This window comes from Hyaena hyaena, unplaced genomic scaffold (assembly GCF_003009895.1).
Source record: "Hyaena hyaena isolate Hyena2069 unplaced genomic scaffold, ASM300989v1 scaffold_671, whole genome shotgun sequence".
Taxonomy (NCBI): domain Eukaryota; kingdom Metazoa; phylum Chordata; class Mammalia; order Carnivora; family Hyaenidae; genus Hyaena; species Hyaena hyaena.
Genome location: NW_024081302.1, coordinates 414,427 through 486,515, shown reverse-complemented (window position 1 = coordinate 486,515; position 72,089 = coordinate 414,427). Strand labels below are relative to the sequence as shown.

The 72,089-nt window shown below is 42.0% G+C and overlaps 1 protein-coding gene and 1 long non-coding RNA gene across 2 annotated transcripts in view; one reads left to right on the top strand and one right to left on the bottom strand.

Annotated features, from left to right (window-relative positions):
- The window catches only part of LOC120220110, an 82,398-nt gene extending 65,266 nt beyond the window's left edge, over window positions 1-17,132 (top strand). Inside the window, exon 3 of the long non-coding RNA XR_005525470.1 lies at window positions 16,778-17,132. This is a non-coding gene — a long non-coding RNA (uncharacterized LOC120220110). The remainder of the gene's footprint in view (window positions 1-16,777) is intronic.
- A 27,583-nt stretch (window positions 17,133-44,715) lies between these two features.
- On the bottom strand, window positions 44,716-45,293 carry LOC120220107 (60S ribosomal protein L12-like). Its single transcript, XM_039217107.1, has one exon. The coding sequence runs from the start codon at window positions 45,217-45,219 to the stop codon at window positions 44,722-44,724; it is 498 nt and encodes a 165-aa protein (XP_039073038.1). The 5' UTR covers window positions 45,220-45,293; the 3' UTR covers window positions 44,716-44,721.
- Window positions 45,294-72,089: the final 26,796 nt, after the last annotated feature.

The window sequence follows — 72,089 nt, the reverse complement described above, 5'->3', positions numbered from 1 at the left end:
TGGAATAGCACAGTAAAGTGAGTCAAAGGCACTTTTTGGTTTCCCCACCCATATGAAAGGCAGGTTTACGCTATATTGCAGTCTGTTAAGTTAGTTTAAAGAAAATTTTAATTAAAAAATACTTTATTGCCAAAAAACGCTACCATGATCTAGGCTTTCAGCAAGTCATGATCTTTTTGCTGATGGAGGGTCTTGCCTTCACCTTGCGGCTGCTGACTGATGAGGGCAGTGGTTGCTGAAAGGTGGGGTGGCTGTGGCAATTTCTTAAAGGAAGGTAACAATGAAATTTGCCACATCGATCTACTCTTCCTTTTACAAACAATTTCTCTGTAGCAAGTGATGCTGTTTGATAGCATTTTACCCACGGGAGAACTTCTTTCAGAATAGAAATCAATCCTCTCAGTCCTTGCTGCTATTTTTTTTTTTTTAATCAACTAAGTGTATATAGTACTCTAAATCCTTTGTTGTCATTTCTACAGTCTTCGCAGCATCTTTACCAGGAGTAGTTTCCACCTCAAAACCACTTTCTTTGCTCAGCCCTGAGAAGCAACTCCTCATCGTTCAAGGTTTCTCATGAAATTGCAGCCATTCAGTCCCATCTTCAGATTTCACTTCCAATTCTAGTTCTTTTGCTATTTTCATCACATTGGCAGTTACTTCCTCTACCAAACAAAGTCTTGAACTCTTCAGAGTCATCCAAGAAGGTTGAAATCAACATCCTCCAAACTCTTGTTGATGTTAACATTTTGAACTCTTCCCATGGATCACAAATGTTCCTAATAGCTTCTAGAATGGTGAGTCCCTTCCAGAAGGTTTTTAATTTATTCTGCTCAGATGCATCAGAGGAATCACCATCCATGGAAACCATAGCCTTATGAAATGCATTTCTTAAACAACAAGACTTGAAAGTCGCAAACTTCTTGATGGGCTGTAGAAAGGATGTGTCAGCAGGCTTGAAAACAACATTAATCTCATGGTACCTCTCCATCAGAGCTCTTGGGTGACCAGGTGTATTGTCAACGAGTAGTCATATTTTGAAAGAAACCTTTTTTTTCTGAGCAGTGGTTCTCAATAGTGGGCTTAAAATACTCAGATGTGCTGTCATCCAGGCTTTGCTGTTCCATTTACAGAACAGAGATAGAGTAGATTCAGCATAGTTCTTAAGAGTCCTAGGATTTTTGAAATGGTAAATGAACATTGGTTTCAACTTCAAGTCACCAGCTGCATCAACCTCTAACAAGAGAATCAGGCTGTCCTTTGATGCTCTGAAGCCAGGCATTGACTTCGCCTCTCTAGCTATGAAAGCTCAGTGGCATCTTCTTCCAGTAGAAGGCTGTTTCAAATACATTGAAAATCTGTTGTTTAGTGTAGTCACCTTCATGAATGATCTCAGATCTTCTGGGTAACTTGCTGCTGCTTGTATATCAGCCCTTGCTGCTTCACCTTGCATTTTTGTGTTATGGAGATGGCTTCTTTCCATCAGCCCACAAACCAGCATCTGTTAGCTTCAAACTTTTCTTCTGCTTCTTTCTTACCTGTCTCAACCTTTATAGATTTGAGGAGTGTTAGGGCCTCGCTCTGGAGTAGGCTGTAGCTTAAGGGAATGTTGTAGCTGATTTGATCTTCTATCCAGACCATACTTTCTCTGTGTCAGCAATAAGGCTGTTTCTCTTATCATTCTTGTGTTCACTGGAGTAACACTTTTAATTTCCTTCAAGAACTTTTCCTTCGTATTCACAATAGCTAAGTGTTTGGTGCCAAAGGCCCAACTTTTGGCCTGTCTTGGCTTTTGACATGCCTTTCTCACTAAGCTGAGTCATTTCTAGCTTTTGATTTAAAGTGAGAGACGTGTGACTCTTCCTTTCACTTGAACACTCAGAGGCCAGTGTAGGGTTCTTAGTTGGCCTAACTTCAATATTGTTGTGTCTCAGGGAGTATGGAGGCCTGGGTCAATAGCTGGTCCACGGAGAGATCAGAGCCACACAACTTTTACTAAGTTTGCCATCATATAGGAGCATGGTTTGTGACACTGCAAACATTTATAATAGAAACACCAAAAACCACTGATCACAGATCACCACAACAAATATAATAATAATGAAAAAGTTTAAAGTATTGTGTGAATTACCAAAATGTGACACAGGGATACAAAGCGAGCAATGCAGTTCGGAAAACAGCACCAACAAACCTGCTCCATGCAGGGTTGTTACAGACCTTCAGTTTGTGAAAAATGAAATATCTGCAAAGTTTAAGAACCGAAGTGTAATAAAATTAGGTATGCCTATATAGGAAGTGGAACATACTTAGTTTATTTAGTTAAGAAAGAAAGAAAGAAAGAAAGAAAGGAAGGAAGGAAGGAAGGAAGGAAGGAAGGAGATAGAATAGAATAAATGGGACAATCATATGTTCTCTAGTAAAAGTTCATTTGTTTTAGGCAACTCGTATTTGAGTTTTACATGTGTGCTATACATACATTTATGTATGTGTATTCTGAGTCACAATGTAAAAGGTATTTCTAGCTATGAGTTTCAGTCACAGAAGTTCAAGAACATCTGGCCTAGAGCCTTACCTCTAGCATTTTCAATAATCTTCTTAATCCTTTCCTGTTTAAGCTATCCAGGAGTCCTTTTTTTATCTGTAGAACATCTGTTATACTGCCCATCAGGCAGCATAAAGGTATATAGATTTTCTTTTTTTAAGTTGTTAGTTGCAGAGAGAGGTACATGGCATTTTATTTCAACCAACATCTTTCTCCTATATTTTTTTCAGGTACTCCCCTATATGTTCTTTACTAAGGACAAGATAAAAGTATAAGGTTTGAGTGTATGTTGGGGGTTCTCAACTTTTTTCTGATCTACAGCATGTTCAGGGCACCGCAGGGGAGAATTTCTGCTTGAGCATCCTCACAAACTCCTTGGGCTCCCTGCGCACAACCCAGAAGGGGCTATGCACAGAAATAGCTCGGCTCCAGGCATCCGAAGAGAAATAGTCTGGGGTAAAAGTAAAGGTAATAGGTGATGGGTGAAGTTGTCTTGCAAAATATTGTTAAGATGATAAAGAAGCAGAATAAAGATATGACAGCGATCTGTGAAAAACTAAAATCCTGGGAAGATAAAGATAGGGACATGTTTGAGCACTCTCTTAATTACTGTTCTGGGCAAAAAGTTAGCTGATAGCCCAGGATAAAAATATTAGGTACCCCAACAATTCTTTTTTCCTACTTAACGTTATGCTTCCTTTTTGGGCAGCCTGCTGCTCAGAGTCCTTCCTGACTGGGAAGCCTTGTTGTCTCTGCAGAGGAGAACTAGATCGCTGGTGGACACAGGCAAAATAGATTTCCTCTGTCTTCTCACACTGTTTGTATTTAATACTGTATACAAATATTACCTATTCAAAATTAAGCAGCCCTGATAGCTATACCCAGCTGATGACCTCGTCTTTTACTTCAGGTATAAAACTAAACAGTCAAAAGACTTCCCTCAGATTCCCGTAGTCAGCTAGTGCCTAAAATGGTGCCTGAAATGTAGCAGCCAACTCCCGGCATGTGTGCTAAATGAGAGCCAGGCGTGCTGCAGCCCACAGGCTTGCGTCCTCAGCCTGACTTGCGAGTCTTCCTATCCAGTTGCCACAAGTTGCCTTGACTTTGCTGCCTTGGGACACCCTCCCCCCACTCCAGACATCTGCAACCTGATCCTTCTTCAATATGGCGCCGTTCTTTCCTATCCAACTCCTCAGTCATGTCTTCCCCTCTTAACACCTAGATATTAGATAGGACCTACAGTGACCTCAGTGAAGTGAGTGAGAGTTGGAACTTTGTTTCGTTCCCGGTTGCAGCTCCCTCAACACTTCCACAGTGCCCTATGCAGAGCAGACACTTGGTAAATGCCTTTTGACTGGCTGAGGACATCTTTATACATTCATGTAAAAGTCAGGGCCTGGGAATTCTGTGGGAGAAGAGGGGCCTCCCCTCCCCCAGCCACCCTCCTGGAAATCCAAACTCCTTAAATGAAATTTAAGAGAGCCTCAGGCTCACTCTCCTTATTTCTGCCAAGTGTTAATTATGTGTGGAATCTAAGGGGACTTCCATGTATGGATTGCAAGGGATATTATGAGGAGACCTTAAGAAAGTCAGCTGTGCAGCAGGAAGACATTCTTTTCTAAACTTTCAAAGACTTACAGTTCTCTAATTTGCTTTTGGGAGAGAGACTTTTTTCCCTCATACATTTCCTTTGTGCTTGTTGAAAAAGGAGAGATTATTCCCAAGAAAAACGCTTTGTCTGAATAGCTTTTTTGCATGATCAGGATTCAAAAACATAATGGAAAATTCTCAACCATTTTCTCTGAACTATGACGGCTATGATATTATGGGTCCAGACATTGTTGTCGAGATCTTCGTTCAGCCAACACGAACCAGTGTGTGTGTAAGAGTATTTCATTCTACAACATTTCTAAAAATATTGATTATTTTAAAAAACAACCTTAACATATGGAGTGACCATGGCATAACAGGAAACACCAGATAGATTAGAGCCTGTCCTATGTAGTCACTAGAGGGATTACTTTCTTTGACTTAAACATTTATTCCAACTTTGTTGTCTGTCATTGCTCAGAATGAGGCTGGGTTGCCCTTGAAGCCACTTTTCCAGCTATTTAAGGAAAATCACTCACTCTTTCAGAGTCACATCTCTCTTTTTTTTTTTTTTTAACTCTTAGTCTAAACTATATTAGCTTGATCACGTACCTCATTCACTAGATTTGGCACCAGGCATTTTTGGGCTGTTTCCCAAATACCAAGTCAAACAATGAACATTTGCTAATGTTAAAACTACTTTTGAAAACCAAGTGAGACAGGCCCTGAAGGTGATTTCAAAAGAGGAGTCACAAAAGAGTTTTGAGTAATGGAATGAGTGTATTGTCACCCAGGATAGCTTTTCAAATTGGGACAATACTCATTTGGATATGGCAGAATTCCTACGTTTCTCATGGTCCATCTCTTCATCTTGTATTCTTATCTGATATTTGAAAACTCGCTTTGAGCTGAGGAAATAATCTTGTGGATGAAGACTCTGAAATTTTAAAATTTCTTAAAATTTTGGGGAGAAATTACATCCTGCTGAATTGAAAGAAAGATGAGTACAGGGGGAAAACATCATTAAAAAATTCCAGATGGGAAAAAAAATGCCAGATGGTAGCAAGTATTAGAGCCATATAAACCTAGATTCAAATCCCCACTTTACCAGTACTTATTTGCCACTTTGGGCTTGTTTTTTAACCTTTTAAGATACTGTTTTCATGTCTATACAGTGGTGGTCTATTAAATGGCACTTCTGTAAACATTTAGTAGAGAGCCTGGCAAGTATCAGAATCTCAAGCACTTGAAAATTGCCACTTTCTTTCTTTTTCTTGGAGAATCTAGCAGAAAGAACATAGTTTAGTAGAAAAAAGATTCTCTAGGATTTAACAGCCCCAAGTTCTAGTCCTAGTTTATCAGCTAGGTGACCTTGGCCAAGTTACTCAAACTTTCTGGGAACTAGTTTTCAAAGTACATTTGTAAAATTATGATATTATTTGCTGTGGCATTTAATTTTATGTGTCAGCTTGGCTGAGTCACAATGACCTGATATCTGGTCAAACATTATTCTGGATATTTCTGTGAGGATGAGATTAACATTTTAGTTAGTGCACTCTGAGTAAGGCAGAATGCCTTCCATAAGTGTAGGTGGGCCTCATCTTATCAGTTGAAGCCCAGAATAGAAAAAAAGATTGACCTCCTCTAAACGAGAAGGAATTCTGCTAACAGAGGGCCCTTGGACTGGAACAGCAACATTAGATTTTCCATGAATCTCAAGTCTGACCTCAAGCCCACCTTGTAGATTTTAAGTCTCCATAATTATGTGAGCCAATTCCTTGAAATAAATTTTTCTTGTTCTCTCTCTCTCTCCCTTTATTTATACATATGTATGGTTCTATTTCTCTAGAGAACTCTGACTAATCCACCTGCTCAAAGGTTTCTTTTATTGCCACAGAAAGGAATAAAGGAAGTCATGTGTGGAGCACAGCGTGTCACACGTCTGAATCATGACAGCAGCTTAGGAAGCATCAGTTTTCTTTTCCCTTCCCTTTGCTTGTTGAGCCTCAGTTTTCTCGTTTGGAAAATGAAGACGCTAGACTCACTAGATAATTTCTAAAGCTGCTTCAGCTAGGAACCTTTATGTATCTATATGAAGCTAATTGCTTGGGCTATAACAATAACATTCAAAAACAGTCACATCTAAGTTGGGTTTCTGCCAAGGAAGAAAGGCATGTGGGGTGTACAAAGACTATATATGTAGAAAGAAACCCTTTCAGGGGTGTGCAAAGAGTTAGGGGGACTAAAGGGGAACTCCTGGTAGCCCTATAAATAATTCCTTTAAGCATAGTTGCTTTCTCGGTGGGGAAGCAAAGTATAATCTCTTACTCTATGCAGAAGTAACTGGGGAAAGTACCTATTTTACCTGTTAGTGCATTTATGTGTGTCTCTGTGCACAGATTCAAGTGACTAACTGCAGAGAGAAGAGCCATTTGATGGATTAAAAAAATCTATGGCATCTAGTCAAACAACAACACTAACCATCGACCTCTGAAAATTTAAGGTCCGATATGAACCTTTTGTTAGAAGGAGAAAAGAAGTACCCTAGGTGGTGTTGTAACTATATTCTTAGCAATTCATCAGAAAAGTTCCTTAGTATATGTTAGGACCTAAGTGTTATCTCCTTTCATAACCAGTGAAGTGGCTAGTTGCTTAAGCATACTGGCTGGAGTACTTTGGGTCTTTGAGTTTTCAGATGAGATAGTTGGAAAAATCCTTTGTGGGCTCTGTGGTGCTATCTAAGGGTAAGCGATTATTATTCTTACAATACACGCTTGAGTGATATCCATGGTTTGAGATTCAGGTGAAAGAAGTCTGGCTATGAGGGCCCCCTCACCAATATTTGAGTTCCATATTTTCTTTCCGGTACATACAGGGAGATCTTGTCAGGTAAGCTGATGAGCAAAAGTAGCAACTGCTCACACAGCTTGAACTGAGAGGCTCAGACAAGGTTCTTGCTCACCAGTCCAAGTGCCCACAGCCTGTCACCTGGGCTCTGGGCCACCAGCCTCTGTGCTACTCTACTCCATGATGGAGCTAGAGTCACGTCAGGCACATTCACTGTCATGAGAGTTCATTGCTTAAAAGGAGTCAGTGCTACTCCATTGCATGTGGATGACATGCAAATAGCATAGCATACAGGCCTTTGAGACATATGGCTTCCACCTATTTCTCTAGTTCTCTCTCTGCTGAGATTATCACCCACTCTTCTGTGGCACAGTTCTAGGCTCTAGCCTGTAAACTTCCATTCCCAAATTCCATATTTATTCAGCAGATATTTAACGCATGCTCACTAATGAGTTCAGTGCTGGGGATATATCAGTAAATAAAACGGAGCCTACATTACAGAGGGAGGCAGATGATAAACATTACGGAGCATGTTAGAATGTGGTGAGATCTATGGGAAAGACAGGGCAAAACAAGAGGACTTAGTTGGGCAGAGACTGGGGGTGAGGGTTGTGTCTTGTGTAGGGTGATCAAAGTAGGCCTCTCTGAAAAGGTGAAAGAATGTTTCAGTTATGTCACATTGTTATAATGATAACTAGTTGATGGGAGAGTGAGCCATGTGAACATCTTGGAGATGCAGAGGCAGTGGCTATCTTGACATAGGAAGTGGTTATTGTGTCTGAGAAACAACAGAGATGCTACTATGCTGGGATGCAATGAGAAAGCAAAAGAGTAGAAGGAAATTGGGAGGGGGTAGGTCCTGGGACCATACAGTAAGGTCTTGAATATCACTGTCAGGACTTTGGCTTTGACTCTGAGTGAAATGGAAAGCCATTGGAGGGTTTTGTGGAGGAGAGTGACATGACCTGACATATTTTCAAAGGACCCCTTTGGCTGATGGCTGTGAACAGACTTGAGGTGCAGAAGTAGGAAGGCCAGCTGGGAAGCCATGGGGGGCAAGCAGGTAAGAGAGGCTTATGGCTTAGACCGGAGTTAACAGCAGTGGAAGTAGAAAGAGGTAGTCAAATACGGGATCTATTTTAAAAGCAGATTTGGATGTGCAGTGCTTCAGTATTCAGGAGACAGAAGATGAGTAGGGTGGAGGAATCAGCAAGGAGACTGAGATGGTACAGTCAGTAGGTGGGGGTGGGGGAAGTAGAGGTAGCATTTTAGATGCAAAGGAAGAAAGTATTTCTAGAAGCCATCAGTATCAATTATGTTAGATACTGCTAAGTTCACTAAGATGGTGAACATGTGAGATGAAAAGTCACAGGTGAGTTTAGCAAGATGGAGATCATTGATGACCCGAAGAAGAGCAGTTCGGGTGGAATGCTTTGGGGCAGATGCAGTAGTGATGAGTGGGAGAAAAATGGGAGAGGAGGAATTGAAGACTGAGTCAAGACAACCCTTCTGAGAACTAGTTAGCAATAAAGGGAGCAGAGAAATAGGGAATAGCTAGAGGGATAAGTGAGGTCCAGAGAGCATTCCAGGATCACATGGGGGTAGTCATGCCTTCATGCCCCTCTTCTAGACTCTACCTACTGAACTTCCACTTTTTCTTTTTAATTTTTTTAATGCTTATTTATTTTTGAGAAAGAGAGCATAGCAGGGGAAGGGTAGAGAGAAAGTGAGACAGAGAATCCGAAGTAGGCTCTGCTCAATTAGTGCAAAGCCTGACTGATGTGGGGCTTGAACTCACAAACTGAGTGATCATGGCCTGAGCGGAAGTCGGACACTCAACCAACTGAGCCACCTAGGTGTCCTGAACTTCCACTTTGTCTTGAGAAGCTAAATTAGCTATGTCTTACACTGAGCCTTCTCTATTGTCTCTGTTCATTCATCAAAAAGGACTTACTGCATACTTGCTATGAAATAGACCCTGGTCAGTGAGCTCAGCGATGAAAATGAGCAGGATTAGCTTTGATAAGATCTCTGCCTTCCTGGGGTTTCTATTTTAATGGGGAGACAGAGAATACAGAATCAAGCAATTAGAAAAATAGAAGCAATCATTATAGATTATGATAAATGTTTTACGGGCCATAAACTGGGTAATGTGAGAGAAGGTGAGGGGTGGCAGTCAGAGGAAACCTCTCCAGGGAGGTGACCACTGAATTGAAACCTGGTGAACACTGCTCCGACTGAATGATTGTGTCACCCCATGCTCGCATTTGTGTGTGGAAGCCCTCATCCCCACTGTGATGGTATTTGGTGGTGGCGCCGTTGGGAGGCAATTAGGTCAAAAGTGTAGAACCCTCATGAATAGGATTCATGCCTTTATAAGACAGGACTTGGGAGAGGAGACCTCTCTCTCCACCAGGCGAAGACACAGCCCGAAGGTGTGTGTCTGTAAACCAGGAGGAGGTCCTGGCCAGACACTGTGTCTGCTGGCACCTTTGTCTTGGACTTCCCAGCCTCCAGCACGGGGAGAAATAAATTTCTGTTGGGCAAGCCACCCAGTCAACTATGGCAGCCAGAACATGGCAAGACAGATACCGAGGAGTCGGCACCCGGAAGGCCCAGAAGGGTCTTCCAGGCACAGAGTATCAGCTCCAAGAGCAAAAGCATTCAGGTAGGAAGGGGCAGCGTGGTGGAAGAAGAAAAGGAAGTCTAGTGTGGCCGGAGTGGCCTGAGCTGGGGGCCGGTGGTGTGGGTGCAATACGGGGCCAGATCCCATAAGGCCTGGGAGACCTGTGGAGCGGGCTGAGTGTGCAGGGAGGAAGGGGGCTTTGCTCAGTGGTGACCGCGTAGCTTGAGGAGAAGTGCACTGGTGGAGATACTTTAGGAGGTAAACAAGCTGGTAGATTGGATGTGGTGAATGAGAGAAAAGAATAAATCAAGGATTGCTCCTGTGGAGCGATCGGCCAGCTGCCTGTGGCACTGCTTTCTGGAAGAGAACGATCTCTATGAGGAGGGTGGGAGATGATGGGGGGCTGGGAGGAGAGACCTGGTTGGAAAACAGGCATCAAGGAAACCTGGAGAGAACGTGTTTCAGGAAGTTGGGAACAGTCAACCAGCTCAAGTTCTGCCAAGAGATGGTGAGGAATGGAGAATGGGAATCATTAGTCTTTGCAAGGCCTCCCTCTGTGGCCCCCAAGCTTTGTCTAACCTCCCTTCCCTTCTGCCTTTCTCTTTCATTATTTGACAAATTTTAGAGGTTCAGGGCCTTCTTTTGTAGTCACCTTTGTATCCCTGGGCTCAACCCAGGGTGCCTTAGGAACCCTGATTCATGACAAATTCCTGACTAGAAAAAACCCTGGGAAGGAGACCCCCAAGGTGCTATCAGCAGAGAGATCAGCCACCAGAGTGAGTGGGGAGGGCCCAGCCCTGCTCCCTTAAGAGCCCGCCCCAGAGCCACACGCACCAGGTTCTGCTCAGTGCCTTATAGGCTGAAAAGTGTTCCATTCTGTCTTCTTGGAACACTAGAAAGGGTGTTCCTGATAAGGCAGGGTGGGAACCGGGCTCACTGACACACAATTAGCCAGCTTTTGTCTTTGGATCTGACTGGAAGTGACTCATAGGCTGGAAAAAACCTTTTGGAAACAAATGAGGTGGGGGGGGGAAGTAGGTTAAGTCACTATAGTTTTCTCAGATAAAACATGGATCTGCTGTCCCATAAATGTTGAATGCTGTGCATTTCTTCAGCCTCTCTCCAACAAAACCCAGGGGGAATTATAAAGCCTGACAATTCCCTCATTTTCTCCAAGATTTTTATTAAATGCAATTTAGAGGGGATAAAGTTTCTTCTCTTTTCTCTTTCTATTCACTCGAATAAACCCTAATTACCTCTGGGGCAGAATAATGGGCTTCCAGAAGACTGTGGCGATTCCTAATGTTTCCCCTTTAGGTTAACCGGTTGAAGGCTCCTGTTCCAACATCTATCGGGGCATTTCCTGTCCACTCACACTTTGCTCAATTCAATTTGAAATATTTATAGAGCGCCTTGTTGTGAGGCACTGACATACACAGCTCTGGCCTCTGAGGGTTTATGGTAGGGGTGGGGACGTAGTCTTGAACTCAACTGAGATACTGTACAAATCAGACTAAGAAATGCCAAGGATGGTGTGTATTAATTAGAACTTTTTTTGGTCGCAAGTAACAAAAATGCAAACTAAGTTAAACAATTAGGAGCATGTGTTGTAGGAAATACCAGGTTGTACCAGGAACCCAGGCAGGCAGGATGTATCAGGAACATAGGAACCAGATTGCCAGTATCTCGACCCTTCTGGCCTCTCAGCTTTGCTCTCCCAGCTCATGTACCTCTGTGTGTATCTCCATCTGTCTATCTTTACTTTTACCTCAATCTCTGTTTTCAGGTTGACGTCCCCTCCACATGATGGGAAACATGATTGTATAGAAGATTCCCAACTTTATAATATCTTGCAGTTTTAGCCCTGGGGAGAAATAGACTTTTTCACTTCCAGTTTCAAAATTCCTCAAGAAGGCTTCTGATTGGACTCAAATGTGTCAGCTCTTCACTTCTGGACCTACCCCCACGTGGGGAGCCAGGGAAGAGAAGGACTTGGAAAGTGGCTGTGAATGGTCCAGCTTAGGTCAGAGGCACATTACCCACTCCCATCCCCAGCCCGGCAGTAAAATGGCTCTTCTCAGTAACCCTGTCCTGATGGCCTCAGAGCAGCAGGCTCCACCAAGCCAGGAAGGCAGTGGGAAATCATGGGTTCGGCACTTCAGTGGACTGTGCTTTCAGAAACAACCACAGGGACCCTGGTTTGATGAATGTAACTCTATTAATGAAGGCAAAGGACTGAAATCTTTGAAAAAAAGGAGTCCCTTATGAAATCTGGCTTTCATTTGATCTTCTTCTTTTTTAAATATTTTTTTTTTCTGAGAGAGAGAGAGAGCGAGTGAGAGAGAGAGAGAGAGAGAGAGAGAGAGAGAGAGAATAGGAAGCAGGCTCCAGGCTCTGAGCTGTGGGCACAGAGCCCAATGTGGGCTGGGACTGGTGAACCAGGAGATCATGACCTGAGTGGAAGGCCGCGAAACCGACGGAGCCACCCAGGTGCCCCTCATTTGATCTTCATGACAGTGATTGAGGGCATTCCTGCTACCCACTTTTTACCGACGAGGGGTACACAGAGGCTAAGCACTCTGTCCACACTGACACAGCTAGTACGCGGCAGGGCAGGGTTCAGAAAGATGCGATTCCACAGTCCCTGTGTGGTTCAACCACTCGGGTGCTCCACAAACACAGGCCGGTCGGGAGAGAGGGCAGGAACCCCAAGGAGGAACAGTCTGTCCAGCCAGAGCCAGGGTGGGCAGAAATTCTGAGCCTGGCCTTTCCTTACCGGGAGGGTTTCAACAGGTCTAGAAGAGGGAGGGGCAGAGCTCTGCCAGAGGGCAGGGCCTGGGCACCAAGTCTCAAAGGTGAGACCAGCAAAGCCGGGTGGGAGGACTGGCGGAGGTGCGGAGCGGAGCAGGGTCCAGGCCCAGGGGGGAATGCCACGCCCCAGTTTGGAGTGCTTCCTTCCAGATCCCGGCCTCTAAATGCAATTCCATTTAAGGGCAACCCAGCCCGGTTCACACCTAGTCTTGGAGATGACAGATTGCCCTGTGGTCAATTTGCGGGGTAAGAATGGGAGCCTCCAACTCTGCACCTGCACTGCCAGCGCCATAAAGGAAGCCAATCATTTTCCATAACATGTCACCACTGCTGAGGTGCAATTTACAAGGGGGTCTTCTGCAGACGGAAATACACCACGGAAAGCGACCCCTAGATGTACGAATGCACCGCAGCAGGGGAGGAAGGCCCGGGTGCAGAGTGGAGGAGGGACCTGGGAGCCGCCCCCCCCCCCCTCCTTTTTGCCCTCGGCTCCCCGCTTTGTAACCCGCTCTGCCACGTGGTAAAGGCTTCCGGGGGTGGGAGGGCGGCCCCAATTATTTCTGCTTGAGGTGTGCTGGTCCAAACGTAAACAGCGGAGGAGAGGGAGCCGGGGGCCCGGAACCGAGCCTGGGCATGGCTGCAACGACCCTGCCGCCGAGGCCGCCGCCGCCGCCGCCGCCGCCGCGGAGCCTGAGCTCTGAGCTGCCGCGGCGCCTGCGAGCCGCCCCTCCCCCTCCGGGCCCGCGAGCCCATTTTCGCTTGGCCGGTCCCCGCGCTGCCGGATGGATTGCGCCCCACCCCCGCTCCTCTGCTCAGTCATTCAGACTTGGAAAGTCAATAACACGCTGACATCATCAGGGGTTTGTGTATTATTACACGGCTACTTTCCAGAGTACCTGGCATTATCTAAGAGAGGAGCACTCTGGCTGCCCAAGAAAGGGCCCGGACGCGGGGCAGGCTGGCCTCTGGAGGGGTGGATGCCCGGAGCCAGGCCTCTCTTCAGTGGGGAGCATCTTCAGGGCACCGATTAGAAACAGATTATGAGCTTTTGCTGCGCTAAATGCAAATGCACTTTAGATATCGATACAAGCTTCATTTTGGCTTGGGGTGCACTTACAAATCATTCTTAAGTGACCTCTATTTCTACCAAAGACATCTACTTGGTCTTTAAGGAGCGTTTTTAGTGATCCTCACAAAGGAAAAAAGGCAAAGGCATTTTGTATGACAGGAAGCCAAGGGCTGATTCTTTTGAGACTCTTGGGGCTTTTTTGTGTGCAATTCTCTATTATGTAATCGCCATCACGGGTGATTAGGTCTTCTCTTTCCCTCCAGGGCTGGACTGGGTGGTTTGGTTGCTGAGTTTTTCTTAAGCCTCATGCAGAGCAAACACACACATAGAAAACATGTCCCAGATTTATGGTGCAAAACTGTTCTCCAAGCAAATTGCCTTAGAAGAGTGTCTCAATTTGAAGGAGGGAAATAGATGAATTTGTTGTTAATTAAGACTCCTTATCTTACTATTCGGGCATTTCCTTTTCCTAGAGCGAGTTTTTAAAAATAATTTTATGCATTTTAGATGTTCTCTTCCCTCCTCCCCCCATCATGATACTTGTAGTAGCTTAAATAACTACAGATTGTATAGATTATTGATACTTTTATTCTGTTAATACATACCCATACCAGTTAAAAGTACGACAACTCAATAACTCACACAACATAGTACCTTATCTGTTTGGCCCCAAACACTAGTTCTTTCTTTACCCACACAGGGCAGATCTCCTTTAAATTTTCTTAGTGTCTTAAATTGCAGAAAACGTCAGCCAGCCCCAAACTGGCTACCTGCAGAGTTACAGGGGGAGAGCAGTTCTTCATTGACCTGATCTCATGCTCTGTACATCAGGCAGAAAGTGATCAAGAGTAGATACAGAAGTCTTTAGCTTCCCTGGGAGGAAGCAAAGGAGCCCTGTTTCTTAACAATGTAACAATTTTTCTGCCTGTGCTTGGTCATTTCAGAAGAATCTGTAGTAGATTGTGACCACTTCCCTCCAGATGGTCTGAAAAAAACTCCCCCACCAGGTTGCACTTCTAAAATCACCTCCCCAGGCCTGTGCTATATTCCTCCCCACCCCCCAACCTTGCCCCGGGAAATTCCCCTTTTCTGAGGTGCTGGCAGCTGGTGAGGTCCTGTGCGCAGCCCTCCAAGACGGTTCAGTAGGTGTTTGTCTGCGGAGCTTGAAGCTGCTAAAGGAAGGATGGAGTGGGGTGTGAGGGTGAGCTCACCACCAACTCATGCACTACTTACTTCGGGGTTTTCCCTCAACTCCAAACAGAGGAGCCTGCGGACCCGTGAGGTTGTCTTTTTGGTTATCTGTGTTCTCACCTGCTGGCCTTCTGGCTTCTGCCTGAACCCCTCCTAGACGGGACTACCTTGTTAGGGGGTCCTTGCTATGCCAGAATGTCAGCCACTTCGTTCCAGATGTTGAGCTTTGATACCTGGCAACCAACTCCCTTTCCTGGAGCTTTGGCTTAAGCAGCGGGGACAAACAAAGATCAATGGGGTCGCTTGGGCACAAGCTGCAGGATAGGAAGTTGATTACCAGGTACCACAGCTCCAGAACTAGGTGGCTGACACCTTTGTCTTGTACAGAAGCCTATATGGTCAGGAGGAAGAAGAGGAGAGTGTTCAGTAGAAAGAACCACATTGAGGAGACGGAGAAGCAGGAGTCTTGGCTGGGGATGAGATCAGTATGTTCGAAGAGGCAGACGTGCATGCACCGCCAGAGAGCATGTCCTCTGCCTACCCAGGTCAGGGCTTGCCTGGGTTGGTCCTCCTGTGTGTTGGAGGGAGGAGGAACTCCTTGTGACAGACGGCAAGGGGCCCCTCTTCCCAGAGCTGGCCCTGTAGGGAACGTAGGAGCAATCCTACAGAAGTTACATGATAGTCCCCCATTCCTCTGGGGGAAAAGGGGTCACCTTCAGGGACTTTACTGCTAAATATTTGTCAGCTGCTTAGAAATGGGTGCATTTTGGGGGCACCTGGGTCGGTTAAATATCCTCTCTTGGTTTCGGCTCAGGTCGTGATCTCATGGTTTCCGGAGTTCAAGCCCTGAGTTGGGCTTTGCGCTAGTATCAGTAAGCCTGCTTGAGATTCTCTCTCTCCCTCTCTCTCTGCCCCTCCCCCATTGACACTGTCTCTGTCTCTCTCAAAATAAATAAACTTAAAAAAAAAAAAGAAGTGGGTGCATTTTAATTCCCAGGCTTGTGTCTTTTCAGGTAGTCAGTATGAAGATTGGTGTTCAGATATGAAGTCCTAATTTTGGTTTAGAAAAGGCATCATTTTCAAGGCACTAGGGTGGTTCAGTTGGTTAAGCTTCAGACCCTTGGTTTAGGCTCAGATCATGATCTCGCAGTTTGTGAGTTCAAGCCCCACATCCAGCTCCACGCTGACAGCTCAGAGCCTGCTTGGGATTCTCTCTCTCTCTCTCTCTCTCTCTCTCTCTCTCTCCTCTCTCTCCTAAAATAAATAAACAAAAAAATTTTTTAATTAAAGAAATAAAATAGAAAAACAGATATGAAAATAGAAGCCTAATTTTTTTTTAATTAGGTTTAGAAAATTATATTTGCAAAATGTCTCTGCCAAACTGCTCCGGCTGTTTTTAAATGTTATTCTCAGTTGCTATGTGCATCCCATTGTGGAATATAACAAACAGTTCTTGGATCCAGGACACACTTTGAGTAGCACTGGAGCAGAGGTTGCACACTGGATGTCCAGCCACTGAATTCAGCTCACATTTGTGTTTCGGTTGGCCTAAATAGGTTCTGTTTGTTTGCTTTTTATTTGGATTGGAAATCCAGAGATTTCACATAAAACCCAGTTTCTCCTGAAAAGTGGGAAGCTTCCAGCAACACAAGCATGTCAACAATCGGGTGAGCTGAGTAGCAGCTGCCTCTTTAGTCTTGCACATCTGGGGCAGGATCACTCATTTAAGCGACCTGCATTGCTCTAAAAGGCATTTGGAGCTCTGTACCCCCTTTCCAGGTGTCCCGTATTTTCCTAGCCTTCTCACAGGAAAAGACCACCATGGAAGGTCATAGGACCCCGACCAGGGGAGTGGGGTGTTAGCATGCGGTTGCTGTGAATGCTTCGGTACCCCAAACATTCTAGATTATAATAGATAATATGCTTCAGATCAGTACAGGTGGAAGTCTTGAGATGCATGCGATGCTATTTTGATGAATATAAAAGTTTATTTAATAACTTCCAAGTGTTACTAATAAGTGTTACTACTAGTTTCTTGTTACTTTTTCTTGGTGAATAGATATAGAAAGTGAAACTACTACTACCTTTTATTTTTTATGTTTAGGAAGCGATGCTCCCTCATGAAAAGGTCAGAGCCTGCTGTTCTCTACTGGTTCTCATCTGCAAACTCTTGTATACATACCCCCAAAAGGATGCCAGACTATGATGTGTCCTCAGCTCTTTGTGAAAAAGGCAGCTACAGTTTTGCATTATAACTTGAAGTTGTTGGCAAAGGATAATACCCAGTGTACTGCAAAAATTGACATTTTAGAATAAAGCCATTACATCACTTTTTAAAATGTATCCAATGGGATCCAAATACCACAGCAATCAGATACCCATCATCATTCACTTAAAAAATACATGAACAAGCTCTTTTTTAATGCTGGAGGGTTTTACGTGGGTTTTTTTCTCTTTGAATTTATATGACCAGCCTTACGGAGGCAACAAAATAAATATAAATTTTAATTAAAAAATTCTATGTGATTATATGGCTTTAAGCGTTAATTTTTATTGACCGTATATCATAATGAGGTGAATGTGCCTTTTTTCCAATTAGCTCCTGTATCTGTGGATGACTACAGCTACCTATTGCTAGAATGATCATTTATTTTGTTTCTTGTTTTCTGTTCCTATACTTGGGTGCACATAAGAAATGTTATCACACAAACAGGTAGATAGAAATGGAAGTAGTTTTAAAATAGCAACATCCTTTCTAGATCCATTTGCCATTCTTTCATTCTTCATCTCCTGAATCCTTTGCCAAAGATCTCATGGCTTGCCTCAAATCAGCTGTGTTTACATCCTACTTCCATCTTGTGGGGAGCAAAGAAGTCAGCCATTGTAGACAGAATTGAAATTCGTATGTTGAAACCTTATCCCCATGTGAATGAGGAGGTGGGGCCTCTGGGAAGTGATTAGGTCATGAAAGAGGAGCCCTCAAGAATGGGATTAGTGCCCTTAGAAAAGCAACTGCAGGGGCGCCTGGGTGGCTCAGTCGTTTAAGGCTAAGCGTCAGACTTCGGCTCAGGTCAGATCTCATGGTTCTGTTCGTGGGTTTGAGCCCTGCGTCGGGCTCTGTGCTGACAGCTCAGACCCAGGAGCCTGTTTCAGATTCTGGGTCTCCCTCTCTCTCTGCCCCTCCCCCACTCATGCTCTGTCTCTCTCTCTCTGTTTCAAAAATAAATAAACTATATATATATATATATATATATATATATAAAAGAAAAACGACTGCAGACGGCTCTCTTCCCCCTTCTGCCATGTGAAGCCTTGGTGAGAAGATGGCCATCTATGAACCAGACATCGAATCTGCCAGGGTGTTGGGCTTGGACTTCCAGCCCCTAGAACTGTAATAAATACATTTCTGTTATTTATAAGCTGTCCAGTCTATGGTATTCTGTGAGAGCAGTGCAGTGTCAAGTAAGACACCTGACTAGCAAAGGTATTTATTTCAAGTCATTAACATTATTTGCTTCCTCTATACCTATCCTGAGACTTAATTCTTCCTTCGCTCTGCAGATGTTCATGCAGTGAACCACAGTTAAGACTGGCAAAAGGTGTAAGGTGTGTATTTCTTTTCCTTTTTTTTTTCTGGGTAGTTGAGATCTTACTTACTTGTATATTTCTTATCATTTCTATTCTATTTATTTTATTCTTGTCTATATTCTTTCTGTTCTATTTATTTGATTGCTTGTCTACATTGTCTAAAATTTATTTTAAAATTTTTAATGTTTTTATTTATTTATGTTTTGAGAGAGAGAGAGAGAGAGACACGCAAAGTGTGAATGAGGGAGGGAAGAAAGAGAGAGAGAGAGAGACACAGAATGCGAAGTAGGCTCCAAGCCCTGAGCTGTCAGCACACAGCCCGATGAGGGGCTCAAACACACGAACTATAAGATCATGACCTGAGCTGAAGTCAGATGCTTAACCAGCTGAGCCACCCAGGTGCCTCAATATTGTTTAAATGTTAAAATAGGGATATAATTGACATATAACATCATACTAGTTTCATGTATACAACATAATGATTTGATATTTGTATATGTTGTATAATGATCACCATAAGTCTAGTTAACATCTAACACCACACATGGTAACAATATTTTTTTCTTATGATAAGATCGTTTAAGATTTACTTGTAGCAACTTTCAAGTATAAAATACAGTGTTATTAACTATAATCATCATGCTGTACATTACATCCCAGGATTGATTTATTTTATAACTAGAACTTTGTACCTTTTGACTCCCTTCGCCCATTTTGCCCACCTTCCCTATGCCCCATCCCTGCCGCTGACAGCTACCAATCTGTTCTCTCTTTATATGAGCTCAGTTTTGTTTTGTGTTTGTAGATTCCACATATAAGTGAGATCATATGGTATTTATCTTCTTCTGTCTGACTTCTTTCACTTAGCATAATGCCCTCAAGGTCCATCCATGTTGTCTCCAGTCACAAGATTCTCCTTCTTTAAAATTTTTTTTAATAGTTTATTTATTTTTCAGACAGAGCATGAGTGGAAGAGGGGCAGAAAGAAAGGGAGACACAGAATCTGAAACAGGCTCCAGGCTCTGAGCTGTCAGCCCAGAAACACCCAAACCGTGAGATCTGACCTGAGCCAAAGTTGGATGCTTAACCTACTGAGCCACCCAGGTGCCCCACAAGATTTCCTTCTTTCTGTGGCTGAATAGTATTTGGTATGCTTTTCTTTAGTTAAGTAGGAGACAGGAAATTAATAGATCACCTTGACAGCAAGTTCTTTTCCAAATAGATAATACTCATAGAAGTTGAGGAAGTTGGTTCTCTTAAAATTATCCTTTTTTGTGTACTCTTGGAAAGTCTTCATGTACCCACAAAAGTGTATGTGTACCTCAGCGTGAAGATGGCTGCCCTAGAAAAAGTTAGGCCTGAGTTCTTTCAGTTAAAAGGGAAATACCAAGAGGTAAGTGCTGCTAGTGATTGAACTAACGACATGTTCATAATGTTTGCAGTGTAGGCCCAGTTATATCTATGGCCTGTTCTGTGGGAGCTCGCCGTCAGGGTTCCATGAAAGAAATTATGAAGGGGATCTTTGCTGAGAGCATTGTGAAGGTTGCTGGTGGTTCATAGACTGGCACTAACAACGTGGGCTTTTCACACAGTTATAACTTAGTCCAGCATGCCATTGATTTCGTTCTTCCTTTTTCACTGGGATTCTAGAGAGAATGTGCTCTCCTCCATTCCACCTTCATGACCAACCTCTTAGACTGATTTGAAGAACAATTGCTATTCCTTCCTAGGTGTGTTGAGCTGTCCTTCAACCCCCCTCAACCCCTTCCCCATGCTCCTTTGCACAAATTGTCTTTCCAGTTTGCTGTTATTTTGAAGAAGGTAGCTCAAAGTAAGCCAAGAATGTTTAGAGGAGAGAGCTGATAATATTCAGAGTCCTCCTTCATTCTCTACTTCCTTTTTCTTTTCCTTCCTAGTTTTGAGGCTTTAAGAGAATTTCATCTATGAATTAAAATTGCCTCTGAAGGGTAAGTCAGTCTTCACTGCTCCTGGCCATTTAATCTAATCTCACCAGTGAGAATTTTGAGGGCCTCAAAAAATCAGGTCCACTCTTGAAGTACCATAGGGATTTGGGTCCATTATAGAGTACCCCTGAGAAATACAGTCTAGGACACTTGAAACACTTGAAATATTTTTAAACCAAATTTAATTTCTACACGTATATTGGAACAGTTCTGATCTGGAATCATATAGGATTTTTTTTCTAGGTGTATTTCATTCTGCACCAGAAGGCTTAAATTGCCTCAAAATTGGAGGAAAGGAAAGAGGAAGGTGAAAAAAATTTTTAAATAAAATGTTTGTTGAAATTTCTGAGCTCCCAGAATTTTGCACACATCTCACTAAATCCCCCCAACATCCATGTGAGGTAAGTATCATTACTCCATTTTGTAGCTGAACAGTCTCAGAAAGCGTGGAAACTGTGGCATCTTTGCTCCATGTTTGCCTGATTGCGATATTTATTACTCAAGCATATGAGGAATTTCCCAACATATAAGAAAGAGCAGAAGTTGGGCATAGGTCTACTGTAAAAAACTAGTGAATATGTAATTCCCTGGGAATCAATTTTTCTAGGGCAATGTCAAGGTATCTGAAATAGGGGTCCATCTAGGTAGCTAAAAGAGACTTCTTTCGATTTCTAGTGACACTTCAGCAAGGATTGAAGACTAAATGAAATCTCTTAAACTATTTTGTGTAATATTTTCTAAACTGTATAAGCTTATATACCTTCCAAAGTAGTTAATAAGACATCTCATTTTTGAAACATGATTGATATCATAGTTACATGAACAAAAGGATGAAAAGAATAAATCTGGACTACTTGGATCAGAATAGTGGTAAAGAAGAGAAAAACTCTCAAAAAATATCAAATACTTTGTTTACACTGGCCCTAGTGTCCTTCAGAGTAGCAGAGCTATATAGAGGGTGACATTATTCAACAGAATGGTAAACCCTGGAGAGAGAATGAGTTTGAGCAGAAAGAGGAGCCTGGTTTTGGACAAGTTGAGCTTAAGGAGTTTCTGGCACAGAAATCACCACTGCAAAGGCAAATGGTGATTCCCATTGGGCCTGTGGTTCTGAGACAGGAGGTGAGCTTGATTATACTAGTCATTCACATATCGATGGTGATTGAATCCACCGGAGAGGAGGAGATCGCAGGGAGAGTATGTACAAAGGAAGAGAGAAGAGAGCCAGAAAACAAATCTGGGGATCGTAGTAAACTACTACTCAGAAAGCCAGCAAATGAGACTGAGAAGTAGCCAGAGAAGAGTGCAAGCCAGGTTCCCTCCCTCTCCCACCAAGGAAGTTAAGGGCAGTAGGAGATTCAACAATATCAAAAGCAGCTGAAAGATCTTGGAAATAAAGACCATTGAATTTGACCTGAGGAGATAACTAGCCATCTTAGCAAGAGGGGCTCCTGAGAAGTAGCGACAGGTGTGCAACTACAGTGGCTGAGAAGGGAGTAGATGGTGAGGTTGAAGAGGCAGTGATCAGACACATTTTTTTTAAGAGAGAGAGAATGAGAGAGAGGGGGAGAGAATGCATGCTCATGAGCCAGGGAGGGGCAGAGAGAAAGAGAGAGAGAGAGAGAGAGAGAGTGGGAGAATCTGAAACAGGCTCTACACTCAGCACAGAGCCTGGCAGAGGGCTCCATGAGAGGACCCTGGGATCATGACCTGAGCCAAATCAGGAGTCTGATGGTCAACTGACTTAGCCACCCAGGTACCCCAGACAGGACTTTTTTATTTTTAAATGTTTATTTTTGAGAGAAAGAGAGATAACAGAGGATGGGCAGAGGGAGACTCTCAAGCAGTGGGGAGCCCTACACAGGGCTTGAACCCAGAAATTGGAATCATGAGTTCATGATCTGAGCCGAAATCCAAAGCTTAACCGACTGAGCCTCCCAGGTGGCCCACCCCCTTCCTGACTTGTGAGTAAGCTTTGAGTTGTGAAGAGCAGTAGTCATAGAAGGGATTTATTTCATATTTTTTAAAATGTTTTATTTCTAGGAGAGAGAGACAGCGTGAGCAGGGGAGGGTCAGAGAGAGATGGAGTCACAGATTCTGAAACAGGCTCCAGGCCCTGAGCTGGCAGTCAGCACAGAGCCCAACGCGGGGCTCGAACCCACGAACTCTGAGATCATGACCAAGCGAAAGTCGGACGCTTAACCGACTAAGCCACCCAGGCGCCCCCATATTTTTAAAAGAGGGGGTGGATATCGGCCTGCTTACAATGCTGATGATGGCAAGGAACTAGTAGGGACGGACAGCTGGAAGATGTGAAGAGTGGGGACAAGTAATAGATTGAGGTGGGAAAAAATGTCTGAAAGGATTCGATCTAGGGGGCAGGGAAATTTATGACACAAACTCTATCTGTGGTGAGCACCGGGTGTTGTATGTTAAGTGATGAATCACTGAATTCTACACCTGAAACCACTATTGCACTGTATGTTAACTAGCTGGAGTTTAAATAAAAACTTTGGGGAAAAAGATAACATTTGTCCTCTTTACATTCTGGTGAAATAACTGACTGTGGAAACTACTACGTCTCTATCATTGCCCTCATAGATTGGTTGTCTAATTTACTCACTAGCACAGGAGGTGTTGGAGGAAGGCACTCACATATTCAGCTCTGTATTTCTTTTTTTCATGTTTATTTATTTTTGAAAGAGAGTGCGAGCGCACGCAAGGGGGGAGGGGCAGAGAGAGAGAGAGAGAGAAGGGACAGAGGATATGAAGTAGGTTTTGTGCTGACACCAGACAGCCTGATGATGTAGGGCTCAGACTCAGAAGTTGTGAGATCATGACCTGAGCCCAAGTCGGGTGTTTAACCAACTGAGCCACCCAGGTGCCCCTTGGCTCTGTACTTCTACTTCTTAACTCACCGTATTCAATAGGCATTTTGTTCGGTAAGTGAAACTTTGGTCCTATTTATGTCATCCAAAAAAAGGTTTCTTAAAAATGTTTTCTCCTCCTCCCCACCCCCCCACTCTCTCTTTTGGCAAAAAAGGGTAGAGCATTAGGCTCTGTCTATAAGAAAAATAAATCCTGGGGCACCTGGGTGGCTTAGTCCGTTAAGCCTCCGATTCTAGATCTCAGGTCAGGTCATGGGCTCACGGTTCGTGAGTTCAGGCCCCACATGGGGCTCTGTGCTGATGGTGCAGAGCCTGCTTGAGATTCTGTCTTTTCTTTTCTCTGCCCCTCCCCCACTTGCACAAGTGCTCTTTCTCTCTCAAAATAAATAAATAAACTTTAAAAAATCCCAAGTCAAGAGATGGAGGATAAAGGGCAGCAGTTCCTACCAAGTTTCGGGCCTGGCTGTCAATCTACCAGATGCATTGCAGTCCAATTAATCGATCAGGAAACAACCCAGGTACATCATTAACTGCCTTCGCTTTCCAGGTAGGGTGTGCTGTTTGGCTGCACACAAACATGATTTTAAATTCCTTATTTCCACAGAAAAATCCAAAGACTGACAGTTTATGTATTTAGAGTTCCCAAGTTATATGCACACAGCCCAGAACACAGTGTAGAGAGATTACAAAATACTGGCTCATAAGAGCAGTAAGAAATATTTAGATGTGCTTCACAAAATTCTTTAAGTTGTTTGCCAAATGTCTTAACCGTTGTAGAACAAGTTTGTTATGTGCCTCCTCCCACAGAATGTGGATTAGTTATCAATCTGCCACAGCAGGAATATAGGCAATGATATAAACGGTGTCTAAGTGAGAACTCCCCCGAAGCAAAGGATTTCTGGGGACTTTAACTGAATTCATGTATTAGGCTCCCTGGTCAGCACATGCTCCTGAAGTCTATGTATGGGAATAGAAATACATATCCAGGGCTAGAAAGTTCATTATTGTTTATTGTTTATTTTTTAAGTTTATTTATTTATTTTGAGGGAGAAAGAGAGAGAGAGAGTACAAGCAGAGGAGGGCCAGAGAGAGAGGGAGAGAGAGAGAATCCCAAGCAGGCTTTGCTCTGACAGAGCGAAGCCTGATGGGGGGGCTTGAACTCCCTAACCATGAGAACCTGACTAGGGTCAAAACCAAGAGTTGAATACTTAACCAACTGAGCCACCCAGGCACCCCTCATTGTTGTTTATTAAAAGAAAGTTCCTTATTTTAAAACTTGCTGATTGAATTTTATCTGTAAACATTTGTCCAGAGTTACAGAAAGACTGGCAGGATGTATTCATTCAAGTTGGTTTTTACTGGTCAAAGTGTCATTTGAAGCCTCTGAGAAATTTGCCAAATGATGAGAAGAAAAATCAGGCTCCATCCCACCACAGAATTTGGAGGTACCCTGGGTATCCGTATCTGTGGGCAGCTCTTCAGCGGGTAACCAGGCCTGGTCAGTTCTGTTTTACAATGCCTCTTGTATGGATCTCATTTTCTCCATTCCTTCTTGTTACCCCCTAGACCAAGTCTTCACATCTTACCTGCCAATTACTGCCACCACCGTCCACTTCTGGTCTTTCCCAGCCTCCAGCCATTGTTTTGTAAATCACTACTTCCTGTGGGGCATTTCTCTGTTTGGAAATCTAAGTGCCTTGATATCACTTCCTGAGTCAAATAGGACTTTTATTTTGAATAAATTTTTTATTTTTGAATAAATTTATGCTAATTGTTTATTAGCATAACTAAGATCGTGTGTCTTGATCAAGGGTGACATAAAACATAGCGAGACTGGATCCCTTCTAGGACAATGTAAAGTGAGAAAGGCATTAAGGAATTGTAAGAAATGAAACAAATCTTTGTTCAAACCAGGGTCATCCATGGCCTGAAGCTGATATGACTTGAGGAACTCTCTTTAAGAGAAAGCATAGGAACTGTATCATTACAAAATTAGATGTAGGCTTGGAAGTGTCAGTATCAGTGAGGGGCCTGGAAGCTTAATATTTAATAGCATCATAGTAAATGTGCTTCTGAGTCAAATAAATGTGGCTCATAACCGAGTGTATTTGTCTTGAATTTTCATATTTGGTTCAGAGTAATACGTTCATGTGGTATTAACTCAAATAGTGCAGAAGAGTTTAGGATGAAAAACTATGTTCTCTGATCCCCAGTTCTATTTCTAGAGACCAAGTGTTTCAATTTCACTTACCTTTCCTCTGATATTTATTTACCCCAAATGGTCTAATAATATATGCTTATACTTTTTTCTTTGATTCGTCAAATTTATTTTTTAATTAATTTATTTATATTGAGAGAGAGGGAGAGAGACAGAGGGGGGGGAGGGGCAGAGAGGAAGAGAGAGAGAATCTCGAGTAGGCTCCACACAGCCAACATGGAGCCTGATGGAGGGCTTGAACTCAGGAATGAACCATGAAATCATGAACTGAGCTGAAAGCAAGAGTCAGATGCTTAACCAACTGAGCCACCCAGGTGCCTCTCATTCATCAAACTGAAATACTATCTATGGTATATTTGCAGTGACAGATGAGAATCTATACCACCTCCTCCCACTTGTTTGGTAGTAACTATTACTGTTGTGAGTTCTAGTCTTTAGTACCTTAGACTAGTAATTAACTTTTATCTCAGTCTTGTGTCATTTGGAAACTGTTCCGCAGTCTAACTTCACTGTCACCCACCATGAACCTTTCTCTTGGCAGCGGGTTTCCTGGTTGTTTCCCTTATACAACAGGGTCATTCTCCTGTTCCCTTCCAGCTCTGCCCCCTTTTGTGGATTTCAGTTGTTTCCATCCTTCAAAGCCCAGATCGATTCTTACTCATCCGTACATCTCAGCTGTTCCAATATGCTTCGGGATCTCTCTTTGAATGCTCCTCACTTGACTCCCAACATGCAATTTAGCATTTAATTATAAAGTTTATTGTTTGTGTTTGAGCCCAGCTCCCTCCGCATCCCTCTATCTCTTGCAAGATTGACTTGCAGCCAATCACTCTATCTCTTGCAAGACTGACTCTTAGTAACTGTTTATTGAGCTGAAGCATTCTGTTCTCCAGTCAGCTCGGGTCTGTGCACCTTACCTGTCTCACTAGATTAAATACTTTATGTACGGTTGCATTTTCCCACAGCCTTAAACACGGAGTAGGCATTCAGTAATAAGCAGCTGAATAATTCTGATCTTTTGCTTTACCCACATTATCCTGTAGCATTTTTGCTGCATTTACCGAAAGATAAAAGAAGATAGCAGAAAAGGTCCTTTTTAGTGTCAACTCTGGGCCATATAGTATATATTTTTTCCTGCCTTCTCTTTGGGAGCATAATTCTTTCTCTCCATTCAATCCCTAGGCTCCAAGGATGTTGTTAATTGTGGCTTAAAAATATCCTTTAAGGCAGTTTTGGTGTGCAGAAAAGATTACTCAGGTTTTTTGCTTGTTTTAAAAATTAATAATTGTTACAAATCCACAAATGTAGCTCTTCTTTAAGCTTTTAAGTTCAGCTTCAAGATCTGATTTTTCTATTTATAAATTCAGCACATTTTCACAGTCACTTTTCAGGGGGCCTTTGAGTAATGTTTGGTCCCATTTACAAATTTAACTGAACTGCCTGGAATATTTTAAATTTCACTGATAATTTAAACATGCTGGATTTTCTTTTCGTAGACTATGATTGTTTTAACTAACAAAACCCTTCCTAAGTACTTAAATAATGGCTATAAATCTAACAAATCAAACTCACAGATATGGGAACACTAAAATCTCTTAAATCTTCCAATATTATAATATTTTTACAATCACAGCTCTAAATCAATAACCCAATCATATATTTTAAATTAGAATTACAAGGCTTAACTATTACTTAAAGAAGCCAAACTCTTGTATGAATATTTAAAATTCCAAATATGCACATATTATTTAATGCAAAATCATAAATATTACAGATTTCATTTTGTCAAGCACTTACATTTAAAATGGGGGGGGGGCTTAACATATGCTTATCCATTATGGGAAAAAAAGTGTTTCCTTGATGAAATTTGGGGGTCGCCTTGCCATTTGATTTTGGGACTTGCCTCCTCAGCTTGTTGAAGGTGCTTACTACCCGGAGATACTGGCCTGGGCATATGTAAATCCTCATCTAGGACTAAAATAGTCCAGTGGAGCCCTTTTTCATAGCAGGGTAAATGGCCTCCATTTGGAGTAATCTGATAGCCAATATCCACTGGATTCAACTAACAATTTTCCTAGCTATGTTTATATGGGAAGTCCACTACTGAACTCATTTTTATATATGCAGTGTGCGCAGTCTAGTTGTACCAAGCTAAGGCAAAGGCTTAGGTAGCAACTTGCTTGATTGGGTTTTTCATTTCTTTGGCTCTAAAACTATGTAAATGTCTTTGCATCTAACTCTAAAAATCTTTGGACTGGAGAGAATTATGTATTCTTTTAATATGTTTCTTATTAAAAAAAATCCACAATTGCTATATATATTAAAATATTATCCAGTTGAATTAGGGACATGTCTCTTGGCTCTGATTGGCTTTGCATGCACAGTGTCTAACAACAGTTCATGACCAGGTGTGAGCTGGGCATAGATTTATAAAATAAAGTCTAGAAGTGGGCATTTAGTACAAACCAGTGATATTATTCTGCCTGACTCTTCCATGCTGCGGAGCAAACAGAAAGCTAGTGATGGAACAGTATGTGGCCCCAACTAAGCTGTTTACGACTATAAAAAGTCTATAAAAGGACACAGTTGTGCTTCTTCTGAAACTTTGTCTAGAGGTCAGGAAAGGGGCTTATATCCGGCAGGGTAATTTTCATAAAATGGAGTGCATGTCTGCCTTGCTTAGTGGTATCCTCAGTGTCCAGGAAAACAAAGTGTAGGCGATTAATTATAAAAGAATTGGAATGGATGGATGGGGGAATAGCTGGCTGGCTGGCTGGCTGGGATGGGCAGCAGGTAGACGGGTATACCAGACAGGTCCTCTCCCATGCATGCAAGGGATGTATATAGGAGATTGTTTATCTGGCTGCCATTTGGTGTGGAGTTAGATCCCAACAAACTGTACAACTTATGAGTAGAACAGAAAAAGCTGACAATTAGGAAGAATTGAGATGGTTTTATAAAAATCCAAGATAATGCAACACAGCAACAAAGTCAAAGCCTGAGGATCTCGCTGTCCGGGGCAAGGAGATCCTTAATGGCGCTCCTGATATGATGAGTATGATGTGTGACTTATATTAAAAAAGCGATCCTGGTTTTCCTCAGTCATTCTCTGACATTTTCCTAAGGGTGTAGATGAGCTTAACTTATGCCTACAACACCAGTGAGGACACCTCATTCTTGCTTGTTATCACTGAAACAGCAGGTGTTCAGTCTGGTTTTGCTCCTTAGATGCTCCTTAAGTGTCATGCCAGATAATGTTGTAGGTGGCTTAACTGGCTACAGAGAGTCTCTCTAACATAGCAGATAGATTCCTGTCTTCTTATTGTATTTCTTGCTATATAGTTATGGGGGAAAACAGTTGATGAGCAAGGATTAACGTAAAATGGGGTATCCACAGGCAAAGATGTACATTACTTTTGTGGGGTATTGTGAGAAGAGGAAACATAGGAATTACCTGCTAGTGTGTATACAGGGACACAGATTAAAGAGCATTTCTTAGAAGGATATAGGATTTCAGGAGCTGCTAAAGGATGAAGAATGAAACCTTAATCAGAAAGAAGATGACACTTTAGTTATAGGGTTGGTCCAGAGGGGTGGTAGAAGGATTACATGAGTGCGGCTTGGAGGGTACAGAGGGTACTGCTGGGGAACGAGAGAACTTGCCTTCATTAAGAAGCATTACTCTTTAATGTTGAGGGGACTGGTAAAGACCTGGATCTTGAATCATATTAGAGATCAAATCAACAAGTATTTTTCTGAGCACCAGCTGTATGCAAGGCATCGGAACATTCTTTATTTTCCCCTTATGTTTGTGGCTGCTTCTCCTGAAAATGTCCATGGATGAGAAATGAAGAGTTAGACTATTTTTGTCTATCTTTGGCCATTTTTGTCCGGGAGCACATTTAGTCAAAGACTGAGGCAGCCTTGGAAAAAGCAGTGTGTCTGCAGACTCTTCCTCCATTACTATTTTCATTCTTTTAACCTAAGACTCAAGTGCTATGACCCAGTAGCTCTAACGTTGCCCGTGCCTCTTTACAATATGGCGATTACTGACATGGTTTCTTTCCCATGATGCAGCCAAAAAGCAGTGAGATCATGAGGAAGGTGGCAAGAGAAAACAATATTTAATTTGTTGGTGCCGTGGGAATAAAAATATTCTCCTTCCCCCCCAGAGGTTTAAATACATGGACACAACAACAACAACAAAAATATGCAGAAACGATGCTGCTCACCAAACAAGCCCACACTTCACTGCCTAATTAAATCATTTTAATCTAATGAATATAAGCAAGAAAATAAATTGGCAGAGCAGTGAGTCAGGGCGTGATTCCAGTTGAAGCCACGCACAGCCGGCGCTGCCCTGCTGGGACACGCACAGCCTTTCCGCTTACTTTCAAGTGACGCCCTATTGCACTTTCACACCAGTTGAGGAGGCCCGTGGAGGCAGCTTTACCTGGCAGCCTCCCAAATGGGACTGGACCTCCTACATACCTTCCCCTTTTGCTTGGCAAAACCTGGGTTTTAGCAAGTAGAGAATGCTGGGGAACCTAGCCCCAGTTAAGTGTGCTCCCCAGGACCACGGGTGCAGGGGTTTCCCCGGCTGGCCTGGAGTTTGGTGCTAACAGACTATTTACAAAGAAGAATGCCAGGTTCCTTGATCTTGGTAGGGGTAGATGGAAAAAGTTCACGGTGTTATTCTGCGTTGTTTTGACAGGAGATCAAAGAGGAGCCACATTCTGTCTCAATATAGTAAGGCATGTTTTGGAAACATTTCGAGAACAATTTTTCAGCCTCATCATCTCATTTGAGTTTTAAAACCTCCTTCTTTCCTTCTTGCTCTTGCTATAGGAATAAGAGAAAGAAAAAAATACCCTAGTATAAGTTGACGATAGGGACAGGCTAGTGCGTTTTAACATGGAAGAAACATTGATTCCAACATATATGTGCCAATGACTGGGTTTTACCACTTACCGGTTTGGTGACCATGGACAAGCTTAGTTTCCCCATCTGTAAAATAGGAATAATAATGCAGATTTAGGAGAAATCTTATGAGAAGTATAAATGGAGCTGGAAAAGAGCCAGGAAAGTTTAGCTTCCTTATCTGAGAGGTGCCTACCCATTTACGATGGACATCCCTTACTTTCTTGATGCCTCTGTGGCAGGGGGTTCCCATCTTGTCATGTAGGCAGGAAAGTCCCTTCTTATTATATGGGTTGCAGGGGTGTGGGAAGATTTCTTTTCTCACTATGGTGACAGTGAGGGTTAGGGGAGTCCCTTTTCACCCCTTTAATACTGATGGAAAGAAGGGGAAAGAAAGGGTAGGGAACGTCACTTCTGAGCAATGTTGTTCAGAGTTTGATGGGACCGGAGACAGACTCTATTCTTGCCATCTGTCTCCTGTTTCTAGAGGTGGGGAGTGCTGGTCGGTTTCTAAGGCACATTTCGTTACAGTCTGACCCCCCCCTCCCCCACACCATCGTGCCAGAGTCTTTCTAAATCAGTAATATCAACACAGTACTGCGTTCCTGCTTCTGTACTTCTCCTTTCCTCTTTAGCCATGGCTCTTAATTCCTAGTTGCAGGATGTGCCAGTGATGTGGAAACTGTCCTATTTTTAGCGAAGGGAGATTGGAGAAACTGTCTCAGTCCTCACGTACACACAGAAGATACACCAGTCCTCCTCCTTGTGAGGCTTGCTGCCTAGGGGAAGAATCCAGGGTGTGTGTACAACTGGGCTGCAGGGAAAGCTCTGGGCCTTTGGGCTGCGTTGGTGCTTCCAAGAGGAGATGTAGAGGTGGCTGTTGGACTTAACATGTTCATGTTTAGAAGGCAAGGTATACAGATTTTGAAGCCATTGGCATATGGTTACCTGAATCCAGGGGAGCTGATGATGACATTGCCTAGGGAGAAAGTCGCAAGCTATGGTTCTCAAACCTAGGTTGCGTTTGAGAAAGCCTTGGGAATCCTTCCTCCAGAGATTTTGCTTTAAAAACAGGTATAGAATGCAATCTGGGAACCAAGAGTGTTAAGAGCACCTTAGGTGCTTGTAGTGTGCAGCCAGGTTTGAGAATCCCTGCTCTCCCATGCCTTCTCTCCTCTTCTTATTTACTTCAGTGCTTCGCCCTGAGCTGTGCATCGGCGTCGCTGGGGGAGCTTTTGAAAATCCAGATGCCTGTGCTGCATCCCAGATCAAATAGGAACTTGAAGACTGGTGACTCCATTGCGCATCCCATGCCAAGAAGAAGATACCAAGGAAGGAGGGCATGTAGGTATCAGGTAGATTCTGAGTTAGCAAAGTCAACTGAGATGTAGGCATAGGCTTAGCACAGAACTCAGGAAAACTTGCTTTATTAGGCATTTGCTATCAGTGGAGCCTTCAATAGAATGTTAGGAAGAAGTCATGATACTTGATCTCATTCCTGATTTTAAAGATGCTTTCAGCATTTCCTGACAATGGCTACTACACTTCTAGTCTTTTCTCCTTTTACTATGAGTTTGTATTATGATGAATTTTTATCAGATGCTTTTCTTGCATCTATTAAATTGGTTGTATGGTTTTCTTTTTTTAACCTGTTAATGTGCAGAATTCCATTATAGATTTTCAAATATTGAAAACTATCCCTGCTTTCCCGAGTTAAAAGTACCTTGAACATGGCATATTGATTTTTATCTACACTGTTCCATTTGACCATGCTAGTACTTTGTTTAAGGTTTTGTCTCTTTATTCATGAAGTAGAAACCTGAAAGTTAACCTTTCCTAGTGTGTGCGTGGTTTTAGTATCAGGACTATTCTGGTTGTGTGAAATGACTCGGGGGCATATTTCCTCTTTTTCTGTTTCCTGGAAGATATTATACGAAACAGATGATTTCTTCTTTGAAAGTTTGGGAGTATTTTTGTCTAAAGCCATCTGAGCCTAGTGTTTTCATTGTGGGAATATTTTAAAATATTGCTTTCATTTCTTTCAGAGTTATAACACTCTTCAGGCTTTGCATTTTTGCTAAAAACAATCTCAGAACGTTGTATTTTTCTAGTTCCCAACCTCTCTTATCCTTGCATCTATTTCAGATGCCTTTTCAGCCAATTTCCTGCTGTCTCCATTTTCCAATTAACATGGACTCTGAACACACTGAAAGGTGGTTTCTGCTTCCTCTGAAGCTGCTTTGACAAGGTTGCAAATGGATCTCCATGATGCCAACTCAAAAGGATTCTTTTTAGTTCTTTAATTTTTTTTCTTTTGACCTTTATGCTTTATTTTGAGATAGTTTACCAGCTGGTCCTTCCTGAAACGTTACACTCTTTGGCTTCTATGACAAAATTCTTTTCTAATCTTCTTTTTCTCTCTGGTTATATTCTAAAAAATCTCATTCATAAGCTACTTCCTCTTTTTCTCATACCTTGTGAACACGTTTTCAGGTTTTCATTATTAGTCCAATGTTCTTTTCATTCTATACAATCTCCTCAGATAATCCTATGTACTCTCATGATTTGAATATCACGCAGGGGTAGATTCAGGTTTTGTGGGGGTCTGAAGCTTATATAATTTGGGGGTTTCTCTTTGATAAAAAGAATACAAAATTGCATACTGGGTCTCACATTGGAAGTAAGGGGTATGAAACTCAAGCTTCATTAAAATTATAGTAAATTTGTCTCTGTCTACATCTGTAGATAGATGACTCCTAAGTTGGCTTACCTTCTTTGACCTCGTTCCTATAAGTTGAATTACTTATTGGACTTTTCTGTCCTACAATGGAACTTAAGGTGGAGGTTTTAGAACATGGCCCCAAGGTTATCTGACATGCCTCCCTTTAAGAAGTGGGGTTTAGGTCCCTCTCTTTGAGTCTGGGCATGGTAATTGCTTGACCAGCAGAATACAGTGGAAACAGCATGGTGCCAAGTTCTGGGCCCAGCCCTTAAAAGGCTCACAGCTTCCACTTCTCATGTTTTGGAGTGTTTGCTTTTGGAACCCAGACATCCTATTGTGAAAAAGTCAAGCTGCCACATGAGAGCCCACAGAGGTCCAGGCAGGTAGGGAGCACCACCTTGCCAGCCATGTGAGTGAACCATTATGGAAGTGGATTCTCCAGCTTCCAGCTCCCAGTCAAGCTGGCCTACTTGTCACCACGTGGGGCACAAATGAGATTTCCTCACTGAGTTCTGCCCCAATTACAGATTATCAGGATAAAAAAATGAACGTGACTTTGAAACCTTGAGTTTGGGATCATTTGTTACACAGCCAAAGATAGCTAGCTAGAACACACAGATTCCTGAACCTATTCCTTTCTCTGTATGTCTATCGTAATTAATGATGGTACCAGTGACACTGTCACCCATACGTTATATGAACATTCATTCTAAATTTTTCCTATTTTCTCTCCTTCATACCCAATTAGTCATGAAGTTGTGTAGTTTCAGATTTTCCCTCTGAGGTGTTACTATCATGTACTTTTTTTTCTCTATCACTTGGTTTGTAATGCCCTCTGTATCTCAAAATATTTTGCAGGAGACTCCTAATATATTTTGCAGTATCCATCCTGTGCCCTGCTCTAGATCCATTCCCTACACTGCCACAAAAATGCTTACAAAAGGGGTGCCTGGGTGATTCAGTCAGTTGAGCATCTGACTTTGGGTCAGGTCATGATCTCATGGTTTGTGTGGTCGAGCCCCACATTGGGCTCTGTGCTAACAGCTTGGAGCCTAGAGTCTACTTTGGATTTTGTGTCCCCTCTCTCTCTGCCTCTCCTCTGTTCACTCTCTCTCTCAAAAATAAAATACATTAAAAAAGCTTTTAAATGTTTACAAAATTCTAAACATTACTTCTCTGCTTAAATCCTTTTGATACAATAAAGAGAGAATAATTAAAGATATGATGTAATTATCACATTTCTCAACTGAAGAAAGATCTGAGTTTACAGAGTAAAAAATTGCAACACTAACAGATAATTATTATAAAATTTCCTACAGGCATCCTAACTGCTCCCCGCCCTCATTTCTGCTTCTATCAAACAACACAATACTAAAGTTTCCCAACAATGGATTAAAAATAAAGTTGTCCTGGATTTCCAATTTGCCAGTGGTAGAAAAAAAAAAAAAAAAAACCAACAAAACAATAGAACAATCTTTGTGGGATTTCAAGGTATACAGTTGTTAGTCAGAATTTTAATACCCAGCCAAATCATCATTTGTAAGTCAGAAATAGAAATGCAGGAAAAAAGAATATCGCCCATATACACTTTATAGAAACAAAAATGATTCTCAGTATTATGTACAATCTATTGTGTTCTATTTACAATGAAACTTTCCATGCCTGATTATGTCATGAGATTGGATAATACTGCAGTAGGTGCTATAATATCGCCATGTAAATATAGTATCATTGGTTGATACTTGTCACGTATCTAATAGCTCAGCAACATTTTAAGGCTAGTCTGGGGCACAAGCTGCTATTTTGAAATCTTGTTTTAATGAGAAAATCCGTTTCCAACTTCTATGTATCTAACTTAGCAAACAATTTTTGGAGCATAATGTGGAAGTATCTGAAGTGATTTGTCTTTCTGTCACACAATGATAGCTTGGGTTTGAACATCTTATAGTCAAAATTCATACTCTTGATATTTAAAAGATGCACATATTTATGAGAATCCTGAACAATGGTTTTCTGAAGAACCTTCCTTTTATTTCTTACTGTTTCTTCAGATCAGTAAAATGTGTGGAGATCAGATACTGAGTCTGTTTCAAAGTGCGACACATAAGAATTGGCTTCAGTTTGACATGAATTAACATTTCTTTTTGTTTTCAGGTTGCCTCGGGTCTGAATTACTAAAGAAAATGAAGGTATGAAGGGCAGGTATGAAGATTTCGAAAATGATAATACCAACATTTTAACATTTGACAAAGAATTTAATATTTGGAGTACAGAATAACAGGTATGCGTCGTACCAATGACTTTTCCAGAATCACGTATTAATTACAGGAATATCTGGGAATACAGGGATATTTTTCATAGTAGCTTGCAAGTGATTGCAGTGCTGAAACAGTTTTTCTTTGGGGGGAGATTTTAGTGATTCGTTTTTTTTCGCATGTTGTTACCACAGAGGTAGTTATGTTGGAGCATGGTGTATGTTCATAGATGACAAATTCTAACCCAAATTCCACATACACAGTGGTTATTTTAATCCAGAATCCAGAAGTCGTTTTAACAGGTAATCTGGTAGGAAGTTTAACAGGCCAAGACAAATGAAGGTAGGTGCCCCCGATGATAAGGAGGGTTGTATGTAAATGAGTCTTGGCTTGGAGTTGCTTTTTTTTAATCTTTATTTTCTGTTTTAAAATTCTTCTCTTAGTAAGTCAGGGAGAAAAAAAAGAACTAGTGGATTCTTGCTGTACATCTTTTTAAGAAGCATGAGGAGTTGTGAAAGATACTGCATGTTTTTCTAAGGACTCAAGTTACTAGAAAACTTGAGAAAGTTTGGGTTTTGGAGCATTCGTGTTTGTTCTGCATTGAGCAGATGAGAAAGAGAACAGTTGAAAGAACCGTGTCAAGTATCAGATGATCCTATTGTTAGGGTGTTGGGTTGAAATGGCTGGAAGGACTGGGTATTCAGCAGGCACAGCTCCTGAGTTAGGCATTGGTCCCATCCCCACCCCACCCCCCCTTTTAGGTTCCTAATCTTAGAAAAGAATAATGCGGTCAAGGAAGAGCCGGGCAGGATGGATCATGAAGATAAAGGAAGATGTCATCCTACAACTTGAGTTGGTTTCACCCTAACCTCAATGAAACCACAAAAGACTCACATAACCTGAGATTTTTCATGCCTGGGGCCTGTTGGTCCCTAGTTCTCTGAAACCCAGAGAAAATCCTGAAGTTCTAACATTATTTTGGTAAGTCCCCACAGTCATCTCTTTACTGTGTTATGAGTGAATAAAGCATGAATGTTGGAGAGTGTCCTGGGTTTGTCAGCTCATCTTTTTTCCAATCTTGTCATTAATCATCTTTTTTATTATCTGATTGACTCTTTCTAGGTCTTCTACCACCTAGTCACACACAAAGTATCTTGTAGTTGGGTTGTTTGAAGACTGTGAAGCTTATAAAGTGCTTATTTGAATCTTAATCCTATAACCCCACCTTATTATGTAAGCAAATTGTTTGCTTAATTGTTTGTTAATACAGGCTAGGGTTATCTATAAGTGGTACTGTTCTGCCAAATTTTAAGGTTAATGTGCTATCACCATCTTTGAACTTTGGCCCAAATCCTAGCCAATGGCCGTGTGCTGATTTATTTCTGCTAACATTGAACTTCCTGGGTCCAGAAAGTTTAAGTAGCTCATTAGGGAATCACAAAAGCCTTCCTGATCATGAGAGTCCTTAAAACTAGATCAAGTAGAATTGATTAGTTAAAATTCCTGTGGTTGAAATTTTATTGATACACAGCTCATAATTATCTGGAGAATTGCTAAGCAAATTTGTGTTTTACTGCACTATACTTTAAAAAAGAGTCTTACCTAAGTCAGTTGTGGGTTGGCTTGAGTTTTCTTCCAAGGAGCACAGTAAGTGGGGCATTGCTTAGCTGAGGAAGTATGGTACAATAGTAGGCAGGGAAGTATAGGGTTTGGGCATCCAGTTATCAGGGTAAGAGGAAACCTGTACTTTCTCTATGCCATTCTCTGATCTGTTACATTTATTTTCCTTGTATAAAAAGGTGACATTCTTTTTAATTGGGGTAGCGGGTTCTAAGAGTGTCCTTGATTCATACAGCGTAAAGAAGGTAATAGCTGGTGCTCTCACATATGGGGCACATAGTCTGTGCCTTAGTATTATGAAATACGCAAACACCTCTCAAACTTACATCAATGTAAGTATAAATAGTTCCAATGGACAGATCAAGAAGATAATCCCTGGAAAAAAATAAGGGAGGGGCAGAATCCTGAATGTGCAAAGTCACTTCCTAAAATGAATATGAAAATATTTACTAAATTAACTGGAAGTGATGAGCCAAAAATGACTAGATCACATTTTCTATATCAAAAAGTGTGGAGCTTGACCAAGAAACAAAAATGAGCTTTAGTGGGAGAAAAGAGTCTTTATTTTTTGCATACCAGTGGTTAAGATGTGTGAAGTTAGTCCCTAGGACACATATATCTTTATGTATTTTAACCTTTTCTAGATGGCAAGCTCATTAAATACTCACTGAGTATCTACCACATGCATGGCATTGTGTTAAAGTAGGGGCTTCCGTTAGTTGTTCATGACCAAATAACACTGGGACTCTTTTTCTTTCCACCTCTCTCTGGGGGCTTTTATTCAAGTTCTAAAAAGCAGCTCTTCATCTCCTCTTTGAAGCCTTCCCTGAATGCAACAATCAGACATTAATCAGCCCCTGCCGTAAATTTCTGTGTGTAGTACACTTTTATAGAACTTATCCCACCGACTGTGTTCTTTGCTAAGCTGCCTGTTCCTTCCTGGTGGATTATGGGACTGAATTCCATACCACAGAGACCAGTTCCTCCTTCCCTCCCCCCACCTCCATCGCTACCCCCAACCCCACACATTCATTTCCCCAAGTGGTTATGTGAGTTTGGCTTTTAGTAGCAGTTCAATAAAGCTTGCTCAATATATGAGTTACTGTCTACCAGTGAAGCAGAAAGCTACTCTCCTTCAAAGTCATGCACAATTATAAGAGGTACGACTAACTGAACATTTGCTCCTGCACGCTTTACTTACATTATCTAATTTAATCTCATCACAACTCTATGAGGCTGCTATTATTTTATTGGCTCTTTCATTGATAAGACTGTGATATAAAGAGATCTTAAGTTGCAAGCCCATCTTGCATCTCTGAGCTGGTAAGTCATAGAACAGGAAATGAAACCTCGTCTGCTGGACTCTGAAGCCATGTTTATTCCACTAAGTTAGGCTGAATCCCTTAAAAAAGAATGACCTACATCTTAAAATGTCATTATTGATTCGCTTCTCTATTTTTTTAAACAACATATAATAGAGTATTGTACAAACACTGACTTTCCCAGTCTGGGTACATGTCACCTTTTAGCATTTAGTTGGAGAGAAAATCTCACAATATCTTTCCAGTGTCATAATCAATACACTCAACATCCACCAAGCTTTTAGCGTGCTAAAGAGAAGGGTGTATGCAGGCTCTGAGATGTTTTTAGAACTCGAGACTGTAGACTCAAGAGAGTCCAGGAAGACCCTTGTGCCTGGTAGATATGATAGGCCAATCTGAGTGTGTTTATTCAGATAAACTTATTCCTGAAAGATCTGAGGTAAATTCTTAATCTCTCAGTAGAAAGAGATATGTGAGCTGGAAGATAAACATGGAATGCCTGTGTGGAATGCCTCCATCCCTTCAGATGGAGGATGTTAGGGAAATTGTGAGCGTGTCTTTGGATACAAAGTTCCTCCAGGGCAGGGAGGACATGTCTCCTCATAATACCTGCCTCACAGCTGTGGAGTTCACCAGACATGCTCAGTAAGTTTTTGTTGATAAAAAGCTGGCCATCATTGCCATCATCGTGCAGATAGCCTGGAGCCATAGCCCCAAAGGACACACCGTCACACAAAAAAAATAGCCTCCTCCAGATCTGAGAATAAGGTATAGATCATGCTCAGTGAGGCTTATGGAGAAGAGAAGCTGTGGCAATCAGGATATCTGCATACAAATCTTAGACATCATCTTTTAAAGAGACTGTAACAGCACAGAGGAGGAAGCAGCATGGCTCTATTAATAGTTGGTGAAATAGCAGGGCATACATTCCGTAGCATAGCTCCATATGGGGAGAGGGGAAGACGACATCTTTTATTACCACACCTTCCCCAACAGCTAAACTGATAGCCTTGTAGTGAAGAGCTGCCGACAGCACGCTGCGAAATGACAAAAAACCCGCAGCACCCTGAGCTGCTAGAATGTATTCATCATGCTCTGCACAGAGAGCAGGAAAATCCCACTTACAATGTAATCACATCCACGTGTCCTTCTGTGTGTGTGAAGTTCAGCCTCCTGCCTGAGATTCTACAGCTGAAATCCAGGGAACAGGGCATATATCTGAAGGCAGGAAAGGAAATATGAGGAAAACCACAATTTCTCATAAACCAGACATAAAAGGTCATTTTCCTTATCACTCCTATTAATCTATTAGCGCAACTGTTTTGTTTTTTTTTTTGAAACAGTGAAAATGCTTAAGTCTCTGGGAATCCGTGAGAAAAGGATCAGTTTTTACAAGAATCTAAGATGATGGCAGAGATGGCATTAATGTAAAATGCTATTTTGGCCTCAAAAGCTATACATAGTAATTAGAGACATAATTTGAAAAGCAAGACAAGAAATTTTAGGAAATACTGATATTTCCACCCCAAAGAGATATTTACTCTTAACATTGTGGCAAACGTATTTGTGGTCACTTGACAATGAGATCATGCTCTGAATACTGTTTTATAATTTTTTTCACTTATAAATATATTGGGAGCAATTCCCCATGACAGCATGTTTTTGTAATTAATTAAAATTACAGAAGAAAAGTGCACATGTATCATGCCAAGGCATATTTTAACATCATTTTTTTCCCAAGTTTATTCATTTATTTTGAGAGAGAGACAGAGTGATAGAGAGAGACACACAGCATGAGTGGGGGAGGGGCAGAGAGAGAGGCAGACAGAGAATCCCAAGCAGACTCTGTAGCACTGTCACCACAGAGGAGCCTGAAGCAGGGCTTAAACCCATGAAACTACGAGATCATGACCTGAGACAAAAATCAGGAGTGGGACACTTAACTGTCTGAGCCACCCAGGTGCCTCTTAACATCATTATGAGGGGTGCCTGGGTGGCTTAGTTGGTTAAGCGTCCGACTTTCGCTTAGGTCATGATCTCGCGGTTCGTGGGTTTGAGCCCCGCGTCGGGCTCTGTGCTGACTGCCAGCTCAGAGCCTGGAGCCTGTTTCAGAGTCTGTGTCTCCCTCTCTCTCTGACCCTCCCCTGCTCACGCTGTCTCTCTCTCTCTCCTAGAAATAAATAAAAATATTTAAAAAAATTTTTTTAATGTTTATTTTATTTTTGTGTGTGAGAGAGACAGCATGAGTGGGGGAGGAGCAGCGAGAGAGAGAGAGACAGAATTCAAAGTAGGCTCCAGGCTCTGAGCTGTCAGCAGAGAGTCCGATGCGGGTCTTGAACTCATGAACCATGAGATCATGACCTGAACTGAAGTCAGACCCTTAACTGACTGAGCCACCCAGACACCCCTCTTAACATCATTTTTAATGTTTACAGTGTTCCATTCTATGGATATTTTATAATTTAACTCATATTTTGGTTTTACGAATACAGGATTTCCCCACATTTCCCTTCACTATTATAAACAATGAGTATGAGCAATATAAACAAAAGAGTATCAATGGAAATATATCTTTGCCCTGATTTTATTTATTTTACTAAAATTGGAAATACTGGTTTAAAAAAGATGAGTTTTCTAAAGCCTTGCCTCACTGTTTTCCAAAATGGCTATGCCCTGTTTCTCCTCATACCCACAGTGTAGGAGCATGTAAGAAGGAATGAGTGGTATATCATATAAAAATTGCAAAAGGTTTTCTTTCTCTACAAACTATGTGTATTTCTTCAAGCGTGTATTGCCTGAATAAGTCCTTTGATTTTGTTTTTCTATTGGGATTTTTTGCCTTTTTGTTTGACTTTACAAAATCTCTTAATGTAGTCATTAATGCATCTTTATTTGACATATGTGAAGGAATTCTCATTTTGTCACTTGGCCTTGAAGTGTGTGTGTGTGTGTGTGTGTGCAGTCAATCCTCATTATTTGTTGACTCTATTTGCATATTTGCCTACTCACTAAAATTACTTGTAACCCCGAATCAATATTTGTGGGGTTTTGTGGTCATTTGTGGACACGTGCAGAGCAGTGAAAAATTTGAATCGCGTGACATGAACGATCCCAGTGGACGTCCAACAAGGCAACCCTTCACCTCCTCGTTCCACCTCAGACTGTGTCCTTTCACAGTCCACTTACTGCCACATTTTTCACATTTTTCTGCCTTTTTTTGTGGGAGATTTTACTGTTTAAAACAGCCCTCAGGGCAGTGCTGTGGTGCTGTCTAGTCCCTAGTGCAGGAGGCTGGTTCTGATGTGTCTCACGGAGGAAACGCACGAGCTTCCTTCAGGCATGAGTTATAGCAGCTGTTGGCTGAGATTGCAATGTTAATGGATCCACAATGTATATTAAGTAAGGGATCTTTAAACAGAAACACACATAAAATAAGGCGACGTATTGACTGTCTGACAAAAATGTTGGGATCCAAGGCTTGCAAGACCCTAATGCTGTATTTCCCCCAGGAGTAATGCCTCAGTATTTGCTAATTCTGATGACTTTATAGGACATAACTACAGCAAATAACAAGAATTAAATGTATCTCTATATATTTTGTTATTGCTCTCTATACATTATATATATTTATATATGTTCTTTACGTGTGGGCATTTACAGTTTTTACTGGGTCAAATAGTTCAATTTCTTCTTTGTGGATTGAGCCTTGGTGCTGTGCTTGGTGTTGGGGGAATACTTGTTTTACACTCTTCATATTTTCCATGGCGGGGAATCTCTACTGGCATAACACCTGACTTCTCTTTGGGCTGATCCTTGTCTGAGTGGTGAATTTGGGAGAAGAGATAGCTCCTTTGCCTTGAATCCTTGACAGCAAAGTTTCTGCTGTCTGCTTTCACCCCATCTATGCAAAGCCCCCATGGCCTGCTGAGTATAGTAACCTCAGAAGTCCTAAGGCTGCTGTACACAGTCAATGCATCAAACAGCATGCATCCTCTGTTTCTTTTCTTTTCTTTTTTTTAATTTTTTTTAATGTTTTTATTTATTTCTAGGAGAGAGAGAGAGAGAGCGTGAGCAGGGGAGGGTCAGAGAGAGAGGGAGTCACAGACTGAAACAGGCTCCAGGCTCTGAGCTGGCAGTCAGCACAGAGCCCGACGCGGGGCTCGAACCCACGAACCGCGAGATCATGACCTAAGCGAAAGTTGGACGCTTAACCGACTAAGCCACCCAGGCGCCCCATGCATCCTCTGTTTCTGATCCTCGTTTCACAAGGTGGCCTCCCATGTGAAAGCTCACAGGCAGTCAGCACTGCCTGTAACCGAGAAAGTCAACTCCTGGGGTAGGTACAGCATTAGCAGGGCTGTTGTCATTGCTGACTTAAGCTGTGATCTCCGATGTCTGCTCTGTCTGTGAAAATGTTCATTATCTCTCTGACTCTTGGGTCTATCTCTCATTTGGTTACAAACTTAAGGCAGGAAAAAGAGGGATGTTTTTGTAAGAGCCTCTTTCACTTAAAAAGGTTATAAAGACTGTGGCTTCTGTTTTGGGGGCTCACTCTCTTTGATCACTTACCCTGGGAGGAAGCCAGATGCCATATTGGAGGCAGCCCTGTGGAGAGGCACCTGTGGTGAAGGCTTCCTCTTAGATGGGGCTGTCGTCCCAGCTGACAGCTTAACTGCAGCCTCTGAGACACTTTGAACCAGATGCACCGAGCTAACCTGCACTCAGATTCCTGACCAGTAGAAACGGGGAGATAATATTTGCTGTTTTAAGCTACCAGGTTTCGAGGCAGTTTGTTACTCAGCATTAAATAACTAATACTCACCATTAATTAGCAGGCTGAAGTAGAGATACATCACAAAAAGGTTTTGTTAGGGTTGGAAGTAAGGTAACAGGGACAGAGAAAAGGCCATTTTTTCAATGTCATTCAGATACATAGTGCAGTTTCCTGTACAACTCACCCCCTCTTTCATGGCAAAGGAGCATTTATGCAGCTAGAGGGCTTTGGTCCTCACTGACCTTGTGAAAGCAAAAGTTTCTGCTGTCAGCTTTCACCCCATCTATGCAAAGCCCCCATGGCCTGCTGAGTATAGTAACCTCAGAAGTCCTAAGGCTGCTGTACACAGTCAATGCATCTTACACTCAGCCACTGGTGGGGACCACTTCTAGCCAGATGTGTGGCTCCTAGCTAGAGTGTTTCCAGATACCTGTCTTTTCTACTTCATTAGTGACCATGTTGTAGGGGTCTTCTGGAAAATACACATTGGGGTTAGGCAGGAGGGTGTATTGGAAGGTCAGTTCACTTCTCATCTCCTACAGCGATGGTGTTTGGTGTAGCTGAAACCCACAAATGTGTGAACCTTTACTCTCTAGGATTCTCCTTCCCCGCTCCCCTCAAAAGCCCCTTTTCACTTTAAAAATGATATATTCATGCATGGTTTTGTCTAGTTTTTCTTTGGCTTAATTTTTTTACTCTTTTTGTTTTAAATTTTTTTTTTTTAATGTTTTATTTATTTCTAGGAGAGAAAGAGAGACAGCGTGAGCAGGGGAGGGTCAGAGAGAGAGGGAGTCACAGACTGAAACAGGCTCCAGGCTCTGAGCTGGCAGTCAGCACAGGGCCCGATGCGGGGCTCGAACCCACGAACCGCGAGATCATGACCCAAGCGAAAGTCGGACGCTTAACCGACTAAGCCACCCAGGCGCCCCTACTCTTTTTGTTTTAGAGTAGCTGGTATTGCTGATGAGTTTCTCTGTTTCTAAAGAAAGCACTGTTATCCCAGGAAAAGAGAGCACACCCTGTTAACCCCTATTGTATCTGGGAGCGGGCAGAAGTCCTTCTCTTGTTTGTCCCAGCCTTATTTTCTGGGGGCTGAATCCAGCTCTTATTTGCCGTGGCTTATTACCAGAATTTTTAATCTCGATTCTTGAGTGATTGATACTCCGCCTATTCTGACGTACCCCTTGTCTCTTATTCTCATTGACTGTGTCCTTTTAGAGTCATGTTATCCATGTTACCCCTCTTCTTTCCTCCATCAGTACCCTTTGGTGTTTCCACTCATATTTGAGCCAAAGTATAGTGACTCTGTTCAATCTCAGTCTGTTTGATGAAAGCCCTGTTGACTTCACCCTGAAGCCATTGTCACCCATCGCTTCCTGTGTGCTGGGTGGCAGCGGCTGTTCTACTCTTACCTTGTAAGAAATAAACATGACAGATACAGCCAGGTTTGCTCAGGTACCGCGACAGCTTTGTATATATCATATATCTCTCCATGTGGAGACCCACGTGTTTGTGTGGGCAGCTGCCCCTCTCTAGCACACTGAGATCGCCATGATGGATATCAATACTCCGGGGAGGGGACTTAAAGGCACAAAGACAGTACATTAAGGAGGGACAAGCTGAGACTAGTACTCTTAATTCATCTGATGTTACCAATACTGATCCAAAGAACTTGCCTGTGGCATGTGCTAACAATAACACTAGGCATTGTTTTTTTTTTTTTTTTGGTTGTCAAATGATCCTTTATTAAAATATTTTCCATTTTCCTTTGTAGTTCTTAACTAGCCGGGCATTTCACTGCACCACTATTGATGTCATCTATGATGTCATGAGGGTGGCGGCCATCAACATTGCAGCCCACAGACTGGGCGGTCCCCAGAATCTCTTTAATGGTCCCAGAGAGTTCTCTGGCTAATGATTGGTGCCGCATCTGTTGGGCAATGTTGACAATCTCATCAAAAGTGATATTTCCACTGTGCTTAATGTTTTTCTGCTTCTTTCTGTCTCTCGGTGGTTCCTTGAGGGCTTTGATAATCAGGGCAGAGGCAGACGGTACCACTTCAATCTGGGCCTGTCTGTTCTGAATGGTCAGTTTCACTGTAATCCTCAGACCCTTCCAATCACCGGTTGCCTTGGCGATGTCATCACCAACCTTTTTTGGAGACAGACACAGCGGGCCAATCTTCGGGGCCAGGGCAGATGTGGCACTGACTTTGCCGCTGGTGCACCTCAGGTATACGACTTTGATCTCGTTGGGGTCGAACTTAGGCAGCATGGTGGAGGCAGTTGGTGTTGGATGAACCCGGATTCAGGACGCCCGAAGACTGTTGCACCATCACCTCCTCCGAGCCGAAAGCCAAAAGAACACTAGGCATTGTTATTCTTTCTCTGCCGATCAAACTACTGACTAGAAGTTTATTCTTTCTCTGCCAATTGACCCATCAAACTGCTGACTAGAAGTGTCCAAAATATACTGCCATCAGAACCATGGTGGCTACACCAGATTTAGGATGGGTCTATGAAGCTTATGCCAGGTTATTGACATTTGAGCACTCATGCATCCCTATGTTTAGAACAGAAAAATTGCTCTAAACAGAACCAACCCAACTGTATCGGGAATATGGGATAGATAGAACCGGAACTTTGCAGTCATTGTGTCATACTAAGGGGTAGAAACTGGTTGGCGCTGACTGGTTGTACTGCCCAGATATCTGTTGGATAGCCTCGAGGAGAACCCAGTGATTGCGTGGCACAAACCTTTGTCCGTGGCTTCTGCCTGGGTGGTGGGGCCACTGTACCCTGGATAGGGGGGCACAGGGGAGACTGCCCCAGAGTAACAAGAGTTGACAACCTCCTTCTCCTCAAGGCCAGGTGGGCAAATTCTTATTTTCCCTGCACAATCATTTAGCCTCTGTCTTTGTTTCCTCCGGTGGTCTGAAGCACATTATAGCACACACAGAAGCCTTACTAAATTCACCCAGCAAGCCTCAAATGATAGCTGACAAAGCCTGTCCTTACTGAACACTGAAATGTCTCTAATGAGAAAAGCTATCCTCCAAAATAGAATGGCTTTGGACATCATTACTGCCCCATACGTAGTCATCTGTGCCATTATCCAAGCAGAATGCTGTGTGTTCATACCTGATGAGTCTGCTAATGTATCATCTTTATTAAATCTCATGAAGACACAGTGAACACCCTGTGTGATCTGACTCCCACCCTATGGGACTTCATAAATCTGTGATTTGGATTATGGGGCTTTTGGTGGACGAAAAATATCACTTACTTTGTGAATCATTGTCTCAGTCTGTGTTTTCTCTTGTATGTGCCTATAATGTTGCCATGATACTTGCCTCCAGTGCAGCCAGCTAGGCACCAAACAAGCCCCTCAATGCTAGAATAATCCCTTGCTGACCACTTAGGGCACATTGCAGATGAGGGGGACATGTGAGATTGTAAAAGTCGGCCATGAGGGCTGGAGTGTTGGAGGAAGTCAAGGAGAGGATGTGACTTTTGGTTGGCCCAAGAGCTGGACTCAGGCAATTGGAGGCTCCTCATCCTGCCCCTGTCCTTAAATGTACGTTCTGCCCATCATTCCTGTGCTAGGAGCCACTTTAGAGACATAGATTTAAGAGAGTAATATGTTATTGAGACCATCTGGACGATACATGACTGAACCCTGTTAAGTCCCCTGTACAGTTTTAATATTCCGGCAAGTGGATGCAGAAATCTACTCATCTTGCAGCCATCCAGGACAGGCTTCACATGTAAGTTCCTTTGTTTATTAAATCTGCTACCTACCAAAAAAAAAAAAAAAAAAAAAATCGGAGGGGAGAGTCAAACTCAATCAAAATCAGAACTGGATTAAAATCCTATTCCCCCACCCCCTTACTGGGTGTGTGACCTATCATGTTAAACTTTAAGACTGAGTCTCCTCATTGTAAAATGGTAATGATGATAATAACAAATATGAGAGAATGCTTGTGAGGTACCTAGCACAGTGCTTGGAGATGATAGAAGCTTGATTAATGTTGGTTAAATGTGTGCTTTATTCTGTTTCCTTCTTTTCTACCTTAGGTGAGAGATGAGGTATCTTTTGATGTGTTCACAGCGTAAACATCAAAGTACTTGCCGTGCATCATTTGGTAACTTATTCTGTCTTATTCCATTCTGTAAACCACTAAAAGGAGCAAGGACATCATAACTTCTTTTAGGGGCCATGACTCTTCTAAGGATCTTGTAATAAATAGTCAATATCTGATCATCTGCTCACAGAAGGTGTGTAATCTCATGTCATTAACTCTTGCAAGTTCTCAGTGCCTTCGCTTGAGGCTGTCCTTTGGTCTAGGTCATCCTTTGCTCACACCTCCTGCCTTTCTCTAGCCCAGCCTTGTGTTTGGGAAACAGTTTTTGAAACCCAGGTTCAGTAACATCATACAGCCATTCATGCTGTCCTTTCTAAGGTGAATGGACTACTCCTTCCTCTGTGAACACTTTGCACCCAATTAATGTGTCTCATGTAGAACCTGCTTTTCTCTAAGCTCCTTACTTGTTATTGTAAACTTTCTCTCCATTTACTACCCCAAGACCCAGCACAACGTTTGGCATATAGTAAGTATTAAATAAATATCTGTCGAAGGCATGAGTAATGAATGGTGAAAGATATAGAGTAGTTACGATGGAATGATTATGATGGAAAGACATGCTGTCTTTGGAGTGCCGTAGGATGTCAAATGGCGCCTTCAGATAAGGATATGGACACTACTTCCTGTTTTCTGCAGATATAATCATGTGGCTGAGTAAGGTTGAGAGGTGACTGGGCTGTTTGCTGAACCAAAATGCTTCAGCCAAAGTTCCCAATGTCTACTTGTTTTTATAATCTGCTTGGGATAAATACACCTAATTTGTATAATACACATAGAGCTCTGGTGGGGGTCGGAGAGCGGGTGTATAACCTCATGTGTACATTTTCTCCTGGGCTCATTACATGAATATTAAATCTGGTTTGTTGAAAGGGCCTTGGAAACAACAATACTTTTTTTGAAAATTAAAAGCCCTAATGTGTTTTCTTAGTGTTTTGTATACTTAAGATGTTCATCACTCTAGTGATCTGCCTTATTTTAAAATTAAGGGAAGCAATTATTTTTTTTAATGTTTTTTTAAAAAATTTATTTTTAAAAGACAGAGAGAGAAAGAGCTCAAGCGCACACGTGAGTGGGGGAGGGATAGAGGATCCAAAGTGGACTCTGTGATGACAGCAGAGAGTCCGATGTGGGGCTCACTCATGAGCCATGAGATCACGACCTGAGCCAAAGCCAGATTGTCAACCTACTGAACCACCCAGATGTCCTGGGAAGCAACTCTTGAATAAATAAGTAAATTAGGAAGAGGAGACAAGTTGTTCTTATGATATAATTCCTAGATACCCCCTCCAAAAATACATGGAGACACCTGTCTCTCCAAAAGTTTCTCACCCACCACCCCTCTTGAGAGTGGGTTGGACTTAGTGACTTTTCTCCAAAAAACAAATAAAAGAAAGAGTAAAATAGTAAACCCAGAGTAGAGAAACTTGGCAAACCCAAGCTTCATGGAGGATGAAGACTAGTATCACTGGTGACATCATATGGATGTCCTTATGTCCAGGGTGTTGGTAAGTGATGAGAAGGGCAATTCACCTCTGTGTTATTCTTTCTAAAAACTCATAACACCAGTCTAATCATGAGAAAAACAAACAAGAGGGACGCTCAGATTGGAAGACATGCTACGGGATCCCTAAACAGTTATGAAAAACAACGAATGACTGAGAAACTGTCACAGATCAGGGAGACTGAGGAGATGGGTACCTTAGTGCAGTGTGGTAACATGCGTTGGATCCTGGAACAGAGAGAGGACAGTGATACAGAAACTGGTGGAATCTAAAGTCTGGAGCTCAGTGAATACCAATCTGTCTATATCAGTTTCTTAGTTTCGCCAAGTATACAATGCTTCTATAAGGTTGTATAAAATGGGGCAACTCTGTAAGGGATATGCAAGCACTCTGTATTATTACCTTTGCAACTTTTTGGTAAATCTCAAATTGTTTAAAAATAAAGAGTTTATTTAAAAAATAAGGAAGGCAGATACCTTAGTCACTTTATTTTCTTTTTCAACCCATCGCCAAAAGACAGACACCTTCAGAAGTAGACAGGGGATAAATGAACCTTTGTGGATTGCTTTGTATTGAGAAATTCCTGATGTATTACAGACAAACCCCTATTAGAGCAAAAACTTTCCAAGAGAAAAGCACCCAATTAAGAAAAACAAAATGGAAAGAAAACACGAATATCTTTCAGGTTCTATCATCTATACTGGCATTTTTACAAGATAAAGGTAAATCCCTTTTGTGTAGTAAAGCTTAACAACACAAAGATTGGTGGATCTGCTCACCTTTTAAAAACACTGTTGCTTTGCTTTTGGGGAAGCTTTAGTTATTACTTTCCCAGATTTAACAATGAAAACTTTTGGTCATCTGTGAGGACAATGGGTTAATTAACCCTTTTATTAGCGACCAAGTGCAATATGTTTCTTAAGCAAATATTAACTTCTTTATATTCAACGTGGAAACAAAAATGAGTGATAGACACTTCTCTGGCAACCGACCAAGGCCTAAGGAGAGAAGGTGAATTTTCTTGTGTGCAGACTAAAAATACTCTTAGCTCAAATCACTATTCTAGAGAATGAAATTTCACAATGTTTGCCTCTTTGATTTTTTCATTTGCGCCCAGCACCAGCTCTGCATACTTGTCAGTTTGCATCCTTAAATGCGCGTGAAACCAAACCCGGGGATTTTGCGGGGCTCTAATTGCTGTATGATTTGATGTTACTGTGCAGTGAAGCCGTGCTAGTTAATTGTTTTCCTGACTGAATTTCCATTTGTTTTTCTCCCCCTGCCCCCATTCTGCCTAAAGGAGCCTATAAAGCAAAAAACAAACACACAGAAGTCCCTCTGAAGAGTGTCTTTCACTTTCTGAAGCATCAAGGCCTCATTTGCAGTGGGTAGCAGCCTCATCATCATGTGGGTGATAATGATGACGGGTAATTGTAATACTTAAGTGGCTTCAGCTTATGATGATTATGGAAGGCAGCAAAGTGAGGATGGGTGTGTGGAAGAAAAAGATGGTTTGCCCTGCTTTCATGGCCTTTCCAGCATTTCAGACAATAGAATGAGAAAGTCATCTCTTGCTAGACTCTATTCTAGCATTGATATGTGGATTTGGATTACAGTCCATTGGTACATAGTGTGATACGCTGCATGATTACTGGAGGGAAATTCATGGAAACAAATTAAATATTTGATTAACCACTTTAAATAATGATAGATTTATATGGCTTCCTATCCACTGCCTTTTTCATACTAATCAATAGCTCAGGCAATATATAAACAACAGCCTTCTGGAATAAATAATTGCATTATATAATGCTAGTTAAATTTAGAAATTGCTATTTTATTGCATTTCTCACTCATAAAATGTAGTGCCGAATAGTAATTGTGATTGAGTTAGAGTCTCATAATGTTTTGCTTCACAATCCAACCAAGGAATTGTTTCTCTCTGAAGACGTATAGAAACACATCCCTTGGGTAATGATGGATGACTGAGGAAGACCAGGATGAGGAGGGGGGAAAGGGGGCTGGGGAAAGAAAAAGTATCTAAATGAGATTGGAAAGGAGGGGGAAGGGCGAGAAACAAAAATAACAAATTTCATGTGGCATGTTGCCTCTTTGGGATCGCAGTCAACCATTTTAATAGAAATGGGCGGGAGACAAGGAAGAGCCCAATTGGAAAACACTGAGAAACAGGCCCTGTGTCCTCAGGAGAGCAAAATGTCTCAGACAATAAGATGGGAGATTTATTATGAAGAAACTAAATGTGCTGTTGCCCTCTCCTTGGTATTTCTAAAGCCCTTAGCTTCACAGGCGAATGTATGCTCTAGTCGTTTCAGAAACATCGCTGGCTGCTTGGAGACTAAATGTCTACTGGCTATGAATCAATGCTCTTCTTGCCCCTGTCCCCAAGGATAAGTGGATTCCCCCATTCCTTAGATAATTCCATCATCATCTCCAAGAAAAATGAAGATCTCCCAGATGGCTAGAAGCAGACAGGGGAAAAATGGAGCCATATTGCCCTAGTTCTAGAATTGGAAGGTGTACCCTCATCCCCGTGAAGAGGGTAATAAGCAGTACTACTTACAACAGAGTTTTCTAGAAGGGCAGTGCTTTCTGTTGAAGAATATGTGAGTAGCTGTATTCTGGACACTCTTTACAAACCCCAGTAAATGTGCTTTCAAAATTGTAGCTGAAAATATGACTGGGATAGTAAGACCCAGATGGAAGGGAAAAGAATCAAATGACGTCCAACTGGGAAACAAGGAAAGTACAATCTAGAGCTGTTTCTACAAAACCATGCGAGGTGTGTGGTCTTGAAAGAATTGCTCTTCCTTGCCTGGAGTGTCTGACAGGGTCCCTGGAGATAACCAGAGTGATGGGAGAAGTCCAATATCAGCTCAAAACTACCATTCGAGTTGTGTCTACAGTTTTCTCCTCTTTGCCCCAACCTGGAATGAACTCTCTCATTTGTTGCTCTTAATTAAATTTTAGCTCCTCTTCAATGTCAGCTCAAATTCTACCTCTGCCTTAACAAACCGTACTCCAGTAGTCTCTTCTTCTTCTATTTTGAACTTTTATCACTAATGCCAATGCTTTGATTATAAGGATTCTTTCATTTTTAATAAGCTCTTTGTCTTTCTAGCTGAAGAATAAGTCCTTTGAGGGCAGCAATCAGATCTTGGTTTCTTTTATGGTTTCACCAATAAGTTTGTCACAGTGAGGAACTTCTGGGTGATGACTAAAAATACTTGTTAATGTGACAAATTGATTAATGTGCTTAATCAATTTGTCCATCAGAATCCAATGCGGAGAACCTTGAACACAGAATTTAGAGTGTATTTGCTTTCATTGTCTGAGCAGCCAGAGCTCCATCCATGTTTCTTCTTCAGCCAAATATATCTTCCTCTTGGACTTCCCGTCCTCTCTTGACCATTTGGAACAGACCAATCAACCTGGCTTTGCTAAGGCTGTAATACTGAATCAACAGCTGGAGACTTGGATGACTTGAATAGGCATAGTTCTGAGAGAATTTAGGGGGCCCTAAAAGTGTAAATCACTTCATGATTTGTAGATGTGGGAAGAGTGTAGTACTTGAAAATGTAATTAAGATCTGGAGATACAAACTGCAGTGAGGCAACCCAGTGCAAAAACATGGCTCAATCTTACAAGTGTATAATTATGTCTTCAGGACACTGTAGCCCGGAACTGGGGGCTCAAGAGTGTGTGGTTTACGCTAATGGAAATCTCAGGTTCAAGCCTGTTTGGCATCATGAATGGAATCTCAGTCCTCCAAAGTTCTCCATTTCTCATTGGCAGGGTAGCTAAAGTGGTTCAGATGCTTTTGGGGGTAGCATTAATGTTCCTCTTTGCTACCATGAGGTCATCATTCAGCCTTTGCTGTGTTTGCTACTTCCTCTGTGGACCATAGGGTCCCCAAAAAAAACTGTCTTGTTGATCAGGGTCTGAGCTTTCCTCTGATTTGGGATTCAAGGACTTGAATAGGTATAATGCATCTTTTCCAATTCATGAAAAAGAAGACGATTGTTTGACTATTATTTATGCATTCTCTCACTCAGTTCCTCATTCCATAAGAGATTAGAGATAGTGTAATAAATGAAGGAAAGCAAAAAATAAATAGCTGTGGAAATCAGGAGCAAAGGAGAATATAGGCAGGAAACTAATAAAACAAGGGGTGAGTATAGTATATTAAAGACATATTACAGGTATATGGTCCTGGACACTTTCTAGATGTGGGATATAAATTTGGCTTAACAATTCCTAGCAGCCATAACAGAGATGGAAACCAAACAGGAATGGAATTTACTCTGTTCATATTTACAAAGTGACTATTCAGGAGAATACAGCTTTTCCTGATACTGAGAGTAACAGGAAATGTTTCCCCATGGGTCTTGGTAAGGAGGATACTATGTCAAGGTAGTGGATGATGCCTTCAACAACACCTTTGTGTTAGATTTGTTTCGTCCTTCAATGTTAGATTATAATGTCCTTCAATGTCAAGCTGATGGCTATACAGCTTGCTAGAGTTCTTGCTTGATCTAAGGCTGAAATTTGAAATGTCTGGGGGGAATTGACAGACTGTATTCTCCAGACACCCTTCCATCAATATTATTTTGGGCAAGAGCTTCCTACCTGTCTTAACTCCTAAGAGGCAGTATAGTGAGTGGTTAAGCATGAAGATTCCCTGGTTCAAGTCCCAGTTTTACTACATGACCCTCAGTTTCTTTAGCATGAAAAAAGGATACTGCATTCCTCCTAGAGATGTTTTCAACATGAAATGAGATCATGTATGCAAAGTGATGAGTCTGGACAGTGCTCGATAAATGAGTCACTATAATTAGACCCCAAACAGAGTGGCTTTCCAAGTCTCAGTGCCTTTCAAGCAGACATATTGCACTTTTTTTATTTGCCTCTGTTTTTCCCCTGAGGAGTAGGAAGAGACTCAGAGTGCCATCATGGGGCGTTGACCCCTTTTGCTGACATTCGAGTAGCTTCCCCAGGCTGAACTTATGGGCTTGACCCTTTATGCCCATGGGTGATAACCTCTGATGTGTCCAGCCTGGACAGGCTCTCATGGATGCAGAGGCCCAGAAGCAGGTGCCAGGAAATGAAAACAGGTCAAAACCAAGGACAAATATTGAGCCGCGATAGTGGAGGGGAGCACATGTGCATGTGCACACAGGCTTCGAGAGTTCTGCTAGAGGCGTGGGTGTTTTCCAACTGGCTTTTATTTCTGTTTTTTTCCTCATAGAGCTTTAAAGGCACTAAGGTGCAACCTCAGAGAGATTTACTTAGGAGAGAAAAAAAGATATTTTTTAGTGTATTTTGCGAGTTTATAAAACCAAGAAGGACAAGGATGAATTGAAGATGGGACAATTCCTGGAAAGCTCTATCTGTTGGCTCCCATTATAGTCATTAAAAGAAGGTTAACTTTACATAGCAGCTGGCAGGCAAAGGGTACTCACCAAGGAGAGTGATAGCCCAGGAATGTAGTCGATTAGTTCAGGAAGATAAGTCCAAGGCCAGCATTTCCATGAAATGGCAGATGTTTGTAAGAATGCTCCCTACCTTTGAAGAAGTAGAGATGTTGTTTCTCTTATTGTTGCTCATTGTGTGTTTTTGAGGTGGAGATAGTTTGAAGTTGGGATCAGACGGCTCAAATGTAGGTTGTGGCTTTTGCACCCACTTTGGTAGTTCTGTTATTTTAAGGAGGTCACTGTATTCCCCAGGGCCTTGTCTTCCTCATCTATAAAAAGGAAGACTGGAAATTTATTTTATTTTCTTGACTTCCAAAATGGTATGTGTTGTTACAATTTCTATGATGACCTGGAGGGAACACACACACTCCTATAGAGCAGCTCCCATTGCCCTCTTTCAAGCATAGAGAAATGCCCTGGATAAGAACTACGTGTAGGGAAATTTCCATCTTCAGTCCGGAAATGTTTGCTATGCAATTTCTTGTATTATTAAGTTCTTTGGGACTATAAGAAGGCCATTGAACTTTGGGTCTAATCTGCTACATATATAAGACAGTGTTTTCATACCTGTATCACAATCTTGATGTTTTTTGGATGGAAACCTGTTTTTTATCTGTAAACATAAATGCAAGTGATAGGACCTCTGTGAAGTAGGGTTCACTCAACAGGCCATAAGCAACACTACTCCATCCCTTGCCTCCCCCCAGGTACATCTCTTCTCCTCTGCAGATCCAGGTGCCTGGAATTCCATTATTTATTCTTTGCTTTAGGGATTTCCCTATCTCTTTGGACTGCCTTTTAACCAGTGAGGCCTTGATGTTTTTGTCTTCCTTTACAGGTAACGGTGGTCTTCCTCATGAAGATGTCCAATCATGTGCTCGTGGTCTTCTTCCAAAGTGCTTCTGCTTTCTGACATATCCCACCAACACAATACCGAGTGGACAGGCAGCATCTATCTAATTCAGAAACACAGCTCCCAGATTATGGAAATTTGCTACTTAAGCATTTCAAAAGTTCTGAGGGCCCTTAAAGTTTCAAATAAAAACATCCTCAGGGGAGGCGATTCAAGAAGCAGTGAATTCTTTGAGAGTCATCACTAAGTTCGACTAGGTCTGCTCCTGTTGCTTTGTGAAATGCCATAAAACTCACTTTGCCTACCATTAACTAATACCTTAGAAGAGCTGGAATTCTTTGCACTAACTTTGTATCACATTGTTGTTTTTATTTCCTAAAGAGCCTATCTAAGACTATATTTTCCCTATTTTGTCTTACTCTCAGTGATAAGATGGAGGTGGGGCAATAGTTACACTTGAACATAATATCTTGTTTTCTAGAGGCAGCTGGTTGCCTGTTATTAAACAGGAATAGTGTAAAATAGCAGGTGGATATTTACCCACAAACAACAGGGAACTGAGGAGACAGAGAAAGGCCCCAGGAAAGAAGTTATCATCAATAAAAAAGGATTAGCAGCTTGGGTTGTCCTCATGTGTGATTTAACCCCATATTTAGCTGAAAAGTCCTGACTTGTCCTTTTGCAACCTTTCCTATGCTTAAAGTGAAGCTACCCACATCTCTGCTTAAATTTGCATTTACTTTGGATGCTCGGGAAAAGTTTGGCTTGGAACATCTCTGTAGTTGACATCCTTCACTGATCCCATGTTGCCTTCTCTCTGAGCCCTCTCTGACTCTCCAGAAAGAGTTTGTCATTTCCTCTCCCTCTGTGCTTACTCTATGATGGTTCTGATTTTAGCATGTGGCAATTTGTTCATGTGTCTTCTGGGGCAGAGAAACTAGCAAATGGAAGGTTTTCAGTAAATGTTTGTTGGATAATGAATCACGCCGTGAATGAGTGGTGAAACAGTGAGCTATCTCTTCATCAGCAGTTGTTTCTGAGCCATTTTCCATTACCATGGGGATCCCCCAAATTTGATGCTAGGTTGATCACCCTGGCTCAGCCTTGTCAAAGGATTGCTGTGTCCTATGTTCTACAGTGAGGCTTTATTTGAAAGTCCTAAGTAATATATTCTTTTTGTTTGTTTGTTTTTGTTTTTGTTTTATTTATTTCTAGGGGAGAGAGAGAGAGAGAGAGAGAGAGAGAGAGAGAGAGAGAGAGAGAGAGAGAGACAGCTTGAGCAGGGGAGGGTCAGAGAGAGAGGGAGTCACAGACTGAAACAGGCTCCAGGCTCCGAGCTGGCAGTCAGCACAGAGCCCGAGGCGGGGCTCGAACCCACGAACCGCAAGATCATGACCTAAGTGAAAGTCGGATGCTTAACCAACTAAGCCACCCAGGCGCCCCATATTCTTACAGCCTTTCTCACAAAGAATGAGAGCTTGAGCTACAACCCCCTCTTCATTTAGCAACCCATGGGGTATAGCCCAATGGCTTGGCACAACCACAGTCTTTGGTGAGCTTTGGCCACTTCTGCCCTGGGACTTGGGGCAGAACCTTCATGGAAGCGTCTCACTCTGAGCTGCACATATCAAGGAGAGCTTGAGCTGTTGGGCCATAAATGAGGGAGGTGGCTTTGGGAGAAGATAGAGTTGGGTTTTTCAGCTGCCCCAAAGAAGTTTGAAGCTCATAACTGGCATAGCACCTAACACCTAACAGACACTTATAATGTATTTTAGGATAGTGGTTGAATGAATCCCAATGCCAGACCGAATCTGACAATTGGCCTTATCCTACAGTAAGGCAGATATCCCTTCTCTCCCATGTAGCATGCAGGCATCATGTTGCTTTTTTTGCCAACTTCTCTGCTGTTGTTATTAACTGAAGGATGCTAGTGCCCAGTTTGCTCAGAGATAATATAGATTTCAGTGTGGTTAGTATGGTAATGATATTGGGCAGAGAGGTGGTCAGGGGAGCCTGGCTTTGCCATGTAATTTCCTGTAGGCATACTCCCTTGAGGATTTCTCTTGGGCTCCACTTCTGGGCAGGCAAATCTTCGAACAGATTATACTCAGGCCTCTGAAGGGTTTAGAGAGTGACTGATGACAAGAGGATGGTGGCTTTGTCTGGTGTCTCAGTTAGATAAGGAAAACGTGCAGGTAAGCGGAGAGCATGGAAGAGACACCATCAACACAAAGCAGATTTAGCCAGGGTCCTGTGATCATTTTAGGCTTGGGAACAGCTTTTCTGCTTGATGTTCTTTTCTGCAGAAAACAACTCCTGCAAACCTGAGTGTCCTCTGGTTGTTCTCAACCCAAGGTTTAAGAGAAATTATGCGTGCACGCGCACACACACACACACACACATTTATTGTCTTTTTTATTGTTTGGTGAGCATGGCATTTTTAACTAAAAAACAAAAACATGTCTTAATTTCTGTTAGGCCTTGAAGACTGCCAAATGAAAGAAAGTAAATGGTGCCTCAGGAAAAACAACCATGAGAATTTTCTTATAAGGTTAACTTGTCTCTTGATTGATTCGCTTTGTATAAAGCAAGAAACAGGGGGAGGGCGCCTGGGTGGCTCAGTCAGTTAAGTGTCCGACTTCGGCTCAGGTCATGATCTCACAGTTCATGGGTTTGAGCCCTGCATCATGGTCTGTGCTCTGTCTCCCTTGTTTTCTGCCCCTCCCCCACTCACACTGTGTCTCTCTCAATAAGTAAATAAGTAAATAAATAAATAAACAAACATTAAAGCAGGAAACAGGGATAGGGACAGAGGCTAGATTTGGACTCAGCCCTCAAGGTGCTTAGAGTTTAGTACAGCAAGTAAGGCACAGCTATGAGTGACTATTTTACAAGACGGGATGTGCCATGGGCCTCGGACACAGGTTTAAAGTTCTATGGAATCACAGAGAAAGAGGGCAAGGCTCTCCGCGGGGGAAAACCAGGGACGGGTCGTGGAAGATGTGGCCGTGAAGGATGGTGGGTGGATGTCCTGTGACCAAGTAGGAAAGCAATTTGTATGTTCATTTGGCTTGAGGACAGAATGTTTGACGAGGGCAGTGAGAGGGAGAGAGGGAGAGGAAAGAGTCAGAGAGAAAAGCGTAGGGACATATAGAACTAGAGCTAGTGCATTAAGTCACCTCAAAACCCATCCTATTTGTGTCCTTCTAGTTATATGAGAAAATAGGTTCCCTTCTGTTTAGGCCAGTTGGAGTTGAGATTTCTGTTAGTTGTTAACGGAAATTATCCTAACCGATGATAAAATTTTATTGGAAAGAGAAATTGGAGCCAGACGTTGAGGAATTTAGACAATATTTCAAAGGCAGTGTGGAGCCATTTAAGGTTTTTCAGCTGAGGAATGAAGTAATTAAAACTTTAAGAAGATTAATCTGGCAGATGTATGTAGGATGGGTTAGGGGAGGGAAGAGAGTGCCTATGAGGAGGTGGAACATTCCCTACAGTAAAAGTCTACACATGTGGAATTATGGTGATTAGAGAATCTAGTCCTCATCTTGAGTCAAATGAAATTTCACACATTAAAATGTGAAATGAATCTCTGTGTGGTTACAGAGCAATCCTAGATTAGCAAGCCGCCCCTTGGTCTTTCAATTGATTTGCATGATGCAGCTTCTGCTTGCTCTGTTCCAAACAGATCTACGTATTCTTAGTTACCCTATACAAGGTGGAAAGGGTGATGTATGCCAGCAGACCACTATGTGCAATAGGCATCTTTTCCTTAACTAAGTTTTGGATTTCCAGAAGTTTCTAGATAGACTTCTAATACCAGTGATATTCATGAAAGAACATTCACAAAGTTCAAAACAAACATTGAATAGCACAGCACTTGGGACCTGATTCTGCTACTTATTCTATGACCCTGAAAAAAATTAATTCATTTCTTTAAGCCTCAGTTTTGTCAACTGTAAAATGCAGATGGTGAAGATATAAGTAAATATAGAGTAGGTTACAATAAATGTAGTTGTGTTTGTAGTTGCTACTTGTTTTAACTACCAAGAGGCTTGGAATGGGAGGTAAAACATGTTTCCTTAGGAAGCATGAAGGTCAACTAGCCTGTCTCAATTGGTAATTTTTTTTCTGATTCAGATACCAATTCAGTAGGCACTGAGGAAACAAACATTTCATATCTGATTTTGAAAGGATCAACAAAAGAAATGGGCAATAGTAAAGACACTTTTTGAGATATTTAAAATTCAAAGGATTTTGATCTTTAGTTTTTGTTGACTCACAGATAAGACATGAAAAAAAAAAGATTATTGAGATTTGAAAAGAAGAATTGAACCAATGAACTGGAATAGAGAAATTATGGCTTTTGAAGAGAGACAGTTCAAAGGAGAAATGTTGAATATTGATAATATCTATGAATGTTCTCTGTGGTTATGTGCTGAAAACTAATATGATACATTCCCTATGTTTGCTTTAAGCTAATTTTAACCTAGCAAGTTGTAAAAGTCGTATTTTCTATTCATGTATGAGGAGATATAGGACTGAGACCTTTTTTGCCTGGGCTTTCTTGGGAACTTCCCAATAATGTCTAATTCTAATGTCAATGTCCAGTCTTGCTTTATATTTAAGCTTTTTATTTTGAAATAATTTTAGCCATAAAAAATTGCAAAAATGGTGCAGATAATGTCCATATACCCAGCTTTCTCTAATGTCAATATCTTATATAGCCATATAATAATTATCAAAACTAAGAAAGTAATAATAGGACAATCCTCTTAGCTCGACTACTGACTTTATTTGGATTCTCCAGTTCTTCCATGAATGTCCTTTGGTTGTTCTAATAGCCAATTCAGGATTTTACATTGCACGTAGTCGTCATGTCACACACTGGATAGTTTTGTGGCCTTTCCTCATCTTTCATGACCTTGATGCTATTAAAGAGAATTGTTCAGGTGTTATATACATGATATCTTTCAATTTGAGTTTGACTGCTGTATTCTCATGAGGAGATGGAAGTCCTGCCTTTTGAACAAGTGTACCACAGAAGTGGTATGTCCTTCCATGCAGGGCATCATATCAAGGGGCTCTTAATGTTCCTGTGTAACATTGGTCATATGGTTAAGGTGCTGTCTGCCAATCTTCTCCATTGTAAAGCTACTCTTTCCTCCCTGGTAATTAATAATATCTTGAGGGTGATACTTTGAGATTATGAAAATATTCCACTCCTCAAAGTCTCAATCATGAATTTAGCATCCATTCGTGGATCTTACCTGCAGCAGTATTACTGTGGTGTTCTAAGGGGTTCTCTATTCCCCTCACCCCTTCCACATTATTAATTGGAATTCTTCTGTGAGGGGTTTTTGATAATTACCTCATAAAATTTACCTATGACTTTCCAAAGAGCGTTTGCAATTTAAAAGTGACATTTTTAATAAAAAAATTTATTTTGATTATTGCAAATGCAATACATAGTCAATACAAAAACCAAAGATAAGACAGGTTTTAAAAATCCATAATTTCATGCACAGGTAATGATCTTCATATCTTAGAGTCTATCTTCCCATATGTTTTTTCTATGCATCTATAATGCATGTATAAACAAACAGCTGATCATGCTGTGCGTGCTAGTTTGTAAACCTGCCTCTTTCAGTTAATGATACATTGTGAACATCTTTCTATAGCAATAGATACGTTTCTATATCGTTACATTTTTTTTTAACATTTATTCATTTTTGAGAGACAGACAGAGTGTGGGTGGGGGAGGAGCAGAGAGAGAGGGAGACACAGAATCTGAAGCAGGCTTCAGGCTCTGAGCTGTCAGCACAGAGTCCGACGCAGGCCTTGAACCTATAAATTGTGAGATCATGTCCTGAGCTGAATTCAGACGCTTAACCTACTGAGCCACCTAGGCGCCCCATGACATTTTTAAAGAACAGCTCAATATTCATTTATATGGATATATCATAATTTCGTTTAACGAATCATTTAACATTAGATATTTTCATTGCATTTACTTTTCCCTTTTACAAACAGTGGTGTGATGTACCATTGCTATGCCATCATCCTTCTGTATATTACATAGTGTGGCTCAAGGCCAGCAGCAACATTTATTGAGCTCACATACCTTGCCAGGTGCACTGGTGCTGAGAGCATTCCCATGTTTGAGCTTGTACGATGGCTGTGACTGTTACCATGTCAGCCTTGGGCGATGGCTCAGACTATTACCCCCAATTCACACACCAGGGTGTTAAAGTTCAGATTTGGTAATTTGTCCAGTTTCATTCAGCTAATCAGTGGAATCAGGACCTGAACCCAGATTCTATTGACATTAAGGACTAGCGCTTAATCACTGCCCAAAATTGATCATGTTAGCTATTGTCTGAAGCACATTTCTAAAACTGGAATTTCTGGCTAAGAAGGTATGCACGTGTTAAAGGCTTTTGGTACATAGTATCTAATTGCAGTCCAGAAAAGCCTTTCAAGTTTACATTCTACTCCCAGTGCAGGTAGGGGTGTGTGTGTGTGTGTGTGTGTGTGTGTGTGTGTGTGTGCATCTTTCTGACACAATGGCAATGCTGGCTTTTATAACAACAACAACAACCACCTTGTTTGTTAAGGAAGGTTTTTAGAGGGGTCTGCCTACAGACAGGAAAGTCTGGTGTGGTTGTTCTTGGCTTCCCAAACTTCCCCTTGGCTCCCTGATCCGGAATAACAAGGGAGGGCCAGGAGCACAAAGAAGATCCTTGTTGAATGAGTAAATGAATGAGTGCATAGATAGGCCTGCCTCTGCTGGTGGCCTTAGCTGTGGCCCTTCCCATTACTCAGGGAAAGGCCTCTGCTCTTGCTCTGGCCTCAAGGAAAGGAGAGACCTTTGCCGCCAGAGGAGGAGGGAATAAACAAAACCTGAGGGATGGCTCTTTCCTTCCCTGTCACAAACTCGAATACGCAAACTATCTTCTTTACCTTCCTGTAGTAAATGTAATTTCTGACTCGGCATAAAGTTTTGAATTTAGTCTCTTCCAAGTAAACTCCGTCCAACTGAGAATTTTCTCAACAAGTTCAGGTTTATCTTCCAGTCACATTCAGGTTCAAATTCCCCCTCAGATCTTTTTCTTCTCCCTCCCCCTCCTTCCTGGGGTGGATTCTAATCTCTTAGATATTTCTGCAACTGTCTTGGTGACCTCTTCATTTTGACTGGTCTTGGACTTTTTCTCTATTTCCTCTCCAGACACACCCTGTGATGGCCCCTGGGCAGTTTATAGGCCAACCTCGGGCTTCCTAAGGCTACTGCTCTGCTGCAATCTCCTGTTGCCCCAGTGCTGTGTGAACCCCTACCTCCCACCTTTACTTATTGATACTTTTTTTTAATGTTTATTTATTTTTGAGGCAGAGACAGAGCATGAGTGGGGGAGGGGCAGAGAGAGAAGGAGAAAGGCTCCAGGCTGTCAGCACAGAGCCCAATGAGGGGCTTGAACTCTCGGACCAGGAGATCATGACCTGAGCCAAAGTCTGGTGTTTAACCCACTGAGCCACCCAGGTGCCCCTCTTATTGATTCTTGTAGACTTTTTGTTCTCCTAAGATCCCAAGGCAACTCTTCTTTATAAATAGATTTACAACTCAGAAAAAAAGACTATTTTCTCAAATCACGCACCCTCATTTTGACTCAGAAAAATCTGTTTATTATATCTATCACTGACTTTGAAATACAGGGGGCTGTAGAGATATCGTTTCAAAGATTCAGTGGATAGATTTTTATCTAGCCCATTTACACACAAATGCAGCTGCACATTTTTCTCACTTGGACTCGTGTTGTCTGCACAAATGTTCGTTTTGATATATGAATGCACCCTTGGCGTTCACGGATTTAACATTCCCAGTTTCAACTATTTGCAGATGACCCAGAAGATTTATGACGTGTAGCAATTTGTTCTTCTGCTCAAGCACAGATTTGAATCACATGCTGTCTGGCCACAGTGGCCTGGGAGTCACTCAGCCGTTTTGTAAATGTAGCTGACTGCCCAGCATCACTCCATTGTAGGTTCACTATTTCCATTCTTCCTTACATCTTCCATTATTTTAATTAAGCATCTGATTACAATGTGGGGTTCATTTCACTCAACTGAACAGGAGAAATTCTGTTCTGTGCTATGGTAGCATTCATGAATCTAGCACTCCCGTATATTCCTTGGGGACACCTCTAAGGTCCCTGCACTACAAGCCCCCTCCCTCTCCCCTCCCTCCCCCCTCCCTCCCGGAATGGGCTTGTAGAAATGCTCTCAGGAGTGCAGGAATGCAGGAATGCTGAGTGGTAGCTTGAGCCCCTGGGAGCAGCCAGAGATCACTCAACCCCTTTGTGCAAGGTGAAAGGCCAGCCTGGGAAGCCTGAAGCCTGGGCTGCTCCCCTCCTAAGGCAATAAAACCACCATGTGCCTGGGGCAGGAGCATGTGGTGGAGGGCTGGGGCAAGAGCAGCCTGAGGACGCTAGCTCCAGTCTGCTCCAGCCGGCATAGCCAATAGCCAAGGTCAGTTTTCTGTTTACTGAGATTCCACCTGTGACTCTCACCCCTGGCTCCTAGAATCCCAGAAGGAGCCTGTTTAAAAATTGAGGTGACTGATTAAATCAGAATCTCTGGGGGGTATGGCTGGGATTTTATTTAAAATATCCCAGGTAATTCTAATCCATAGCTGGGATTAAGACTCACTAGGCCAGAACAATGTTTTGTTTGTTTGTTTGTTTTTGTTTTGTCCCTAAGGGGACTGGTAGCAAGGCCCAAGCCATCTTTTAGCCTGGGGACCCTTCACAGCCCCGTCATACTTCAGAAATTCTAAACAATTTAGATATGACTATGCCTTTGCAACCGAAGTCTGCTGAACTGGCCATTTCATCCTTCTCTGTGAGGATAATTTCTCCTTATCCGACACTGAGTGTAAGGGCTTCCTTCTCTGAGGAGCCCTACAGTGACCTTCCTCCTAGCTTGCCATTGGCACCCCCATTTCTTGGCTGCTTAGGTGCTTCTGTGTCCCCGAAGCCCCCTTGACACACTGAGTGTTAGCATTTTTCATGTTGTTGCTTTTCTATCAGCTTTGTCGAACTGCGTTTCTCATCTTGTGTCCCCACGTTCTTTGGATGGTGCCTGGCACACCCATGCATGTCTGTTACATGAATGGTAAAAACCCTATTTTTTTTCTTTAAATAGAGCCTATTCTTCTTTGGGTAAAGTCATGGGAGCAGTGGTTCTAGAACACCTCAAGCTGGGTGGCACATTGGGATCACCCTGGAGAGTGCCACAAACTACTGGTGCCTGAGACCCATTCCCAGACCCTTGGTCTGGTTTGGGGTCTAGGTAATTCTATGAACAGCAGTGTTTAAGAACCACTCATCCAGGCTGTGTCTCAAGCTGGGAAGTATCATTAGGAACTATCTGTGGAGTTTGTTATCAGGGCAGGGCCCTGGGTCCTGCCTTGGAGATTCTGATTCGACAGGACTGAGGAGAGGCTGGTACACCTTTTTCTTTAAAGTTTATTTATTTTTGAGAGAGAGAAAGAGAGAGAGAGAGATACAGAGTGTGAGTGGAGGAGAGGCAGAGAGTGAGGGAGACACAGAGTCCTCAGGCTCCAGGCTCTGAGCTGTCAGCACAGAGCCCGATGTGGGGCTCGAAATCACGAATCGTGAGATCCTGACTCTTATGACTGAGCCACCTGCAAGCCTTGAGGCCCTGTGCCTTTTAGCAAGCATCACACGTTATTCTGATGGGTCTCTCTTCCAGTCAGACTTCGAGAAATGCGGACCTACACGCTTTGTTCGGAGCCTCTCTGTCACTAGAGCACACTGCTAGCCGAGGCAAGGGGCATTTTGTTTTCAGTTGTCGAGGCTCAGCTTTTCACTGTGCAGAACCCAGACACCTCCACAAGATTTAGCTTTCAGATGCACACATGCCCGTATGGTGTCTATCCAGTACTAAATATTTGTTATTTGTAATCATATTTTATATCTCTCTTACTGAGATGCAAATCTCGTTGGGGCTCAGACTTTATTTTATTCATTTTGTTTTCACCCACTTACGCTTGGCACAGCGCCTTGCAACTAACAAGTGCTTAATAAATGTTTATAAAATGAAAGGATTACAAAAACAATTAGGTGTTGTTCTGAATCAGCGGCTTGCCTAATTCAATTTAAAACAAAAGATGGTCAAGACAGGAGTATGAAAAAATGATGGTAGTGAGAATTCATATCAATTTCTAATATTTGCAGTTAAAAAGAGAAGCTTAAAAGATGGCTTGAAGCACTTCCTTGAGGCATATATTTAATTGCCAAATCATTTTTGTCCCTGCCCCTCCCCCCCATATTTAAAGTATCTGTTCTCTCAGTAGACTATAGTTAAGGAGAGAAATCAACAGTCAGGACATAGAGTTTGCCCCACTCTGAAGGTGCGATTGTGTGATTGGAACTCTTCTCAGTAGCTTATTTCAGGTCTAGAAAGCCCTCTCTGGGCACCTGGGATGTTGTCATGCTCCACCATTTTTCCGGCAAGATGTCATTTTGGCCTTCTAAACCTGTTCCCCTTCTCCACTTTCACAACCCTGCGGCAGAGAGGGAAGTGGCCTGAAGGGTTTGGCAGCCCGGGAGCTCCTTTACTAGTCCAGGCTGGCCGCCCTACTCCCCCTCGGTGCTCGCCTTTTTCATTTAGACATGTTGTCATAATGATGCAGGTAGAGGCTACATGCCTGGGAAGTTTCTCCCCTTTCTCTGATGACTTTGCATATTGTTTACCTTTCTGTTGCATTGTTCTGAGTCCTTACATGGATAGAGGTTTTCCAGCTGAGAAAATCTGAGGCCGGTTGCCCTCTCTCCATTTGGGACAGGACAGAGGGGAAGGCTTGGGACCGGGGCTAGAATCGCCTTCCTGGCCCTCAGTTGGGCACTTGGTTTCCTAATGAAGAAGGTCACACTCCCTCCTAAATATTGTTAATCACCTCTGTCTCCACATGTGTGAAGCAGGGGTCAGCAAATTTTTTCTGTAAAGTGCCAGGATTGCATAATAAGATAATAAGTGCTTTAAATTATGTGCACCTTAGGGTGTAACTACTCAACTCTGCCACTGTAGTGAAAGCAGCCATAGGTAATACAAGGCAAATAAATGGTCATGGGTGTTTCAATAAAACTACGTATTTATGGACACTGGATATTTGAATTTTATGTAATTTTCATGTGTCACAAACTATTATTCTTGATTTGCTTTTTTCCAACCATTAAAAAAATGTAAAAACTATTCTTAGCTCAAGGGCTATGCAAAAAGCAGGCAGCAGGCTGGAGTTAGTCTGTGGGCTATAGAAATACGGAAGAAGGAATGGGGAAATGGTTTTTACATAAAGTGTAATGTGGTTTCCTCCCTAGAGCCATGCATACGGGGTTTGGCATGCAAGAGCATCTACAGAAATCTGGTTGGAAGCTTCTTACCTGGAAATAGCCCCTGAACTATGTCTAGTATATAAAGATTTTAGAACATAAGTTGCATTCCTTAAATCTCTGCATAAAATATAAATGGCTCTGAGCTCCGCCTCCTTTGACTGTTGGTAGACTGAAATCTTTGCTCCTTCTCTGAGATTACACAAGAAGTTGGGATTATCTGGTGCTCATGAGGCCCTGTGAAGATGTCCGTCACTAGTCTGTAGTGCTGCTGTCTTGACTCTTGCTCGTCCTACTTGGTGCTGGTATTGGGGTTGATTTCTTTGCTAAGCTGGGAGATCAGGCATATGTTTTGCTCCCCACTGACTGATCAGGGTCCCACACCCCCTGTGCTGTCAGAGTGTCCCCCTTCTAAAGGCTTACTATGGTGATGCATGAAAGAAGCCCCTGTTTCTACACTATGCATGAACTCCTTACCCACTGAAAAAATCAGATCCAAAGAAAAAGCCTTCCCATCCTAAGGCTCGTCAATTCTCTCCATAGTGCTAGATCTTGCTGCATCAGCCTAATGAATTCCAAGCAATTTCCTCTATCTCAGAATGTCACCACTCCTTCTGTATTTAAGGGTGACCCCAGAGCAATTTCTCTTCCAGGGTGATGTGTAAAAACTGGAGACTTTGAGAAGCACAGTGTTCTCTGCTTTGGGGACTGGGGCTGGGGTGGAAGACTTAGGGAAAGGAGACACTAACATCAGTTAATTTCTTTCATAATAGCACACCCTTTTGTTTCCTTCTCCTGTACTAATCCTTATGATTAAATGCCTCGGCTGCTGCCCGACTGTTTGGACTCTATTCTTCAGATGTCAGTTCTTACTGGAGACAAAGTTAGGAAGGGATGAGTCCTACAGAAACAGCGGATGCCCCTACACTATTTGAAGACCCGTACTGGAATCCTTAGTTTTTTCAAGTGGAATCACTTTTTTTTTTCTTACTGTTGTTCTCCAGAGTGTTATTTGAATAGGAAACGGTTGTTTCAGACCAAGTGTTGAAGCGCATTCTACCAAAGATTCCAGACTATGAGCAATGAAGAACTTTATGCAGAAAAGCAAAACAAGTGCCTTTTTATTTTGGGTGACTAACTCAGGCAGCAATGTGGAGGATGGATCCAGAATCTGGGGTTGGGAGTCTGTTATTTGGTCACTGCAACAGTTTACCCAACTCTGGTTCGAATTCTTCATGCACACACACCTGCCTATCTCTCTAGATTGTGCTCTCTTCAAGGGTAGGTACTATAGGCTCAATTTTAATTCCATCTATTCCCATCCAACTCCTAGAGTCTCAAATATATTTACTTTCACGTTTTTGACACTTAATAAAATAGTGATTGAACTAGATTGTCCCCAGATGAACTCTTAGAATACAAACACTGAAAAATAGAGCACCTCCATCTTTGCAAGCTTTTCACTGTGCTATACCTTTGGGGCAAAACAGGGTTCTTTAGTTTGACAGTAAAACTGATGACAGCCTTGGGTAAACCTGTCTTCCCTTCCCCCTCCTATTAGCACCAGGAACTAATTCTCTGTTTTATAATATATATTCACGACAATAGAATATTAAAATCACATTCTCAAGTCATAAATATTATAAACCACATTTTTACATGGCATTGCATAGCCACTGTCTTGTGCAACAACTCGGCATGGAATTACAAGGAGTATGCGTTAAATTTCATATGCCCTTTAATTTTTTTATCTCTTCATTTGCATGCATATATTTTATAATCATTCATTCTGGTAATAAACCCCACAGGATTTTAAATTGGATTGAAGTCCCAGATGCTTTAAAAGAATTTATGTTGCATAATTGTACTGGTTTGCCTGAAAACAAACAATAATGTGTGACTTAAATATTCTGCCCAGGAGAGAAGTCAGACTCTTTCTTGAAAGTCTCTGGCTTCTATTGACTTATTGTGAGAGAAAGATCCCAAAAGCTAAGGGAGTATGCAAATGAAAGCACAGAGGAAAGAGAGACAGTCTTGGCTTTTGAAAAATGCACAGTCCAGATGCATATGCACATTTCAAGGGAAAATATTTGTGAATTAGCTATCGGGCTTACTCCCTACCCAGGGTGGGGAAGTTAGTGTATTGACACAAAGGTTTATGGAAGGCAAAGAAGAATTGTTCTCCCCTCAATGGGAAGAACCTGAGTGGACCAAGGTAGGAGAAATGTTTAGTACTTGGAAGAACATCTCAGGGCTTAAAGTTGTTATGTATCGCTGCTTAACAGATTACACTTAAATGTAGCAACTTGCAACATCGTTTTTCCCCTGTGGATCATGAATTGGGGAGCAGGTTACCTAGGTGGTTCTGAGCCAAGGACTCTCATGAGGTTGCATGCAAGCTGTTTGATAGGGCTGCGGTCTCATCTGAATACTTGCCTGGGGAAGATTCTTTTCTAAGCACATGTAGGTGGTTGTTGACAGGCTTCAGTCCTTTGCTGCTGTTGGCTAGCGATGTTAGTTCTTCACCATGTGAGCCTCTCTGCAGGCTACCCAAGTGTCCTTAAAACATGGTAGCTGGTTTCTTATAGAGTGAGTGATTTAAGACAGAGAGAGAGAGAGGAAAGATCACTCAAGACAGATGTTACATTCTTTTAATAACTTACTTTTCCATTATATGCTATTGATTATCCAGACCAGCCCAGATACAGTGAGGGAGAGTACAACACACACATGGGAATACTAGTGGGTGAAGATCATGGTGGCCACTTTGGTGGCTGTCTGCCCCATGGCTGGACCAGGTAGGGCCAATGACTCAGGACCACACCCTGAAGATGTCCTTGTTTGATAAAGGACAGACAAGAAGATGGGAGAGGGTTGAGGCGATAAGGGTACTCACAGCTGCCCTCCTACTTCATTATCTACCCAACGCCACATCTGTGCACTTTGTTCTCTGAGCTGTGGAATAATTAGTGGGGAGAGAGCACTTGTTTAGGAGTCAGGAGTCATGTGATTTAGTTTTGAGTGTGGTTTGACCACTAGCACTTTGGAGGCAGAGGATGTGTTATTAAATGCAATAGACTAGAATTTAAGAAGTTTCACTCAAAGCCAGGCCTCAATTCTTACTGAGTATGTGATCACAGGCAAGCCTTATGAGGCTCACTTTCCTGTTATAGGAAATGGGGATAACATTTTATTTTTTGGAGTAGTTTAAAAGACTAAATAAAATGTTATTCTCCTTGCTCTTTCCCTATGTGGCATTAACTTGTCACTTCACTTCTCTGGATTGTATCTCAATGGAGAAATGACAATAATGGGGAGTTTTACCCAGTGGAGTCATTGAAGTGCTCTCTTTGGGACCCAGGCACTGTGGTTCTTAGCTGTGCCTTATCTGGTTATGCAGCCTGAGCAGGGGACAAGGTGGGGGCTGGACACATGATCAAACCTAGATAATGGTGAAGATAGGAATGGGTGAATTCAGGGTAAAGAGAGGGGCTGAGGGCTGGGCTTTTTTATGCATGGAAAATACTTTTGGACAGGGCTTAAAGGGAACAAAGAAGGAAGTATGACTTGGTTTATATATTGCTGGTGTTGCAGAAATAAGGAAGAGAAAATGACTAGCAAAAAAAATGGTAAGTCCCTCTTTTGAGAATGCATGAAATTAGTCCGTGTTTTCAATTCCAGACAATGTTCTTTCAGATATGGAACAGATACCATGTAGCTCAAGTACAAAAAGGGAGATGGCGGAGAAAGGGGTGAAATAAGGACCTTGATAGAATCCTGTTGCAGTAAGGAATTGGCAATAACAAATGAAGCTATTTTGATGTTTTTTTGAGGTGTTTGCTTTTCTCTTTCAGTCCTCTCTGATGTTTTTCTTGACTACCTCCCCTTGCTCTCTCCCTTTCATGTAACATGACTGCCTTAGTCCCAACTTTGTGACATGGACTCCCAGGCTCAGTGTTCACCATGGACTGTCTTTATGTCCTGTTAGCTCAGATTTGGAGAGAGGGGATCTTGTTGGTAATTGGTTAGAAAATGTGTTGGCTGGCCTTGGGTGAAAGGTCTGTGCCAGAACTGGTTGCATGGCAGTTTTCTAGAAGAGACTATGAGAAACACAGTTAATGAAATTATATCCGGTACGTCATCTCTCCCTCTAACAGATGGCGAGCATACAGAGAGTGGCTAACAGGCTGCCTCTTTGCAGTTAGGAGGATAATGGTGAGGGATGGAAGAGTTTGGAAAGTTTCATGTGGAGGAATAGCTGATAGACTCTGTTCTTCCGGGAGTGACAAGTCTGGGGATGGACAAAGAGAAAGCTTCTTTTTTCTTGTACCTTAAGTAATGCATGTTCTGAAAGTCAGTAGATTTCAGGCTTGGAGTTCATAGAGCACTAAAATTAGAAAAAAAAAAAAAAAAGGGTACTGATGTAAGGTTGTGGACTTTATGTTATGCCACTAAAGGAATCCTAAAGACCTCCAACAACTACTACTTAAAAAAAAAAATCATTGCATGAGAGAAAAGACAATTCTGCCCCAGAGAAATATGAAGGGCTCAGTCTCAGGCTATCAGAGATTCCTTGAAATGGAATATGTCTGCCTCATGACAAATCAACGATGATATGCTTACTTATTTTCTCTTGCGATATGCCAGCTTTTGAAAATTTTATTGCAGGCTGACATGAGTTGATATGTCGGACCTCACAGGCTGACTTGTTTCGGGGGAACGGTTGCTGTAATCTATAAGAAGACACATAGGCCATAGGTGGTGAGAGTATGTCATCTAGTAACAGGATGAGAAAACTGACCATTATTTGATTATTTATCTATTCATTTCACTCATTCACTGAATGAATAGTTGGTGAACACTGCTATGTGGTTCACAGATACCAAACCACTCATCCAAGATTATTCATTAATTTTAGTTAATTGCTGAATTGGCTTTTTAAAAAGCCATATTCTTTATACTTATATCCCTTTGCTTTTCAAATTGGACAGGTTGTGGGGAATGAAACTCAAGCTTTTAACATGTGGAATCATGATTTCAAGTTGGGTTTTTCAGAGAAGGGGTCATGGCCAGATTAAACCTCCAGAAAAAGAAAGGTTGAACTAGCCACTGCTATTCAATAGTAGAGAAATTGCATGTGCTAGTACAACACTAAAATGTAAAAACCTGAATCCCTTTGATTAAATTAGATCTTTAAAATTTCTTTCAAAATTTTTTCTTCTTCTTGGTAGACATTACTTTCATAAAAGCATATATGTGGAAAACCTTTTCATTTCCAGGAAGACTGCTTATATAGCTATATTTTTGTTCAGAATGACCCCCCCCCACCTCATTCTTCACGGCATTATTGTATCATTTATGTGGGTGTCTGGAAATTTTCTAATTCTTAAGATTTCTGATCATGACCAAATTTCATTCAGGTGCTGCTCCTCTTCAAATAGAAAAGTTTGAATAAAACCTTTATCTTGGTCTGACAGAGAGAAAAAGTGAAGGGAGAGATGTCCCAGTTCTCTCAGTTTCCATTAACTTTAAGCAGAAGCTTCGCCTGTGGAAAAGGAGATATTCTGATGGCAAAGAGGCTGAGGAGATTAAGTGGCTTTCACACCACCATGTAGGATGTCATTCACTGAATATCTAGATAACCTGATTTCCAGGTCTGCACAGAGGTATATGCCCCGCTCTGTGCAGTCAGTAACAACGCTGATTTACTCTGGGAACCTTCCCTACATTACAGTTAACTTA

Bases quoted from the DNA above. Each gene is read 5' to 3' on its own strand.
- LOC120220107 (XM_039217107.1), bottom strand. From the start codon at position 45,219: ATGCTGCCTAAGTTCGACCCCAACGAGATCAAAGTCGTATACCTGAGG.